This window comes from Chiloscyllium plagiosum, chromosome 28 (assembly GCF_004010195.1).
Source record: "Chiloscyllium plagiosum isolate BGI_BamShark_2017 chromosome 28, ASM401019v2, whole genome shotgun sequence".
Lineage (NCBI taxonomy): Eukaryota > Metazoa > Chordata > Chondrichthyes > Orectolobiformes > Hemiscylliidae > Chiloscyllium > Chiloscyllium plagiosum.
In genome coordinates, this window is record NC_057737.1 from 16,337,405 (window position 1) to 16,409,493 (window position 72,089).

At 41.5% G+C, this 72,089-nt stretch overlaps 1 protein-coding gene across 1 annotated transcript; it reads right to left on the reverse strand.

Annotated features, from left to right (window-relative positions):
• Nucleotides 1-20,562: 20,562 nt before the first annotated feature.
• On the reverse strand, nucleotides 20,563-44,682 carry trarg1a (trafficking regulator of GLUT4 (SLC2A4) 1a). Its single transcript, XM_043718402.1, has 3 exons — nucleotides 43,842-44,682; nucleotides 36,692-36,824; nucleotides 20,563-23,829 (listed from the first exon to the last, which is right to left on the reverse strand). Exons 1-3 carry the CDS (start codon nucleotides 44,244-44,246, stop codon nucleotides 23,819-23,821), a joined length of 549 nt encoding a protein of 182 aa, XP_043574337.1. The 5' UTR covers nucleotides 44,247-44,682; the 3' UTR covers nucleotides 20,563-23,818.
• Between the last annotated feature and the right edge of the window lie 27,407 nt (nucleotides 44,683-72,089).

Here is a 72,089-nt window from a genome sequence, read left to right on the forward strand (position 1 = left end):
TGGGTTCTGACAACCTATTTAAAATTTTCCATCCTTTCCATACAGGCAAAGACTTGTATTAGGATGTAGCTCATGAATGAAAGTTGCCCCCATAATAGCCAGATTCCCATTGGGGGAATGGCTACTTAAAGATTTGAGGGTGTTCAGACCTGTTAGGGAAAAACAACTGAATCCAGTCAAATTGCCCACACACACACACACATACTCTTCCAAAAAGAATCTGAAAAGTGACTATCAGTGGGAGATCTTCTGCACTTTCCTTTCTTCTAACTTTCGAGTCGCTGGGGCTAATTGTAGTATTTCTGGTTGAGAAAAAGTCAATGCATGTTGCAAATGCAGCTTCTGTACTTTAATCTGTGGGAATTAGTAACGTCAGATAATGTGTCGACACAAAGATTTGCTTTAGAGTGCCTTTTAGGACCATAGAGAATCCCACTGCACTTAAAGACAATTACGTACTTCTGAGTGGTTGTATTGTTGGAAATGTGGCAGCCATGCTTTTAGTCTTCCATGGAATGTGAGCAGCATTTGTTGCTGGTCCCACAGCTGCTACTATAATGACTTGATCATCTGTTTCACTCTGGTATTGGTTTAAAGGATTAGTATTGACCAGGAGAACTTCCCTGAGTCATTTTCACAATAGTGCTCTGGGACTTTCTCCGTCCGAAGATGGCACCCCCCAGTGCCAATCCAGACCTTCAGCTGACTGCTCTGGAATGTGCCTCGAAAGCTAGTGCTTCCAAATTAACCTGTTGGACTATAACCTGGTGTTGTGTGATTTTTACCTTTATCCACCCCAGTCCAACACCAGCATCTCGAAATCATGGCTGTGGAATGGGGGCTTGGAGGTGAGTGCTACACAGCTGTCACGAATGCATATCAATGGACGGGCAGAGAATGGTTCCAAAAACAACATGGCACTAGACTAAGCAAACAAGAATCATTTTCTTAACATTGAAATTGGCATGGATAATCTCTGAGGATTGTCAAAGGAAATACTTCCCAAGCTCCTCAGTTCATAAACAGCAGGTTTTCAGCAGAATTACATATCATTTGTTAAAGTCAAGGAACTAGATTAAGTAGCATGCGTACATAGCTGCCTTAATGTGTTTGTGCATTGTACTCCAAAGTAATGCCAATGGCAGAAAGTCAAATGGTGAGAGGCACCCGAATAGCTATAACAGTGATTGATGCTGTCCAGCTCACGAGTCAGAGAAGATCCCTGTTCATTTCAGTAATGATCATACAGGTTATCCTGAAACAATAAATACTCTATGAATCGGCACATGATTCTTTCCCTAATTGTAACTCCCATATAATGTTTTTTTTCCACTGTATTGTGGTAAAACTGGTGATGCTGCACTATAAAGCAACAGTAACACAGGTTTTTGTTTTAATTCATTCATGACGTGGACGTTGCTAGTTGGGCCAACATTTATTCCTAGTTACCATTCTAGCTACTCTTGTCAGGGTGGTGGTGAGATGCCTTCTTGAACCACTGCAGTCCAAGTAGGTATGGCCACAATGTTGTGTGCATATAGAGGAAGCAGATTCAATCCCACATTTTAACCTGGAACCTGATGCCAGCTGTGGGCCAAGACAAGGAGTTAAAACTTTCAAAGTTATCACCAGGTCAGTGTCAAAAGTGAAGTGAAAACCGAGTTCTCCCAAAAAGTGCAGAGCTTCTCATCAATCGTACCGAGAGAGAAAAACGGGGAGTGGTAAATGTGGGTACAAAATCAAAGTTTAAAAGGCATTTGGATGAATACGTGAACGGGAAAGGTTTGGAGAGATATGGGCCATGAGCAGGTAGGTGGGACTGGTTTAGTTTACAAGTCCTCATGCATGAAATGGTTGGCTCGAAGGGTCTGTCTCATGCTGTATGATGCTATAGGGTCCTGTATCGGCAAAATGTCCTGAGTAGGACTCAGTTCTTCGCAAGTATGTAAAATATATTTAATAGAAGAAAATTTTTAAAAATCTTTCAGTTCCATCCTTCCTCATTGAAATTCTTAGAGGGTATGACAGACCTGAAATATTTATAATTTACAATGGTGTTTATAACTCGGCTTGTAGTTTCAGGGGGAGAGCGAGTGGGGTCAGTCATTGAGGTGAGGAGAAATTTTTCACTCAGGGTTAGAGTCTGGGGTTTCACCCCTGTGAATGATATATTCACAGCTGACAGCAATAGATTCTTCAGCTCTAAAGGAGCTTAATAGAACAGAGTAAGGAATATAATGTTATGGCTGCAGAGAGGTTGCGCAAAGAGCAAAATCAACAATTTCCATTCAGAAGTTGAATAACAACAGGGAAGAAGCTGTTTTTGAATCTGTTGGTATGTGTGTTTAAGCTTTCGTACAAAGTTAAAAATCACACAACACCAGGTTATAGTCCAACAGGTTTAATTGGAAGCATACTAGCTTTTGGAGCGACGCTCCTTCATCAGGTGAAGGAACGTCGCTCCGAAAGCTAATGTGCTTCCAATTAAACCTGTTGGACTATAACCTGGTGTTGTGTGATTTTTAACTTTGTACACCCCAGTCCAACACCGGCATCTCCGAATTAAGCTTTTGTAGCTTCTATCCAACAGAAGATGTTGGAAGAGATTATAACCGGGGTGAGAGGGGTCTTTGCTGATGTTGGCTGTCTGCCCAAAGCAGTGTGAAGTGAACGTGGAGTCAATGGATGGAAGCTTGGCTTGCATGATGGACTGGGCTGTGTTCACAAATCTGTTATCTCTCTGTACTACACTGTAAACCAAAACTTTGCATTGTACATGTGACAATAAATCAAATCAAATTTTAAAAATGGGGCTCTATAGAGGTTCATCGGTGAACTTATTGAATAGGAAGCAAGAAAAAGGAATTTTCAGATATTTTCCTGCTCCAACTGAAATGCAATGCCGTCTCTTTTAGATTGCTGCTTTAACGTCTTCTAAACAGGTGTACATGAGCATCAATTCAATATTTCTTCTGGCACTTATTAAAGTAATTCAATTCATAGCAGTCATTTATGACCTGCCTCCTGAGGACTCATCTGCAGTACATATAACTTACCAGGAAGAGGGTGCTGTTCTCTTAGAATTGCAGTGGTGACCAAGCATTAAATAATTAATAAGGGAACACAGTTATTTTCCATTTCATTTTTCCTGAGATTCTGCTGAGCTCCCCCCAAGCTGTCACATGGTGTTTGGGTTCTACGTTGTTTCATGAAGGAGGATATCTCTGCAGATGTGTCTAACCAAAGACTGGCAGCCAGAGAGCTGCACATGACATCCCACTCGCAGCATTATTTTACTGGATACATACATCAGCAAAATGATGTAAAACACAGGCGGGGGTGGTTCTACATAGGGTTGTGTTTATACTGGAAACTCCAGGTCTCTGGTGAAGCAATAAGTATATCCCCCACCATTCACCTAACATGCACGTTCCAGCTAAGGCTTGGTGGAAGCACTCAGTGCTGACATTTCCTCTCCCTTACTGCTGGGTTAAACTGACAAAGCCTATTGTCATAATAAACCCTGACTGAGATTAGCTAACTCTGAATAGTCTGTGATGTACTAAGCAGTGTTTGCAGACTGACTGGAGCAGACCCTGAACTTCCTGATGCTTATCATTGTAACTCTCTGTCTTGCTCCCACTGACTTTCTGTTGAAGCTATGCCGTTCCACGAAATCTCTACCTCCCTCAAAGATGCAGCCTTTCACCTTTCGATTCTGCACTGTACAACCTTTCAAAGTCAAGGTTGAGTTCAACAATTGTAGATCATAAACTCTGTCCAATTTTGTTTTATTTTTTTCTTTTGTTGGTTTGGCTTTTTTTGTCTTGTTTCTCTCTTATTTCCTTTACTTTGCATTCAGGTGGCAGCTCTCCTTCCTCTTCTGGGACTTGCATCATGAGCCCTTTAATCATTTAATTTCTCGTGCTCCCCACCCTACCACAGAAATTCCCCTTTCTCATTCTTCCCTTTCTTCACTTTTCACTTCCTATTGCATTTCTAACTTTCCCCAGTTCTGGTGAAGGAACGTAACTTGAAAAGTTAACTCTGGGCCTTTCCCCATTTCTGTACCTTCCTGACCTTCCACCTTGTTCTATTTTGATTTCAGATTTCCAGTTCCTGCAATATTTTGACTTTAAGGATTGAAAGATTAATGCCAGTGCCTCCATAATCCTCAACTCTACTTTCTGCAGCATCTTTGAATGTAACCCATTTGGTGTTAATGATTTTTCAATTTTAATTCCAGCCAGTCATTCTGGGGTGGAGAGGAGATTTACTGGGCTGGAGAGTTTCAGTAATGAAGAGAGATTGGATTGGCTGGCATTCTTTTATTCCATTCGCTTGTGGGTGGCTGGACATTTATTGCCCATCCCTAGTTGCCCCTTGCAAAGGTAGTGGTGAGCTGCCTTCTTGAACCATGCTGGAGGGTGACCCACAATGCCCTTAGTGAGGGGAATTCTTGGATTGACTGAGAGACACTGAAGGAACAGTGATATATTTCTAAGTCAGAATGGTGAATGGCTTAGAAGGGAACTTGAAGGTCATGGTGTTCCCATGTGTCTGCTGCCTTTGTGGGTTTGGAAGGTGCTGTCTGTGGATCTTTGGTGAGTTTCTGCAGTGCATCTTGTACATAGTACTGAGCATCAGTGTTGGAGGGGGTTGATACTTGTGGATGTGGAGTCAACCAAGCAGCTGCTTTTCCTGGACGGTGTCAATCTTCTTGAGTGTTGCTGGAGCAAGTGGGGAGTAATCCATCACACTCCTGACTTGTACCTTTTAGATGCTAGACAGGCTTTAGGGAGTCAGGAGGTGAGTTATTCGCCACAGTATTCCCAGCCTCTGTCCTGCTCTTCTGGCTACTGTGTTTATTTGGCAAGCCCTTGATGGAAGGATCAGTGACTGGAGTGAGGGGTATAGATTCAAGGTAGGGTGCAGAAGGTTCAGAGGAGATGTGAAGAAAAGCAGTTTCACTGACAGGATGGTGGGAATCTGGAACTCACTGTCTGTAAGAGTGGTAGAGGCAGAACCCGACACCCCCCTCCCCTAGCCCATAACATTTCAGAAGGATTTAAATGTTAACTTTTGATTATTCCGGATGAAGGGCTTTTGCCCAAAATGTTGATTTTACTGCTCCTCGGATGCTGCCTGAACTGCTGTGCTTTTCCAGCACCACTCTAATCTAGACTCTGGTTTCCAGCAGTCATTGTTTTTACCTTATTAACTTTTGATGCCAAGGCATACCGGGCTATGGGCCAAGTGCTGGCAAATGGAATTAGAATAGTTAGGAGGTTGTTTTCAATCAGTGGGTATGCAATGGGCCAGAGGACCTTTTTCTGTACAGTAGATCTCCAAAACCTCACATCCACCCTGATTTGCTCATAACATTCCTTTAATGGGTCTCCTCGATCACCTTGTGCTCTGCTACCCTACATATCAGACACTCTACCAACCTGCCATAGAATCCATCTACCAGGCCCGCTATCAAGGAAAGGCCGCCACCGTTCTCAAAGATCCATCCCACCCTGGCAATGCTTTTCTACAGCCTCTAACATCGGGGAGAACTTACAAAAGCCTGATCACACGCACCAGCCGGTTTCGAAACAACAGTTTCTACCTTACTATTGTTAGAATACTGAATGGACTCTCAAACCTAGCATTCGCCTGTAACTGTGTTTGCTTTTTGCCACTGTTTACCTATTATTTACTTATCTATGCTATTTAACTCTGATCTGCCTGTATTGTTCACAAGACAAAGTTTTTCATTGTGCCTCAGTACACGTGACAATAAATTGAATTCAATTCATTCTCCCCACCTGACATCCTAACCCTTAACCCCTGGTACGCTAACCTCAAACTTATCTTATGAACGTACCCCCTCACTCCCCCCCCCCCCCCACCCCCAAACCCCCAAACTGCTCTGCATTGTGTGGGATCCATCAGACTGTCGGTACGGCTCTGCATTTCTGAAGGATGCCTGATGAGAATCTTCTGTCAGAAGTGTGGAGCTTATTCTTTGCATTTAAAAAAAGTGTGGTAATCTGTTTGAGATTGCTACTCTAGGAAAATCTGGCCCATTGCTCCAAACGGATAGCAATCTGAGGGAACATACGGCATATGTATGAAATGATGTCTTCTATTAGATCTTGGTTATACAGTCTACATTTCGAGTAATACTGAGGAAGGACAACATTATTGGAGGTGCTACCTCTCAGAATGAATATCAAACATAGACATGTTGTACAAGGTCCAATGGGGCTACTATACTGCGTACAGGGATTTCTCTCATGATCAGGATCAGCATCCTTCTCTTGGTCAATAATTGTCATCTACTTTCTTTTTCTGCATGTAGAACCTTGTTTTGTGCAAATTGATCACAGTGAATGCCTACATAATAGGAGTAACTACCTTTCAAAAGTAATCTGTCCGCTCTGCAGCACTCTGGGTCACACCGAAACTGAGAAATGTATTATATTAATGTATAATTGATTTCCTGGAGACAATGATTGAAAGCGAGTTACTTTCCAGTAATACCAGTGTTATGAAGCTTCCTTCATTGCCTTCTTTTCTTTTCAATTCATTATTGCTTCTTTACCTGCAGTTCTCTGTCTCCAATTTCATCCTTTTTCAAAAGTTAAATTCTTTGATGAAAGGTAAGAGGTAGATGGATCATCTTAATCTTAAGAATTGGAAGGTAATGATTGATGTAGAAGATTATTTAAGCAGCTCAATTCACCTCTGCAGGGAGATCCTGACCTCTAGCCTCTCCCCATTCAGTTGACCCAAGGGATTTCGCTCCCACTGCCTCTCCTCAGAGTTGATTCCATGCTATGAGGAATATACAAGCCTCGCAGAAAGAGGTCATTCAGCCCATTGTATCTGCACCGACCCTCCAAACAGCATCCCATTCAGACCCACCCCATTCCTGTTACCGTACATTTCCCACAGCTAATCCACCTAGCCGGCACATCCCTAGACACCATGGTCAATTTAGCATGGCTAATCCACCGAACCTGCACATCTTTGGACTGTGGGAGGAAACCACAGCACCAGGAGGAAACCCACGCAGACACATGGAGGAACATGCAAATTTCACACAGACAGTCACCTGAGAGTGGAATTGAACCCAAGTCTCTGGTGCTGTGAGGTAACAGTGCTAACCACTGAGCCACAGTAGTATTCCTGTGTCCTATACAGCTGTCTCAAACTGTGTGACAAGCCATTGAAAGATCACAGCTTTTGCATCATTTTTCTTGCACCACTAACAGCAATGGGGTCCAGGTAGTGATTGATAAAAGCCCTGCAGTCACGCACTAAAGATCAGACCATATGACACAGGAGCACAAGTCAGCCATTCAGCCCATTGAGTCTACTCCTTCATTTAAATTAGATTAGATTCCCTCCAGTATGGAAACAGGCCCTTCCACACTGACCCTCCGAAGAGTAACCCACCCAGACCCCTATATTTACCCCTGACTAATGCACCTAACACTATGGGATGGTGGCTATTCTGATAATCCTCAACTCCACCTTCCTGCCTTTTCCCAATAACCCTTGAAGAGGGGCTCAGGACACAAGCTGAACATTTGGGATTGTGAGCTCTGCAGATCTGACTGGGATGTTACAGCAGCTATGCTCCCTCTGTAACAGGCCTCTCCTTACCCCCATCTACAACCACACTTCCTACTCTCATATTCATCATACAGGGCTTCTAAACAAAAAAGCTTCAAAAGTTGTTGTAGTGGGAAAGGTTTTAGAAAGAACTACCTTATATGATAACATTAACAAAATCCTCGACAATATTTCAGTACAGTGTCTTATCACAGATGTAGTTCCAAAATTAGCCAGGGTGGTGAAGTCAAATCCATCCAACCGAACATTACCAATATATTAACTTTACTAAAAGAGGCCACTTCTCAAAGATTTGATACAGTCTAACAAATATGCCATGCGCCAAAGCAAATCATTTCTAGACAACATGTATGTTCCTACCTAGGATTAGAACTTTGAGGTATAGGTCAATACTGCAATGGCACTGGTTTCTTTATATGAAGAACAATATGTTTTGGAAGAGCACCATCACTCCTTTCCAAAGAAGCATCACCCATTCCAGAAGCTAATGATAGAGCAGAGGAAACCACCTAAATACTCTACACATTCCTGCAGTTACGTCAGCACAAGACCCATTTAGCAAGTCCTGCTGATCTAATGGAATCCAATACAGAAACCAAGCTCCCCTACCTCAAGAATAGACATTATAGAGATCTTCTTCATCCACCTACCAATCAACTGAAAGACTTTGGAGGGGTGGGAAGTATAAGGGAAAAGATGTACAGTAAATGTTGTAAAGCAATAAGTAACATCGATTACTTATTTGAGAGTATATATAAATTTTAATCATTATTTACATTGGGGAAACTTGGGACACAGATGTGTAAGGGCTGTAGGACTCTGGAGCAACTTGTGATGATGTCACAGAGCTGCTCCTCACTGGGTATAACTAGTACAGTGTGGGTAAGGAGACAATCGTATACAGAGTAAATCAACTAGCATCAAGCAATAACTTACATTATTACAAGATTGTTCTGTATGTCACGCAAGCAATGTCGAACTGTACCACCCACCCCATTCTCCCATTCCCCCTTCCATTCCCTACTCCATTCCCGCTAACATCAGTGTCATAGACATAATATGTTCACTAAGGTTTGGTACTGCAGGGACTATTTTCTCAGAGCCATTCTTTGTTGAAATGCTGCTGAGATCAGTTACTGAGTTTCTGTGATCCTGTGTACAGTGCTGAGGTACTGTACTCAAGTCTTCATTTCTCTACTAAACCACTAGGTACATCATGAAAATTGGATTGTAAATCTCAATCAAGTTCAATAATTAAAGTTTACATCAGACTTCCACTTCAGTTATGGAGAAGTTCAAAGCCCTTGGTACTCCCAATCTTTCACAATCTGTCTGGAGAAATATCATCACAATGATTTCCACTCAACGGAAATTGGTGAATTACTGTGCAGTGTAACTGGGAATGTCTCAAGCTTGTAAACGTTACAAATATCAGTCTTTAAGCCTCGCACTAACCCTGAAGCATTAAAGGGAAAAGTATTCCTACCAGGACAGCAGTTTGCAAGTGATGGATAAATGGCTCAGGTCCTTCAGGGTGCTGTGTATGGATTTTTTTAAAGATTAAGAAAGCAAATAGTAGATTTTCATCACCAGTGAAATGACATGTGAACCCTCCACATCCATCATGATTGGATAACCCTCTCACCTCTGAGTAACAAAGTTAAAGTCATACCTCAAGGCCATATTTGAGGTAATAATCTTGGCCAAGAGCTAATGCATGATGTTCTGTGGGAGAGGTTAAGACCGGATGAGAGAAATGGTCCAGCATAACTATAAAAATGCATCGGTTCATTTTGGAAACATCATTTGTAAATTGCACCTGGATAATTAAACCCTGCACTTTCAAAGGACACATCAAAATCCACCTTAAGGTATATTAAACAGTTAGTCAATATTAATTAAAGTATAAAGTCTTGGGAGCAGAAAGGCAATCCAATCTCTTTAGAAGCGAATGCATTTGTCAAATAGTACATCAGGAAATTAAATTTGATGCTGTTGTTTGATAAGTTGTCTTTTAAGTCATCAATTTGTCTTTTGAACTATGAAAAGTCATACAACTGATCCATTCCACGTCCTCAAAGTTCACTTTTTATGTTTCTCTTTATCCTTGTGGTATTGGGCACTGATGCCATGTTGTAGTAAGCCTAATGTGTGGGTACTAGTCACTGGTGGCTTGTGGTGGGGTAAGAACCTGCCAATAATCCACCTTCCTTTGCTAGTCCAAGGGGCTTCTTTAGTAGTCTATGGGTCAAGATGGACCACATGTCTCAATAGAAGAGACACTTACCTTGGAGAAGATATAGTTTATTAACTCTCAACAAGTAGTCACAGATTACATGAACTCTTGAGCATATTAATTAAGAGGTCAGCAAGGCATTTGTGTCTCTATCAAGACATTGTACCAAACTCCAACTAATTCTTCACCCAGTGGCAGTGTGACATTATCAATCTGGGCAGGGCTCAAGCATTAACTCTTCCAGCATCATTACCTTAGAAAGCAATCCACTTCATAGCTCCATGAGGGTTTATGTAGCTCATTTATAGCTGGTAAGAGAAGTCTATTTACTTTTTCAATTCTTGCCCAGTAAATATTCCTCCATTTCAATTATTATTTTCTCACAAAGACAGCCAGCAGAACTGATCCCACAGGCAGAATGTTCCTCAACAATGTGGGGGCTATGGAGAGAAATTTAGGGAAATCCGATGATGTGCTAAGGAGGTCCCCTCTTGGTGTTGTGATCAAGAGTGGTCAGGATCATATCCTCGTAGGAGGGTGATGGGCCAAATGTTGGAAAGCCCCATTGCCTGCCTTGAGAGTATGTTTGTGTTTTGACTCTTTCCACCCAATTGTATACCATTTTCTCCATGAACAAAATAAAGGAAGGGATTGTGTGAGATAAGTGGCGGATAGTACAGTGCAGCTGATGCAAACGTAGCGAGGGTGAGGAAAGGAGGCTATGTGGGGTTGGGGATTTGGGTGGGTGAGAGCAAGTGAGGGGAAGGGTTTCATGCAACAGTGAGGATGAGAGCTGGGTGCAGTAGCAGTGGATAGAGTGAGGCAGAGATTGCAGAGAGAAGATGATGGAATTATCCTGATGGAGTGGAGAAGACCATTCACCTTCCAGTGGTACAGAAGGGCATTCCTTTGGACTGTTCAGACTACCGTGGCCTGAATAGTAACCTCAGATCAGGTAGGCAGGAAGGGTGTCCTTGCCTCCCCTGACATTACTGCGGGAACAGGATGGCCCTCCTGGAACACCAGAGCCTCCAGCTCCTTGTCCGGAAGGTTGGGCACCAATTTCCCATTATTTGCCATGTCTGGGCAAGAGTCACAAACCGTGCAGTATAGCCACAGACCGACCAAGTCTTTTAAATATGGCACCTCCACCAGGATCCCTTGGGAGGAATGGGTACGGCCTCCTCCAGCGAGAATTGGGCTAGTTTCCGATGAGAGGGATCCCATAAGGGTGTGCTACTGCTTCCGTGCTATATGACTCTATGACTCTGGTTAATAAGGGGAGTTTAAGATGACAGCACAGAAAAAAAAATAAGCCTCACAGAGACAGAAACCATGAAATTGACACTTATCCAATTTTAGGTAAGAATCAGTCCAATGTTTCTGTTATAGCAGTTTAACCTTCACTTAGGCTGAACTGTATGTGTTCTTGACCTTGACTGCTTTGCTTGGCTCTCCTGATATGTTTTTCATCCATTTGCAAAACCAACAGACCTCATTAATTACCACTCAAAGAGATGAATGCCTGGTGGAGTTTTGCAATCCCAGTCCAAAGGACATTAGTTCCTCACTGTCCTGTCTAAGATGGTCCAACAGAACACAATAAACTGGAAGGCTGAGCTACATGATTCCTTGGCAGTTGAATGATCAGGAAGCTCATCAATCTGTAAGCTAAGAACATCAGACACTGCATCTCAGTACAATATTAACATCTCAAGTTAAACATCCCACAATTTTTGGTTTGCTTTGATTATCGCTGCCCATAGGATTTTGACTGGCACATTAATGCTCCGAAAGATCATTTTCAGTGCATGACTCTCTCAAAGTGGTGTGTGTGTGTGTGTGTGAGAGAGAGAGAGAGAATGTGTGTATGGGTGTGAGTGTATGGATGTGTGAGTCTGAGGGCGCGTGTGTGCGTAATGCAAGCAACAGTGTATTCCTTCTATCAATCGGATTGATGAGTACTCCCCAGGAAAAGTCATGCCTACACCATGAAGTATTAAATAGAATATAGAACTGTAAAATTGTACAGAAATGAAAATAAAGGGACTGAAAGAAAGGTAGAATTCAAACTGAGAAATAAAATAGTCAAAAAGGTAAAATATAAGAAGAAAAAAACAAAATTCCAGGAATAACTAATTTCTGAAATAATGAGACATCATGTTTAATTACTTTTTAGTGTTGGACAAAATGTTTTGGAATACTTAAAACTCACCATGCTGTGAACATTTTTTTTGTAAATATATTTATTTGCAATTTTTTTTCAACTTTACAAACTGTGAGAAACGAAGCTCATTGTTCAATAATTTCAGTCCGAGTCAAATTCTGAAGCAGTCCTTATTCATACGGTCTTGCAAGCCCAGGTGACCATAAAGTAGGCACACCGGATGAGGAGGTTACATTACAGTTTATACAGTTTAGTTGAGTTCTTGGTACTCCCCCCCCTTACTTCTGCTAATCTAATCGGTTTACCACATCTGTCTGTGGCGTGCAACCCCCCTCCCCACCCCCACCCCGTGATAGCTGGGTCTTATTACTTTTGCTGACGCAACACAGGTTATCTTGTTCATACTAACTCCCTATGTGTGTGACAATTGCAACGGTCATGTCAATACATCTGTTTCTACCAGTCGACCACCTCCCTTTTCAGCTAGTTATTTCTTGGAATATACCCTCATGATTCCGCCTTGCGATTTTTGCAGAAGCATTGGAGCTACTTGTAACTGCTTGCAAGCATATCTAGCTTAACATATATCCCCCCGCCACCCCCATGACTCAGCCTTATGATTTTTGCAGAAACAACAACCTTCGCAAGGGACTCATACAAACATATAAAATTATTGAAAAATACAATCAATAACAAATATCAGTATAATAAAAACAAACAAAAAAACACAAATTACAATACAACTACTGTCTACCAACTACTAACCTAGGAGAAAGTGAGGACTGCAGATGCTGGAGATCAGAGCTTAAAAATGTGTTGCTGGAAAAGCGCAGCAGGTCAGGCAGCATCAAAGGAACAGGAGAATCAACGTTTCAGGCATAAGCCCTTCTTCACTAACCTACCCTATAATACAAAACAAACTGTGCAAAGCAAAATAAAAAAACAATACCACAAAATACAGAACAGCTTTGCTCAGCGCAAAGCTCCCAAACAAAGGAACGGGAGCATTGTATACATACCGTTATTAACTCAGGAGATTCCGCCCAGGGCCCAGGGCCCAGGGCTTGACAAATCTAACCAAATAACTCAAGTAGGGCTGCCATGTATTATAGGAGAAAGTGAGGTCTGCAGATGCTGGAGATCGGAGCTGAAAATGTGTTGCTGGAAAAGCGCAGCAGGTCAGGCATTTCGGGCATAAGCCTGAATTCCTGAAGAAGGGCTTATGCCCGAAATGTCGATTCTCCTGTTCCCTGGATGCTGCCTGACCTGCTGCGCTTTTCCAGCAACACATTTTCTGCCATGTATTATAAAAATGCCTGTGGCATGTCCAGAAGCAATGGGTAAGAGTACCCACACTTACTTTACATTTTAGGGCACACTGAAGATGCCCCTTTTTTAAACTTTGCCAGACGGTCTGGTGCCAGATGAACCCTGTGCAGAACTTTTAACTGCTTAGCGCATGTCCTGTTACAGATTGAGATCTTTCAAGTATTCTCCCATATGTTCTCCCATGTTCCACTCCTAGCTCTTGCTCCCAGACCTCACATAACCGGTTAATATCCTGCCAGGCCCTGCCACCCAGCAGGCGATAGAGAGCAACAACCTCTCTGTATCGGGCTTATAGGGCTTAGTGAGAAGTGTGGTCTTCTTTTGGATGAAACCCCTAACCTGAAAAAAACGGAAAAGGTCTCTGCTGGGAAACCGATATTTGCAGCTCAGTTGCTCAAAAGACAACCACAACCTCCCCCTCAAACAAGTCTCCCAAACTAGAAACTCTTCTCGCTGCCCATAGTTTGAACCCTGAGTCCACCATCCCTGGTTGGAACGCTGGCATGCAAACCAAAGGTGTAAACAACACTCACTCTGATGCATTGCCCTCCATGCCTTGACTGTACTAATGACAATGGGGAACTGGCGATGGTCCATAACTGTCCTCATCTTATCCATGAACAACAGGTTAATAAGAGGGCACTTTGCTTGGGAGGCCTCGATATCCAGCCATATTGAGTTTGGATCATTACCTACCCAATCACAGACAAAGGACAGCAGGGAACTCAATTGATACCTCCTGATGTCTGGGAAATCGACTCCTCCCCCTCCTTGAGGCAACTGCAATTTAGTAAGTTTGATGAGGGGCCGCCCACGATGCCAGACAAAGGAACCAAACCACCCCATAAGCTTCCGCAACGTTGACCTGGGAAACATTATAGGGAGCATACGCATCGGATAAAGCAAATGAGGAAGCACATTCATCTTAATGAGAGATATTCGGCCCAGCCATGAAATTGGAAGAGCCTCCCATTTCTGGAGATCTCGTTTAATATTGTCGAGCAAGTGAGCAAAGTTAGTCTGAAATTACAAATCAAACTTGGGGGTAATAAAAATGCCTAGGTACTGGAACCCTGCCCGTGACCACTTAAAAGGGAACTTAGAGCCACCTTCGGGAACATCCTTAAGGTTCCCTAAAGGCATAGCCTCCGATTTTGCAAAGTTTAACTTATATCCTGAAAGAGCCCCAAATGAATTGATACATTGTATCAAATGGGGTACGGTCATCGGGTTCGATAAAAACAGAAGGACATCATCCGCGTACAGTGTAATCTTGTGTGCCCTCGATCCCACTTCCGGAGCGATTATGTGGACGTTCTGATGAATGGCCTCTGCCAGCGGCTCTATCACCAACGTAAACAACAATGGTGAGAGGGGGCAGCGTTGTCGACTACCCCTACCAATTGTAAAATTCCCAGACTTCACCCCGTTGGTGATGAATGCGGCCAGAGGGTGGTGATATGAAACCTCCACCCACTGAGCAAAGACTCTACCCAACCCAAACTGTTCTAAGATATAAAAAAGATACGGCCATTCCACCTGGTCAAATGCTTTCTCTGCATCTAAGGAAATCACCAATCCCTGAATTGATCGTTGCTGACAAACTTGGACCACATTCAGCAACTTTCTAATATTATTAGAGGACCTATGGACCCTTATAAAGCCTGTCTGGTCCTCTTTAATAATATGGGGCAACATCCTTTCCAATCTCAGCGCCAGGGTCTTAGACAGAATCTTGAAATCTGAATTTAATAGAGAAATGGGCCTATATTAGGCACAATCCTCAGGAACCTTCCCCTTCTTAAGAATTAGGGAGAATATTAGCTTCTCTTAAAGATGGTGGTAGACATTCATGCATATAGGAGTGATTGTACATCTCCAACATCGGCCCTGACAGAATCCCTATAAACTCCTTATAAAACTCACCCAGAAGACCATCAGGGCCAGGTGCTATCCCACTCTGAAGTTGCCCAGCTGCCTCCTGTATTTCCTGAACTGTCAAGGGGGCATTAAGGAGAGCGGCCTGTTCCAAGGTTACCGCTGGGAGGTCCAGGTCCTTAGAAAAGGTCTCCATTTTAGCCCTCCTGTCCTCGCAACCTTCAGACCAATACAATTCAGAGTAAAAGCTCCAAAAAGCCTCATTAATCTTTTTAGCATTGTATGTAAGGACCCCGACGCTGTCTCTGACTGCAGTAATGGATTGGGGAGCACGCTTTTTCCTAGTCAGATATGCTAAATACTTCCCTGACTTATCCCCATATTCGAACAGCCTTTATCTAGCAAAAGCAAGTTCTTTCTTTGCGCTTTGTGTCAGTATTGAATTCAAGGCAGCCCGGAGGGCTGTGATCCGCTGTAGCTTAGTCGCCGAAGGCTGCGCAAAATGTGCTGCCTCAGCAACTTTCAACCACGTCTCAAGTAGACACTGCTGTTCCTCCTTCTGTCATTTCCGGCTAGACAAATAGGGAATAGCTAATCCCCTAGCAAAGGCCTTAGCAGTCTCCCACAGCATAGACAGACTATTGGCTGGGCCTGAGTTGATAGTCAAGAATTCCTGAAACTCCTTCAAAAGGTATTCCACAAATTTGGAATCCTTAAGGAGAAAAGGGTCCAAACGAGGGTGCTGCAAACCTAGCCCTTCACTCCTGGCCTTAACCTCCAAATTTACTGCCGCATGATCAGAGATAGCTATATTCCCAATTTTACAACGCATAATCGAATCCAGAAAGGCCGAGGGAGCCAGAAAAAGGTAAATCCTCATGTGACATTTATCCGGGTTTGGAAAAAAGGTGAAGTCCCTGCCGGTAGGGTGAAAACATCTCCAAATATCCACCAGCCCCAACTCCTCACATAAGTCAACCACCTGCTTAGCCTGCGAAAAATAGTTGGGGGCCCACTGTTGGATCCAAAAGACAATTAAAATCCCCCCCCCTATAATAATGTGCCGTGTTCCAACAGCACGCAACTTAGAGAAAGCACTCATCAAAAATTTGAGGGGATGCGCCGGAAGACATTTTTCAAGGTCGTTGTTATGGTTTCGCAAGGCCCGCACCTCTCGCTCCAGCACCTGGATCCGACTGGATGAGGACTCCATCGCAGCTTCCAAGGCCTTAGTTCGACCATCCACCTCCTCCAGCCTCTCCCCGAGGCCTTCGGTCTCCTGCTCTTCAGCAGCATGGATGCAATAGGTTGGACCTGGGCACGAATCTCCTCACGGATCTCCTCAACCGCAGCTGTAACTTTCAAGGTACGTCTCTCCAACGCTGCAGCCAATTCCTGAGAGTCTGTCAGGTCCCCAGGGGGGTTCAGGAGAGGCTGCTGCTGCTGCTGCAGCCTCGGGTGTGGTAGGTGCTGCAGGGGAGTGTCCTCCCTGCTGCTGTTTGCTGGCTCCTTTTCCCTTTGGCATCCTTCCCACTCCCAAATATTAACAAATATGTGATCTGTAAGGTTTTAAACTAATAATTCCACCACATAAGTTGGCAGAGATGGCAAAAAACACCAGTAAGCCTTGGCTGTTAGGCAGAGCTGTCCACAGCAGTTCTACAGAATTGCCGCCATCTTGCCGAGTCTGCTGTGAACATTTTACTTATGCTTAAATACACCGAACCTAGCTTTTCTGCCTTGTTAAGATGGGTCATCAGTTGTAGGTACCACCCACATCTTATTTTTTGTATATTTTAATGTCAAATTTATCAGTGAGGGATTGGTGCAATGAACTGTCTTAAGGAGCAGGTCAATCCAAATGGTAGGGTTTGAATTTCTGTATTTAGCTACACACATGGACACTATGGGCTCCATAAGTTTGTGTCCAATTTGCTCCAATGACACTAAATGCTGATAACCTTGCCAAATTTCCTAACAAAAATTCCACCAGTTTAATAGCTAGCTATAGTTATACAATCTCATTCTACAGTGATCACATGCACTGCTTGATGAATTTACTGGAATTGAAGTTCCACCATACGCTATACAGATCAGCTCTAATTTAATTGAGTGATAGGAGAAACATGAGTGTTTGAATGGATTATTCCTATCTGTCTATTAATTCCAAATCACATATTACTTCAAATTTTTAAGTTTTCAATTTCTTGTGTTATTCATGTTGCTTACTTTAGATGATCAGATAATCCAAATGATAGCACGAGAAACAAACCGACTTTTCACCAGGTGACTGTCGAGATTGTTTACTGTAACATGCAAATTGTGTTCAATTAAGTAATGGGCTCATGGATCCAAGTCAAACCAATCCACTATTTAAACCTAAGTTCCAATACCTTAATTTTATAGAAGCATTTTTATGTATATTAGAGTTATATAAGTGCAGAGTGAAAAAAGGCATGAATTTACTCTTTATCATGTTACTCAAACACCTCAAAATATCTTACATACAAGAAGAATATTGAAATGATTGCTGCTGTGTCAATATTGGGGGGGGGGGGCAAAAGTTTAATTTTGGGTTCTGCATATAGTTTCACATCGTGCTATTTGTCCACAATAGGCCTGGATTCTGTAGTCACTAATGGTGATGATAATTCACCTTAACTAACAGCAACTCACAAGGTAGGTTTTAGAATCAAGTTGCTCTACATTAATATCTGATCTAGCATTGCACCTTATACAGAAGATTTGTGACATACCTTAACAGGACAAGTTCCCAAAAGGAAGTATGGGTTGCACTGCTCAATGAAAGAGATTTAGCCAGAGAATGGGGACTTTTCCAAATAACTTTATTTGCATCAACCTATGTACAATCTGGCTAAGCATGAGGTCTAGACAATGGCTTCTCTCTGCAAAGTCTCTCTATTATCATTTGCTCTATTACATCATTATTGAGATGTTTGCCTTTATATATACTCAAGACTTAACCCTTTACAGCAAGGAACTGAATTGTTCTTCAATCAAGCAGATTGAGGAATCACAGGCCCCAATATTTCAAGGTGTGAGTTGTGTAAGTGTGGGGTAGGAGAGTTGCCAGGGAAAGGCAGACGTTCATGTTCCCCGAATACTGTAAGGTTTTAACTCCAAGTTTCACTCCCAGATGTCAGCGTTATCAGAAGGCTTGGCTCCATTCGGGATGAGAACACTCTAAAGGAAGCGCCAACCAGAGAAGAGATAAAGGGTCAGCTGGTGTGATTGGGAGCATGACGTATTTGGGTGGCAGAGTCTGATCTTAGATCTGGAGACCTAGTCCAATGGTGGATCCTGGAGTAGGAATGGTCTGGTAACAGGGAAAAAGGCAGTGTGGTGTTTAGACATACTGCTGCTCTTCCTGGTCCAGATACCTTTCCCCAAAGGTAGTTCTTGCTTTGTTGGGTTGTTGGCTTTCCCAAGGACCAGGAAACCTAGCCAGCCTGGTTTAAACCGATAAAGTGTAAGTATGCTGCTTCCAGTTGCACAATAAAACTTAAATGAACAACCTGCTTGCTCTGTCTCTGCCCTATCCTGATCGTGGGCATAAGCTCAAAAAGCACACGACACTAAGTTATCGACCAATGGTTTATTTGAAAACACTAGCTTTCGGAGCGCTGCTCCTTCATCAGGTGCTAATGAGAGAGGAAGATCTTACACACTGAATATATAAAGAAAAGATCAAAGAGTCATGAGTTGTACGACCCTTTGATCTTTTCCTTATACATTCTGTGCCAAGGTCTTCCTCTCTCACGAGCAATGCTCCAAAAGCAAGTGTTTTCAAATAAACTCATTGGACTATAACCTGGTGTCATGTGCTTTTTGACCTTATCCAACCCAGTCCAACACCGGCACCTCCATATCATCAACAGTAAGCATATTGGAGCTAGGTTAGGATCAAGCTCAAGATATTTAAACATTTTTAAATCTCAATCGACCCCCAATTCAGCTGTTTCTCAGGGTTAAAATTGTCCCTCCACCATCTCCAACAAGAAATATTGAACAGGAAACATGAACTAGGTTTAATCCATATCCAGAATGCAAAATAAAAATTGAGAAAAATAGCAGTGATTAAGAGAGATTAAAAAACACAAGAAGCTAAAGCAACTAAATCAGCCTCAGGCGACTGACTGTGTGGAGTTTGCACATTCTCCCTGTGTCTGTGTGGGTTTCCTCCGGGTGCTCTGGTTTCCTCCCACAATCCAAAGATGCGCATGTTAGGTGAATTGGCCATGCTAAATTGCCCATAGTGTACAGGGATGTGTAGGTTAAATGCATTAGTCAGGGGTAAATATAGAGTAGGGGAATGGTTTTGGGTGGGTTACTCTTCGGAGGATCGGTGTGGCCTTGTTGGGTCAAAGGGCCTGTTTACACACTGTAAGCATTCTAATTCTAATTCACTTCTGAAGCAATCACACTGCACTCTCGCAAAATTACATTTTCAGCAACTAGTGAAGTTGTTCGACCATAATTTCACATAGCACATCATTAAATGTTCACTTACAAATGGTTATAATAATCTCAACATTTCTGACACCTTCAATGGGGGTAAATGTCTTGACTTCATCGCTTGATTTCAGCATACAGTCACTTCACAAGCACAAAAACGACATATGTAGCTTGATGACTCTTTAAAGTATCTTCAGGAATTTAATATTTAATCACACATATGCAGAAACTAAAAGATGCAATCAGATTTACTCTACGTAGCAATGATCCTCCTGTTGTAAAATATAGAGCAGTTTACATTAATCTTGTTAGTCAACATATACCTGTAATAATGGTTTGATAAAGGGTTCGATCTAACAAAGTCAAGTTCCTCAGGTTTGGTTTAGATTTCCTGTATTAGATTAGTTTCCCTACAGTGTGGAAACAGGCCCTTTGGCCCAACAAGTCCCTCCAAAGAGCAACCCACCCAGACCCTTTCCCCTACAATTACCCATGACTAATGCACCTAATACTATGGGCAATTTAGCATGGCCAATCCATCTAACCTGCACATCTTTGGATTGTGGGAGGAAACTGGAGGAGACCCATGCAGACACAGGGAGAATGTGCAAACTCCACACAGACAGTCACCCAATGCAGGAATTGAACCAAGGTCCCTAGCGCTGTGAGGCAGCAGTGCTAACCACTGAGCCACTGAGCTACCATGCCATCCTTCTTGCAAGTTTTTTTGGTTTTCTGTAATAGGTTTTAGACCATTGATACTGTGTTTGAAATATTACAAGTGTACTGGTGAGACACGGTTTTACACTTGTTTGTGGTAATGTAAATCAGTTACAATTCACACAGCGACCGTGCATGTTACATTTTATTCCATCTCATGCAAAGTTATACAAAATAAGCATATGTACAGAGATTTCCTTTTCAACTTGCAAGAAAATGGTCAACAAACCAAAGTATCAAGTCAAAGATACTAGCAGATTCATGCATTTGCAGTGCTGTTGCGTACATTCAGTCACCTATTGGAAATTTGGTCATACAACCATATACAATCAAAAATGTTCATGCTTATACTTCATTGCGGTAAAGCATTCATCATGATATAATGTAATTAAATCAACACTGAAGTTAAACTGTTCCTACAATATATGCAAAGAAAACATTTCAATGCAATGTGGGCTAGCACTCGTGCCTGAATTATGGATGGTGTTTTAGAGTGACAATTAACAAGCAAGCTTTAATGTTGGGTTATGGATAAATAACCTATCAGACATTAATATATGAAACAATGGCCTTTAACATAGAAGATTCTATGCATTTGATTATTTTTGCTCCTATTGGACTATTGTCATTTACAGTAAATATGCCACTATATAATTGATTGTTGGAGGAATTGAGAAACCATTACTGGAGTAGGAGGGTAAAGACCACCAAACAGACAAGCCTTTTCTCTCACTCAGTAATGTGACAGAAGTGTTACAGTCTCCCTAGATATGGTTGAAGTCAATCTGAAATTCAATCCAATATGGCATGGCTACTTATTTGCTTGTTAAAACACATTTAGTGAATCTTTGAGAAACAGGATATTAAAAATAAAGTAACTGGCTTGCCAGGAAATAATGTTTTGTGAGTCATGTTTATTTAATGCTTTTGTCCTGCTGCCTACAATACATCCTGCATGCAGCTGAATATATGCTGAGAATCGACTCAGGGGAAGCAATCATTAAGGCTGAAAGTATATTTTATATCTGGATTCTCCAGGATGTATGTTAATGGATCTCTGAGTAACATCAAAAATAATAGATGGAATAAGTAGACATTAAGATTTGAAATGTTTATGAAATACAATAAGTGACCAGTTTGACTTTCTATTAAAATATGTAATGAATTCAAAACATAGATTTGAGAAACCTCCTTTATCCTTATTTTTTCATGGGATGTGTCATAGGTCATCCCTAACTGCCATTGAACTCATTGGCTCGCTAGACCTTTTTGGACATCAGTCATGTGACACTCACATTGCTGTGGGTCTGGAGTCACATGTCAGCGAAAGCAGATTTCCTTCTCTATAAGAACATTTAGTGAAGCAGATGGGATTTTACAATTGACGATATTTTACATGCCAACTATTACAGAGACTAGCTTTATAATTCCAAATTTATTAATTCAGTTTAAATTCCACCAGCTGCCAAGTTGGGATTTGAACCTGTGTCCAAATGGAATGAGGATTATTAGTCCAATGGCATTATGTCACAAACTTCCCATATTCCACCATATACAAACCTACTGAGGCACCAATTAACTTAAAAGTATTCGGTTTAATCTGTTTTAAAGGGTTGACGCTAGCCTTTGTATTGCCTCCGCTAAGAAACAAGCCATGGGGAACACAATGCCACCTAAAAGTAAAAAAGAATACCCTTTTTACACCATCTTATGCAATGGCTGATACCGGTCTACACTGATAAGGTCAATGAGTCCCTTAGACTCTCAAAGTCATTCAAAACCTGTGTACCATCCATGTCTCCTACAAGGACAATTTTTAAAAAATGTTCTTAAGCCTGGAGTAAGTGAAGCCATCAGCCATCCATAATTCTGTACTAAATGCCCTACAGTAAAAATGAAGATGTATATTTATTTACAGACCACATGTGGTACCAATAAGTGCATTACCAGTCCTAAAGAAGGGTCATTCCCCACCCTCCTTGTTGCATGCTGAAATTTTGAGATGCACAAGGTTACAATGATACGGTCTATACTCATTTACAATGTTTGGGTAACATTTAATGAATGAAGAGTTGAGGGAATTTATTCTCTCAGTTTTGAGAGCAGCTTTAACAAATTGTTGTGATTAAATCCCCTCCAAATGTCGCTTACCAAATAGTAAATAAATAAACTCTGACTTTGCTCCACGTGAAGTTCTCTATATACACAATTTATTTAACTTGATTTGTGTGACTAATGGTGTTTTATGAATTTAATTGAAAGTCTTCAGCCACTCAGAAAGAATTTAAGCCTAATCACGCCAAAAATTAATTCCTCATTCATGTCCCAAATATTATATCTTCAGAACTTTTGTTTTTATCATTCCCTAACTCAAAGGAAGTCAGATGGAAAGACTGTAGCCACATTGCAGCTTCCAAAAAGAAATCACTTAAACATGATGAATAGTCACTTTTAATTGATATGTTCCTTGAATGCTGTGTGAGTTTAACCACCACCACAATAAATTGCCAAGAAAAGGGATCAGTGGCTTGGAGATTACTTCTCAAGTACCTGAACAATCAATCATTCTGTGAAAATGACAAAACAAATCAGAAAGAGCTTTCATGTTTGAGTAAACGCTCATTCTATTAGTAAATACAGCCACAAAAACGAGCATATTACAACTATATGACCATTATATCTGCACCCACAAATACCTCAACCACATAATTCAATCACGACACATTCATATTCCGCGTGCAAGTGGTGTTTTTCATAAAAAGTACAAAATCCTGCTGTTTACCAAAACTAGCATCATGATACCCATAGTAACCAATGATATAATTGTTGGTTCCGTTCTCTGCTCCAATCTTTTCAACACTTAGCTTCTTTTCTGTATTTCTTTCACTGCACATTTTCTCCTTCGCCATTGGCAGGTTTTAGCTCTGTAGACAACACTGTCCTTTTCTTTTTGTACAAAAGAGAGCAAAAATCACAGTGTGCACTTGAGAGTTTTTGTGCAATTAACACAGAAAGTGGGTTTGTAACCATATTATCTCGAATGGTAACAGGTTTCTCTGCTTTCAGGCGCATGCACTTGTGCCATTCCTAACAAGAAGGATTCTGCAGAGCTGTCCTGTTTTCAGGTATCTCACTGGAGTTGGCTTTGAATAGCTTTCAGATCTGTTGCCAGATGTCAATTGAAAGGAATGTTGTTTCCAGCATTCATTATGCTGAGTTGTAAGTGATGCACATTAAGTGAAGTTGGAATGGCTGGATAGCCTTTGATGACAAACCTCTTGTTCTGGATTTCATACATTGCATTTTCCATTAAGAGCCAGACTTCTTCGAGGTGTGTCCCAAAAGGAACTAATCCAAAACCTTCTTGAGCTGTGGCAGGTTTTCTATGCACTAACTGAAATATAAAGAAGATATTAGAATTTAATCAATAAAGCTTGTTCTAATTTATTGATTCATGATTGTTTCTAAGAACATTCTGTCAGTTTCATTGTGACGGATGGACTCTTGATAAGATGAGCTTTGAGAATCGAATGAGATTAAAATTTCTTAAAATATATCTTCTTGTGTGGAAGTGGGGGAATAGAGTGATTAAGTCTTACTCACGTCGTTAAAATCATGTGCAAGACCCTCACTGGTACCAATTGGCTCCTCAGACATAGATCTAGTGGTAGGCAGCAGAATGTGCAACTATTGGTAGCAGTTTGGTTTTTTTCAATGAGTGTTCAAACATTAGTTTTGACATGCCCTGGAAGGCTTTAATTCAGATTACTGGGAGCTGTGTACACAAGTCTCAAGACCAGGGAGGTGCTTTCAAGGATTTAGTGAGAGCCACTTAGAAAATGGTCCTCTGGCCCACTGGGTCCAAAGAAAACCCAATTTCATTTGCATGTCTTCTAGTTCATAAAGCTATCATGAAAACAGATATTTCTTGTAGCCACCGAAACCCAGTGAATTAATGGATCCTTGTAATGGCATGCTGCTTAACTTGATTTTGGAAAATCTGTTATACAATATAAAAGCACGAAAAGCGTTATCTTTGTTTTGCTACTTGCAATTAAATCACCAACAAGAATATTAAAAACATGTTTCTGGCAAATAGTGAACAGTGAGAATCCATTACATAAACCGTTAAATTAGGTAGGAGGTGTTATTCAGTTTTGGGTCTATTCTTATGCCAGTATCAGCTCCATGATTCTGATGTACACACTGTGGCAGGAGCTACTGAGATGCCATTACTTCAAAATTAATTAAGAAATTTTCATAAGTGCAAAATGTACTGTCATATTATAGTTAATGGAAGAAAATATTTTAAAATGCACTGTTGTTCCCTCTCATATGCTGTGATAAAAATCACAACGGCTCTTCCAGCGTCCTCCATCTGGTGTACTCAGGAATCTCATGAAGACTAAGTTGCCTTTCCAAGATAAGACAAGCTCAGAATATTTTTTCACGAGTGTGTTTCTGGCTGGATCTCACGGACCAGTGCCAAACGTCAGCATCCATCCCACTTCTGCCTACTGATCTTCGTGTTCAAATGTCAATGTAATATTTAGCATCAATTTGATGTGCCAGCAATGCAGTTTCAACTTTCTCTGACAATAGATGCCAACTTTTTAGTAATTCTTTTTCAGACAACCTTGTTCAACTATTGTGAATAGCATGAGCTCTTCTTAGTTTCCTGCTTGCTTCCACAACTCTTTGATTAATGAAATTGCCCAAAGGTAACCCCATGTAATACCTTCCTGAAACTTTCCTAACCTGTGCACATCCAACATTTTTCTTGTTACACGACTTTGACCCCAGAGCTGTTCATAGTTCAAAGGCAAAGTAATCTTGGTGCACAAAGAATCTTGCAACCCCATGGTAATGGCAGCAACACATAAATAAAACAAATCCCTCCTACACTACAATGATAAGCAGATGGGAAGGAAATCTTTGGAAAGGCATTCTAATGCAGTGGCATCTAGCTCTATTTCTTTCTCTGTTGCTGGAGGTGGAAGTATTTCAAGTGTCGAGGATGATTGCCAATCTGATGATGAACTAGAATTAACTATAACTGGTGAGCCAACATTGCCTGCCAGTCATTAGACTTACCCTTGCCCCCTTTACTTTCAAGGGTCTTGGGCTACTTGCTGGAGTATGTCTGAGATGGAAAAGGATTGGAGCTTTCAACAGGGCATCGACAACTATACTAAAAGAGCAAATCGCTACATCTCTGAACCAATCAGTTCAAATTGAAGAATAACCAATGAAGAGTCTGAACCAGAGTCTAAATTCAAATAGATTCAAATATCAAATTGGAAACAGAAAATAAATCAAAATGAGGGAACGTTTGTATTAAGAGATAATAAACTGTGTGAGGTCAAATGCTTCATAGAGGGCAGCATGTACTAACCAGATGTTATCTTAAGCCTATCTAAGACACTCGTTCTGCAGCATTCTGTCCAAATCTAGATATTACACCTTAGAGATGACTCGAAGGGGTTGACGAGGGTAGAAAACGTGTTTATTACAATAATTTCAAGGACAAGCGTTTGTGGATCATTGTCTGCAGAGTGGAGAAAACTAAGAGCAGGACTGAATAGAGGACTACAGACTAAATGAAGGGAAACTAATCCAGGTGGTATCAGGGATGGTAAACAATGGGAATTCTGTTAAAGTAACTGGCAAACATTTCGATGAAGGGTGCAGAAGAACTTGCATGGAGCAGCACCAGCATACCTAACATTCGGCAGTAACCTGTTTACATTGCAAAGTAGACGTTTCGGGCATAAGCCTGCTCCTGCTCCTCGGATGCTGCCTGGCCTGCTGTGTTTTTCCAGCACCACATTTTTCAACTCTGGTACTCCAGCATCTGCAGTCCTCACTTTCTCCAACATTGCAAAGTAGGACTACTTGTGTGCCAAAACAGCATAAGCAGCAAGTGATATACAGAGCGAAGTGACTTCTCAACCAACAGATCAGATCTAAGGTCTACAGTCCTTCCACATCCAGTCATGAATGGTGCTGGGCAATTAAATGACTCACTGGAGGAGGAGGAGGCTCCACAAATAATCCCATCCTCAGTAATGAGAGCCCAGCACGTCAGTGCAAACACTAAAGCTGAAGGATGTGCAAGAAGCTTCCACCAGAAACGCCAAGTGGATGGTCCACCCTTGCCTCCTCCAGAAGTCCCCAGCCTTCAGTTAGTTCGATTCATTCCATGTAATATCAAGAAACAGCTAAAGGTGCTGGAGGCTGCAGAGGTTATGGGCTGTGACAACATTCTTTATTCTTTAATGGGATGAGGGCATCACTGGCTAGGCCACCATTTCTTGCCCATCCCTAATTGGTCAGAGGGTTTGGAGTCAGATGTCGGCCACACCAGGTAAGGACATGAATGAACCAGATGGGCTTTTCTGACATTCGACAATGGGTTCATGGTCATCATTAGACGCTTAATTCCAGATATTTAAAAAATGTAATTCTAATTCCACCATCTATCATAGTGGGTTTTGATCCCAGGTCCCCAGGACATTATCTGGGTCTCTGGATTAGCAGCCATTGCCTCCCCTAAATTTCAGCAATAATTCTAAACACTTGGGCTCTAAACTTTTCCCTTTTAACCAAACTGTTCCGATATTGTGGAAAATTGCCCAGTACGCCCTGTACAAAAAACCAGGACACATCCAACCCAGCCAATTACACACCTATCAGTCTACTCTCAATCATCGTTAAGGTGATGGAAAGTGTCTTTGACAGTGCTATCAAGCAGCACCTTCTCAGTAATAACCTGCTCAGTCTGGGTTCTGCCTGGGCCACTCGACTCCTGAACTCATTACAGACTTGGTTCAGACATGAACAAAAGAGCTGAATTCCAGAGTAAGGCGAGAGCGACGCCCTGAACATCATTTTACTGAGTGTGATACCAAGGAGCCCGAGCACAATTGGAATCAATGGAATCAGGGAAAACTCTCAGCTGGTTGGAGCCATACCTGGCACATAGGGAGATGGCTTGTGGTTGTTTGAGGTCAGTCACCTCAGCTCCAGGACATCTCTGCAGGAATTCCTCAGGGTAGTGTGCTAGGCCCAATCATCTTTAGCTGCTTCATCAATGATCATCCCTCCATCATAAGGTCTAAAATGGTGATGTTCAGTCCCATTTGCAACTCCTCAGTTACTGAAGCAGTCCATGTTCAAATACAACAAAACCTGGACAATATCCAGGTTTGGGCTGACAAGTGGCAAATAATATTTGCCCAGTACAAATACCAAGCAATAACTACCTCCAACATGAGAGAATCTAACCACTGCTCTTGCTATTAAATAATTTTTTTATCATCAAATCCCCCACAGTTAACATCCTGGGCATTACCATTGACTAGAAATAGACCAGCTATAGAAATGTAGCCAGAATAGCAGGTCAGAGATTGGGAATACTGCAGCAAGTAACTCACCTTCTGACTCCCAAAGCCCGTCCACCAAAAAAATGGCACAACTCAGGAGTGTGATGGAATACTCCCCACTTCCCTGGATGCGGGCAACTCCAACATCACTCAAGAAGCTTGACACCATCGAGGATAAAGCAGCTGCTTGATTGGAAAAGCACAGCTGGTCAGGCAGCATCCGAGGAGCAGGAAAGAAAACATTTCGGCAAAAGCCCTTCTTTCCTGCTCCTCAGATGCTGCCTGACTGGCTGTGCTTTTCCAGCACCACATTCTTGGCTCTAATCTCCAGCATCTGCAGTACTCATTTTCGCTTAGCTGCTTGATTGGCACCATATCCACAAACGTTCCTTCCCTGCACCACTAACATCTACAAGGTATGCTGCAGAAATTCAAAGTTCCTTAAACAGCACCTGCAAACCAATGACTATTACCATTCGGAAGGACACGGGCAGCAGATACTTGGAAGCATGACAGCCTGGAAATTTCTCTTCAGGCCACTCACTATCCGGGCTTGGAAGTATGTCACTGTGCCTTCAGTGTGGCTGGGTCAAAAGTCTGGAACTCACTGATTAATGGAAATGTGGGTCAACCTACAGCAAATGGAGGGCAACAGGTGAATAAAGCAGCTCACCCCCACCTCCTCAAGGGCAACTAGGGACAGGTGATAATGCAGCCAGTAATGTCCACATCCCATGAATGAAATAAAAAGTCATCCAGAGGCAAAGCTTTATTATACAGCAGGAAATTAGGCTTTGGAATGTATTGCCCATGAGAGGGGTATACTAATGCAATATTAGACTTCAAAGGGAAACTGGATAAACACTTAAAGAAGAAAAATACATTTCAGGTATACAGCAAAGGATCAGGGGACTGCTCTGAAGATCGCTACTTAACAGAACTAGCACTGATGGACTGAATGACCTCCTTCTCTACAGTAATACTGTACTGAGCATTCCAAGAGACAAAAGACACATTATATTCTGTACACTTAAAAAAAACTCCAACATCGATTACAGTGGAAGTAAACTAAAATAACACATAAAAATTGATGTTCAGTGCCAGAGATATTGTTTGGCAGTAAGGAAGACTTATCACACCATCAGGAAGGGGCTCCTAAAATGGACAAGATCCATCTTTCTGTCGTGAGTTTCACTGTATTTATACTGTAAACGCAGTGACTCCACAGTGCTGAATACACGTGAATAGGGAGCCAAACAGCAAGTTGGAGTCTTATAAAATCTTACAGTGCAGCAATGCATTCCTGTCAGCAACTTCTAAATCTTTGTATTAAACCTCACATCTCCTGTCACTCAAGGGTACTGTGTGATTTGTGTGCAATAATGGTGAGCACTATTATTTTGACAATAGAATCTAGTCGAGTGTCTTTTGATATACCTTTGGGGAGACTGACAACTGGAAATCATACCACGCTGAGTCTGTTTTGTAATGATACACATGACAATGCTCGTGTTACTCTCACTACATTATCACCACAGATCAAACAGTGCTCATAAAAAGCCTTTTTTCACAATATCCAAACTAGTGAGCACCAATTTCCAGAAACCAGTAACCAGCCTATTACATATGAATGCATGAACTAGGAGCAGAATTAGGCCATTCGGCCCCTCAGACCTGTTTGCCATTAAATGAAATCGTGGGCTGCGGAAAATCAGGAAAAGTGCCGTTTCAAGGGACAAGAGGCAGATTTTAAAGACTATGGCGTTAGTCAGCTAAGATGTCAGTGAAATGTTTCTTTCTCATTATTATGAGAATATAGATGCTCATAGTGTTGCTTCTTTTTCTTCTTAATAATCAATAAATACTTGTTTAAAAAATAATTTGTGCTGTGAAGTCCCACATAATGGCATCAATAATGTTGTAAACTACTTCCAGTTACCTGGTTACTATGCTATTTGGAAAAATTGCCAGCCAGTATCCATGAAATCCTTAGATTAGATTCCCTACAGTATGGAAACAAGCCCATCGGCCCAACAGGTCCACCTCTGAAGAGTAACCCACCCAGACCCATTCCTCTACCCTACCCTGTATTTACCCCTGACTAATGCACCTAACACTATGAGCAATTTAGCATGGCCAATTCACTTAACCTGCACATCTTTGGATTGTGGGAGGATACCAGAGCAAACCCATACAGACATGGGTGAATGTGCAAACTCCACACAGTCACCTGAGGCTGGAATCCAACCCGGGTCCCTGGCGCTGTGAGGCAGCAATGCTGACCGTTGAACCACTGTGCCACCCAAAGTCGCTTAGTTATTTATAGTCTTCAATATATCTGCACTGGGAAAAAGGGACTCCCCTCTATTGTGGTTCTTTCTGATATAACTAACCTGCTTGAAATACTGGTGGTGAATCTTCTATTTATTTTAAATATTCTGCGGGTGAACTGTATTACAATAACCCTGTAAATCTCTTTTCCTTGCAGTGAGCATCAAAGATATCAAGGAATTATCCAGATGCTATAGGAGGTAGCAAACAGAAGTAGATTGTGAGCAGCAAAAAGGAGGAGGCCACAGCAAGGTGAACAGAGAGAGAGAGTTGAGAAAACCATTGCTATTGCAGAGAAAGAGAAAGGCAGAGATGAGGATTGTCAAGAGAATGTGTTGAAGACAAGTGGGAGGTCAACAGAAAGTGAGTCAGCAAACTGACTCATGCTATGGCACCATCACTGGTGGTGGGGAGGAACTAAAAATTAATGAGACAAATATAATAGTACTTTTTTCTTTATTCTTTGATGTGCTGTGGTTGTTATTGGTGAGGTCAGTATTTGTTGTCCATTTCCAAGTGCTCTTGAAATAATTGGCATGTCAGGCTATTTCAGAAAGCAGCGAAGAGTCATTGACTTAGACATTAACTAATATTAACTAAGGAACAAAGCCTTGATACTGGGAGTCGCACCGGAGAGGAGGAACAGTTGAACTGCAATAGTGACTGGGGATTTGATAGTGAAGGGGACAATCAAGTGTTTCTGCAGCTGGAGATATTACTCAAAGATAACATGTTAATTTGTTGCCCTATCTGGGGTCAAGGATGTCAATGAGCAGTTAATTCAGCAAATTCATACTTAACACTCCTGAGATTGGAGGGCAGACAAATAATTCTGCAGCAGCCACAGAATTCAAGGCATCAGAGGAGAACATTTAGAGACAGGGGAGACTCCCTGCGCAGCCTGGGAAGGTGCCCACAAATAAATGAGCAAACAGAAGAAAAACGAGTTTGTGAAAGCTGAAGGTGCAAAATTATGTCAGTGGAAATCATCACAAAGGACTCTGGTTTCTCAAGGACCTAGTCCAAACCTCTTCCCTAAAACGAGCAAGAAATTAGGCATTTCAGATTTCAAAGCTAGTCCTGGATGATATAAAGGGGGTAAAGTCACTATTGGAGTACCCTCTCTTCGAGTGAAGGAGAGAGAGAAAACAAGTGGTGGTTTAACCTGAGGGTCACCACATCTGAGGCAAGTGGTAAGGTTGAGTAAGCAGGACCTCAATGGGAATTAATCCATACTGTTGGATTCACTCTGACTGACAGCTGTGGATGGAGCACTGGGTTAAGAAAGCGAAGCTATTTTGTACGGTAACCAAAGACCAAGCATTTACAGCACCTTCCAGCTTATCGCCTTTCAGGGTTCTATGATTGAATGCATTGGCCTGAATTGGAAACATGAGACTCCCAAGAATTTTGACATACCAGTCAGTCAAATGGTGAGCAAAGTTAGAGTGAAATAGTGTCAAGTCAACAAATGCTTCATTTTCGAGAGAAAAACCATCACAAAAACAGCATTTCCCATAAGGAGCAGTTATCCATGTTCATGCTAAAGGATGAATGGATAAAAGTGGCTTGAAAATAGGGCTGAGGAAAGTTTATATTTTCTGAGCGGGATGATTATATAAAAGAAACTTCTCATCCGTGACAAATTCAGATCACACCTTGTCGAGATTACAAAGCAATGATAATCTTGTGAATCCTGGTGGTCTCAACTGCCCAGTTCAACCACTGGAGGTTTCTTTAAATAGGTCCCTCAAGGTCAGCATGAGAAGTAATGTGGAATGACTGGATGATCAGAGGAGGGGTGACATTTCCCAAGGGAAGCTGCACTCGTGCTCAAACATTAGCAACCCTATGTGTGTGTGGATGGTGAAGGTCTCGGCCAAATTCAGAAAGGACACTGGTCAAATCATTTAGAAATGTGGGAAATGGATTTTAACGTATTTAGTCCATACTCTGTTGCTAAGTGGTCATTCTTTCCTGCACTGTGGAGAAGCTGGATGAAATTGTACACATTTGCATATGTGCCTTTTGTTTTCAATGAATTTGATAGTCTTGACCACTTAAGTGTACACAAATATAATGTTTGTCTCCACGGAAGTGATTACAGGGCAACTGCTGTATCTGGGGAATGGTTTCTGCAGTTTCAATTATCCGCGGCCCGATCATATTACATGGAAAATTCCAGAACCAGGAACCAAAGGGCTGCTGGAGAGTTATATTTCCCACTTAAATGAAGGGGTTCACCACTATTCACGGTTTCGGGCATCGACAGTAGGTCTTGGAAACGTATCACCCGTGGGTATGGGGGGCGGGGGTAGGGGGTCTACTGTATTTACTTACAAATGAAAATTCAGTCATAAAAATGCTTTTTGTCTTACTTCAGAGTTGGATTTGGTGTGAAAAGCCCCAACCCAAAGTGGGATTTGGAGTGTCTTATTCTCTGGGGCTCTCGCACCAGCTGAGGTTACCATGAAGGAGCCTTCTTCTCAACCTCTCTCTTCGCCTGAGATGCAGTGACCCTCAGGTTAAACCATCACCAATCATCTCTGTCTCTAACGAGAGCGGCCCAACAATCCTCTGGGACTGTGTGACTTTACAATTCATATGGGTCTGAAATATGGGCCTTTAGAAAAATAGACACCCAAAAACTAGATAGTGGAATGCAGCTCGGGAAAAAGGATGAAACAGGTGAATGAAGAGTTTCATAGAGAGGTGGAGAAGACAAGATCATTACTATCTGATGGAATATCATCAAGAAATGAAACATGGTTGGTTAAATTCTGAGGCTTGAGGGTTTACTGAAAGAGGTGAATAAAAAGATTTAGAAGTATGTAAATCAAGGGGCAGAAAGAGAATCAAGATGTTAGAAGACTTGAAATTGAAAATGGGGAATTCCCACTTGCAGTTGAAGAGGAAAGTACAAGGCATGAAGAAATAAGCGGACGATGTATCATTAGGCAGATCACTACTACTTCAGAAAGTAAGAATTATAGAATCCATACAGTGTGGAAACAGGTCATTTAGCCCACTGAGTCCACACTAATCCTCCGACCCAGGCCCACCCAATCCCCGTAACCCTACATTCCCCATTGCTAATAGAGGCACTCTGCCTCTATTCCTGATGAAGAGCTTTTGCCCAAAACGTTGATTTTCCTGCTTCTCGGATGCTGCCTGAACTGCTGTGCTTTTCCAGCACTACTCTAATCTAGAATCTGGTTTCCAGCATCTGCAGTCCTTGTTTTTACCCATGGCTAATCCACCTAGCCTGCAAATCCCTGGACACTACGAGCAATTTAGCATGGTCAATCTACCTAACCTGCACATCTTTGGACTGTGGGAGGAAACTGGAGCACCCAGAGGAAACCCATGCAGACACAGGGAGAATGTGCGAATTCCACACAGACAGTCGCCCAAACCTGGAATCCAATCCAGGTCTCGGGAGCCACCTGGAATTGATAAAACACCAATTGGGCCAAAGCTGGAGTTCCGATCACTTCATTGTATATACAATTAATAAAGGATCGAGGATGCAAAAGTCCATCACCGGGAAGTGTAGATTTCAGATAAGCAGTAGGTGTCGAGGGGATTCAAGGGGAAATGTTTTTACCCATAGAGTGATGGAAGTCTGAGACTCACTGCCTGGATGGATGGTACAATAGTAATCCTCAGGACATTCACAAATTACTAGGATATACATGTGAAGAGCCATGATCTACAAGGCTACAAATCAAGAGTTGGAAAATGGGATTTGGCCAGATGGCTCCTTGTTGGCTGGTGCAGACCTAATGGGCCGAAAGGTCTCCTTGTGTGCTGTAAAATTCTATAGTTGGGATTCCAGTACTGTGAGAAAGTGCGATAATGTGTCTAGCAGTTACTAGAATTTTAATACATTACTGGTAATGATGTAAGGAAAACATACCATTTTTTTATTGAAACACGAATCGCGTTCAAATATCAAATACTTTCTATTGAATTCCCATATTATTGTAAAAGTTACAAGAAGAGAAATCTACTGTCTTAGATAAATTCTAACAGTATTACACACTTTAAGCAGGCAAAGCTCCCCTTATGTGTTGTCAGAAGAAAAAGCACTCACAGGGCAGCATTTTCCTGACTTAGATCAGAACAGAACAACAATGACATTAAATCCAGGAATGTTCGATACAGCACATTGATTAAAATCAGTCAGGAAGAAGTTCAGCAGTTCCATACAGCAAGGTGATGTAAATAAGTACACAACTATTTAACTCCCTAACAGCATCAAAGCTATGGAAAACATTTGTAAGAGTTGGGATTGCTCAGTGTCTGGCATTAAGACCGCAGGCAACCACAGGGAAGGTTGTTCCCAAAGCGCAAGCACTCACTCCTGTTACACACAGTTTCTCCTTTCACTGGCTTGAATTTTGTCAGGCAGGAGGCCTGGCAATGATAAGTCATGCTTAAACAGAGTACCAGGTTCTGCCAATACCATCTATTTAAGACATAATGAAAATTAGCAGAAGCGTTAATTCTGTTACCTCTAAGAGTCTGTCATACGCCTATTTAATCTACATAGATAAAAGCCTGGACCTGTTTATTGTTGAATATAATTCTATTTAAATAACATTCTATTCACAACTTGGTTGGTTCAATTATAGGGTCAATTTAAATCTGTTAATTTATTTACAGGATGTGGATGGAATTGCCAAGGCCAATCTTTATTGTCTGTTCCTAATTGCCCTTTACCGTGTACTATTTTATTACAAAGTTAAGTGTCAGCCACAATGCTGTGAGTCTGGAGCCACAGACCAGACAAGGACAGCAAATTTCCTTCCCTGAAAGGCATGAGTGAATCAAATTAGCTTTTGCAGCAATCTGGTAATTGTATGGTCATCATTATCATGGAATCCCTAATGTGCAGAAAGAGGCCATTTAGCCCATCGAGTCTGCACTGACTCTCTGAAGAGCATTCCACTCAGACCCACCCCCTTCGCCCTATCCTTGTAGCCCTGTATTTTTACCATGGCTATTCCACCCAGCCTGCACATCCCTGAATACTGATTACTGAAACTAATTTCTTATTCCAGAATTAATTTTGTAAATGTCCCAACTTCTGTGGGGTTTGAACTCACTTCTTGGGATCATTAGTCTAGTAACTTAATCACTATACTAACTTCCATTTCCCTTCATGAACGTATTCTCACATTGTAAGTAACACCAGTACAGCAATGTTTATTGTTCTCACTGTTTCCTTGATGCCCAACCAGGCTTTCTCTTAGAACCACTGAATACTTGGGTAGATGGTGCTTCCACGTTACTGATAGATAGGATATTGCAGCACTTAGACCAGTAGTGTGTACCAAACAGAGAATCTTGCAGATGATGGCGATGTTGCCTTCATCCAGTCTCATAGTGGAGCTCAAAGTGCTCCAAGACATCTTGCAGACTGTATATATTATAACCCCACAACGGTGGTGATAGGGCTGTACGTTAAGTTCAGTATCAGCGTGGTGATCAAGCAGATGTCTTCTTTCTAGATGGTAGCAGAGTTTTTTGAGAGTTATTGCAATTACACCCATCCAATGACTATTCCATCGCATCCATGATTTCAGCCTTGTAGATGGGTAAAGTAGCAACAGCAGATCCAGAAAGTGAGTTAATTATCTTGGAATATCCAGTCCCTGCCCCATCTTTTCTAGCCACACATGGCTTTATGGGTTGATATTGTTAGTCTAGTCAATTATCACAACCCTATGCAGTTTTAATTGAATCTCAGGGCATTATTTGCCACATACGGTAATTGTCACCCCCACATACGGTAATTGTCACCCCAAGTCTAGATTTGTCCATGTCCACCCAAGGGTTCCATTATCATAGACACTATGAATGGAGTTGAATCTTAGACTGCTATATCTCACTTTTATTCAAAATCTAATATTTTTTCTTAGTTTGTAAAATTTTATCCTTTGACACTGAGTTTTAGCTAGACATGGCATTCTAACACATGGTGACTGACAACTCTGGGATTGATTTCCAAAACATATGATCTTTCTATGGTTTAATGGTTTTCAATATCACTTTTCTACTTCTCTGATATGCACAAAATACGAAAATAATGTTTTAATGCAAGCAAAGTACAGCAATAGGGGACAACAAAATACCTCAAGGCTCCTTGTGAAGCACATTTCCATTGCATTTTCAAGTCAACCTTACAAACAAATCAAATTCTATTCTATTCATGCTAAGTGTCCTCCATATACATGTAGAGTTGCAAATGCCAAACAACGACTTGATTAAATATAGTACAATTCTAAACATTCTGGAAATGTAAAGAAATTTTTGATGTGAAATGACTATTGATACTGACATTGCTATGCACTTACCAAACACCACCTCTGATTTAACTTTTTTTTTCCCTGGTGGTCTCTACTTCGCAACAATCCGTACAGATTAATCAAAATCATTCAAGATTAGCCTGACAGCTATTGTGATCTTTTATTAAATATAAGCCATCCATATAAACAGTGCATTAGATTTGCCCTATTTCCTATCCACTGTTACCTGCAAAGTTGACAACACAGTAGGTGATTATGATGAGGGCACCCATGACTATTGCTACAATACTCAGTAATCTGGCAAGACGTCCCAATCGCCTGGCTCCATCCACGTCACCTTGTTGTAAACTGTTTCTGGACTATTGGATGAAAAAATAAAAACAAATATTAGATTTTTCAAAAGTACATTCCAAATTGTGAGCAACTCTTTCATTTGGTAGCTAATTGTGGATTAAAGTTATTATCTCAAGACTTCTGAAAACTTGCAAGTAGTACAATTCAGATACAGATCTATGTGACAAATTCAACATTTAAATATGTCATTATTAGAGCACAAATCCACTATCTATAAAGGAAACAGCAAAATGAGCAAGGAAAGAGATAGAAGTCTAAAGTCGTTTGGTCTCAAATTATTTCCGCATGCACATTTCTATAAAAGGGTAACTTGTTTATTTTAAACTTGAGCCTGTGAACGTTAATACTATAAGTGGCTGCTTATATGCTTTGAAATGTATTTTAAAGTATTTCAAATGAACCAATTATCACGCTGTACTGGTCTTGATTTTATTAAATGGACCAGTGTAATGTAATTGAAAAAAAGAAACCTTCAAAGCAATTTGGGATCATACAATTACAGAATCTCAAACAGGCATTCTTTATTGTATTTTATCTCTATGTCATTACTGTACAGATCAGATAATGAAATAACAGGATAAAATATTACAACTTCTACTGCATGACAAGTTTCCAAACAAATTCAAGTACTTTACAAGATTGCAAAGTAATTGATTTCTGAAAACCTTTATAATTTCATATAAGGAATGGAATTGCCTCTTGGAATCTACAGAGCCTTATTAGTGATGCAAAAAGCCTTTTTCGTGCAGTTATGTTGACATAGTCATTTATTCATTTATAAAGATTCTAATTTAAGCATTTTTAAAAATCCCCTACAACAACTTTGGCCGTGTGGTATGAGCTGTCATTCTCCTGGAGATTGACTGTTCCTAGGGATAGCAGAGGCACCAAGCTGTAACAACCTAATGCCTGCTGCTTAGCTTGCCATCTGTACTGTTCATGCGGCATTTCAAAGATAGAAGCAAGACGTACATTCAGATCCAAGTCACTATTATTTATTTAGACTTGAAGATTTTTAATAGGATTGGTGGATGGGTTAAATGATAACAGAAGGATATGAAGTGTTTTTAAATACTGCTAAATTGCTACAGAAAATGTTCTAATCTACACAGTGTTTTGCCTCGATAGATTGGATTCTCAAAATCTTGAAATTACTATCAGCAAGATTTTCAAATACACGAAAGTGGTCCCTGAGCTGGTGGGTCTCCCAGTTCCCTCTCGAGCTTAGAAATGCTACAAAGATTGCCAATGCAGATTGGGCAGCATGGATGTATTCTGGCATATACTGATGTTATACTGCAACTCACATCAAACAAAGGGACAGGGTGGCTCCACCCATCAGGACAGTCACCAACTATGGAAATTTTCATACATTCACTTTAAATTCATTGATCAGAATATAAACATAAGCATATCTGAGTGTTATTCAAATATCTCTCAGATAAAGAGATTAAAATGTCTTCTTAAGGAGTATTTCTTTGAAAGAACATCCTTATCGTCTTGAGGTAAATGTTCTTACGTTTAGTGCGTTATAACATGTATTGTTTGTTCACCTCTGTGTCCTGACTTTCAATCCAGTTCAGATCAATTAAACAAAAGTCTGGAATATCAATAGGGCCTTAATTAAAGTGAGTTTATCCACTCTGAAATCATTCCTAATGTCTTACAAATTTATCGCATATGCTCAGTGCTAATAAATGCTCTAACATATATGAATTGTACTTAGTAATGATGCTAATAATTAGAAATATAAATTTTCATTCTCAACACTAACATCATTAATTTTGATTGATCAAAGTTTCATCACTTCCCAGGTTAGTGTTGTCTTCGAAAGCAGAATGCCCAAACCATACGGTTTCATTCAAAGCTATTACCAATGCAGTATAATGGGCACATTAATGTAGATGCCAAACAGTAACATTATAAAACCACAGTCATCAGGTACCAGTCAAAAAGGACAGTGCTTTTAAGAGAGTGTTTCCATATGAAAAACTGAGAATAAGAGATTTACGATGTATTTTGGCTGAATTACATGAAGTAAAATATTGATTTGTTAATACCAAGTATGATTGAGGATGGTGATGATAAAGGGTGTGGTATGATTTGGCAAAGACACAAAACACTGCATTAGAGATTTAAGTCATGACTGCTTGATGCAGCTGGTCATTACAGTAAATCAATATGCTCATTACTGTAACATCACTTCAACTAAGTAGTCTGGAGTCACAGTTTTGTACTTTCTTAAGTTGTGATAGATATGACAAGTGATGCAGCTCTGCGTGGATAGTTCTGTTACTAAGAATACGATAACAGGGTGGTAACAGCATGAACAATTATCACTGTATTTAATTACAGCTAGTCTTAAATGGGATTATCCTGTTGGAATAAAAATTCCAAAGAAACTCCTGTGAGTAGAATTGCATCCAATCTCAGCTCAACTAATTTGTTCTTTGCAAGAATTTGCAATATAGGATATTGCAGTATATGGCACTCAGATTAAAAAAAAACAATTAATACAAATGGTGAATTACAGTATAAAGGTAACATTGGGCTTGCCGCTGTGTTGTTTATTTCAATTTGGCACATCGGAGCTAATTATACTCTTAACTTCACAACAGGATCCCTGGTGTGCTAAAATCCCTTAAGAACCCAGAAATGTCATCTTTCCTATTAATATTGCACAGATCAGAATAAAATTGAATATTAATCAAGAAGTAATTAAACAGAAGTGCAAGTTTGTCTTATTAATTATATATTGGAATATGTTTCATTCTATACAGAGGTTTTATAGTGTAGAACTTGAAGGAACTTCTTCCACCCAACTTTTCCTCCACTTCTTTAGACACAACTTCTTCATAAGCAGGGTACCAATAACATTGGCCAGCATCTAGTAGGCTACATTTTACTAACAGTCTTGACAGCCATTTAACCATGAGGACATCAAGGAAGGCTTAATTGCACATTTCTGCAGCAGCTATGGAACATCAATTAAGAGTAGGAATCCTGGCCAAGTTTCCCTTCCCAAGTGAGGGTCACAGGATAACTAGTGCTCATTAATTTTCCAAGTCTGAAACTGGACAGTCCTATTTGTTAGAAATTGTTCTGTATTATTAATTTTGGAAGACTGGTATTGCACTAACATTACCGCACAGTAAACTTCCCTCCACTTTCATTTATGAGCCAATAATAATTACAGCTTCACGAACATGTTTATAAACTTGTTTAAATCAAAATATTGTAAAATGCACCTCTGCAATTTTATAATAGCCAAGGTATATTCAGCATATGTGCTTTTCACTGGACTGACATATATTTAATTAACTTTCAATTTAACTTGTATGTTCAAATTAATCATCCACAGTTAGCTAATAAAAATGTAAACATCTGAACAATTGCTTCATCCATAGATCAATCCATAAAAAGGTTCATAAATGGTACAAACTGATGTCAGTGTATAAACATGAGTTCATATTACACATCAAATGGTACATCTTTACTTCAATGGGGAGTTGTCACCCTTTGTTGTGCACCTGCCTGTAGGCAACATAAAAAGAAGCTGTAACATACTTCACTTTTCATGTAACTGGCAATTGCAAACCAGTTTTGCTGTGCCATCTCATATCCTATTGTCTGTCAGATGCCATGCTGACCTGCATTGTTTTAGAACCAGAAAATTACATACCGTCTTTGCATTCAGCTATCGTCAAATCAAGGGCCAATCAGCAAGTGGATATCAATGAATAATTGTTCCAAGTCAGATGTAAAATTTTCTGAATTGATCTTTACTCAATCTTGCGAAACTGAACCATTAACATAACAATCATTTCAGCAAAGAAACTGTTTAAACAGCTGTGCATTTGAAATGTCCACTTATATTTGTGTCAGATTTATGTTTCCATGTTAATTGAAGGAAGATTAAATAAACAATTTCTATTCTGATACCTAGTCTTTGTAAAAGATTGGCCATTTATCAGACTTTTATTCTCCAATCAAAGTTTGCAAAAGGGGGTGGGGTGAAGTGGGACGATTCCTGTTCTGACAATATCCTAGGAATTTGATACATGCATTGTGTGAGATTGGGTAGCTTTTGAACAGCATCTGTCTTGAACACTGACTCCTTCTGAGATAACTGACAGTTCTGGGGCATAGAAGAATCGATATAATCCACAGAATTACAGGAACCTTGACAGGATATGGTGGAAACCTAAACAATGAGTCCCTACAGAGCCAATTACAACAAACAAGCCAGTGATGTGTAACACTTGAGGAAAAAAAAGTGAACATTTTGCAAAAAAATGACCAATTGTTTGAACCTGACTACTTTGTTATTGTTTGCTAGTCTCAGTTGTTGAATGGATAATTAAGCTTGGGGTGGGGGAGGATACAGGCAAAGTGCATTTTAAAAAATACACCTTAGCCTCGTAAATGTCCTTCACTTTGACAAAGGGTCAGTTAAACTTGAAACGTCAGCTCTTTTCTCTCCTTACAGATGCTGCCAGACCTGCTGAGATTTTTCAGCATTTTCTCTTTTGGTTTCAAATGTCCTTCACTTAGTTTTCTTAACACACTCAGACTTGTTAGCACAGGATCCCACCTTCCTGCACCGCATCCAACTCCCCATTTAATATATGTGAGCCTAGACTTCCTATAGACAATACCACTGAGCACACCCCCCTCCCCAAACCTTACGCAATATTCAATCAGGTTAAACTTCTGAGGAAGTAGTGGGGCAATAGATTGGAATGCCGAGCAGGAATCTTTGCGGTCTTTTAACATTCCCAGCCCCGGGTTCCTGAAGACAACTTCTGCACTTGCTGAGGATGCTCATGGGTGATCAGACACCGAGCACGGTCAGTTCGGATTCTCTTGAAGAGTCCCAACACAGAGTGTCTTCAGGTGGCAGGATCGGTGAGCTCGTTTCGACAAAGGGAGTTAGCGTGAGGGACTCTGGGCTGAACCAATTTGGGCAGAGATGCGGGTAACTGGATACGCCTAGCAAACAGCCACACCCTCAAAGCACTCAGATTGGGGAAAAAAAAGACAATACTGTATTTAAACGATCGCGTTAACCTGGAGTACAAGTTATGTTTGCTAGATAGAAACAACGCGCTCAGCGCTGCCTGGTTGAATTTGTCAGTAGCAGCCGGCAATGCTCAGTGAATGGGCATTGCCTCTCGCAGAGGAACCCAACCCAATCTCTGGTTTAACCCGAGTTCACGAGCAGCCCTTCACTCTGCATCCCACACCCCCTGCAGCCTCCACTGATAGTAGCCGGCAACGTGTTCAGATTAGATTCCCTACAGTGTGGAAACAGGCCCTTCGGCCCAACCAGTCCACACCGACCCTCCGAAGAGTAACCCACCCAGACTCTGACTATTTCCCCTCAACACTATGGGCAATTTAGCCTGGACAATCTATCTGACCTGCAAATCTTTGGACTGTGGGAGGAAACCGGAGCACCCAGACAGTGATCGAACCTGGGACTCTGGTGCTGTAAAGCAGCAGCGCTAACCACCGTGCCGCCCTAAGTTCTTTTTAGCCTTCTCTCGCTGTCTTTTAACAAAATACTCTTGTAACCTGTCTGTCCAAAGCACTGAAAACAGCAAATGCTGGGGATCACAGCGGGTCAGGCAACATCCATAGACACAGAGAGAGAGAGAGAGCTAACGTTTCGAGTCCAGATAACTTCCTCACAGCTGGTGAAATGTGGAGGGACAGCATTTATGCTACAGTTCGGAGGGGTACTGTTGGAGGGTAGTAGGTTTAGTGGGGAGAAGGTCTTGATAGTTCAGATTAAGTAATCGGAGTGTGAGAGTGGCAGAACAATGGCGTGTCTCCTACCCGACTAAAAAGAAAAGACAGTCCCACTGAGATGGGGGAGGGGAGGACATGGTAACAAGCTAAAAAAAGGAAGGGAATGATTCACAATTTGAAGGTGTTGAACTCAATATTAAGTCCGGAAAGCTGTAAAGTATGAAGATGAGATGTTGGTCCTCCAGTTTGGGCTGGGTTGGACATTGTGAACCGTTCCTCCCCTTTTAGCTTGTTATCATGTCCTCCCCTCCCCATCCCACTTACTGTCCTTTCCATTGTTCTGTCTTCTCACATTCCAATCTGAAACTACCTCTCTCCACCTGCACCCTACACCCACTGCCCTCACCACCACCACCACCACAATCCCCCGAACTGGGGCATAAATGCTGTCCCCTCCACACTTCTCTTCAGCTCTGACGCAGAGTCATCGCTTGCTCTCTCCATGGGTGCTGTCTGTGATCTCCAGCATTTTGCTTTTGTTTTCAGTACAGATTCCAGCGTCTGCAGTCATTTGTTCCTACATTTGGTCTCCAGCTCACACCGGGGCAGCCGACAGCAAAACAAAGGCTTGGACTTTTACTCACAGCGACCTGTGTTCATTAAGAATGTATACAACCAGCAGAGATTCACATTTTCGGAAGAGGCTTTTTAATAATTATTTAGGGAAAGTGACAGCCAACTTTGGAGAGGTTTGTTTTTCTGAGCCTGAATGATAAAGATTCTAGAAGCATTCGAAAGGATGCTGGATGATGAGTTGGATTAATAACAGTTTGGGTGAAAAGCAGGGGTTTCGAAGCTCATTTGAAGAGCGGGCTGTACAAGGGACGGACCGAATAGTTACAGCGAGGCGGAGGGAGAGAGTTAAAACAAGTTACTGGGGGCTGAAGGCAATCAGAGGCTGACACAAGCTGCGAGGGCTTGGGGAGGGGCAGTTATGAAGCTCTCTGTGAGGCACATTCGACCCTTGGAAAAACGTGGCTGAAGATCCGGGTGCTCCGGTTTCCTCCCACAGTCCAAAGATGTGCAGGTCAAGTGAATTGGCCATGCTAAATTGCCCAGAGTGCTAGTGGCATTAGTTAGAGGGAAATGGGTCTGGGTTCGTTACTCTTCGGAGGGTCAGTGTGGACTGGTTGGGCCGAAGGGCCCGTTTGCACACTGTAGGGAATCTAATCCAACCTAAGTGGCAGGTGAGAGAAAGTTGCACTCACCATGATAGAGTAGACCAGCGCCACGATGTTGATGGGCCAGATGGGGCAGAAGCAGGAGACGATAGCCAACAGCAGGTAGTCTCTGGGTGGCGACTGGTCCTGGCCGCTGGTAGTGACGGTGGACGATGCTCTGCCCAGGCTGATCCGGGATGGGGATGCCGGGGGCACTCCGATTTTGGACATGGACTCGGAGGAGAAGCTCGCCACGCCGTGGCCATTCGGCTCGCTCTCCGCCTTCTTGCCGCTCGGGGGGCTGGCGGGGAACGCCTTGGTGTCTTGGGTGCCATTCCCCAGGTTGGTTCCGGAGATGTTGAGGAGTTTCTCGGTCTCCTGGTGCTCCTTGGTCGAGGCCGTGTGTCCTGATCCGCCCAAATTGTCGAAGGCGGCACCCTCGTTTAGCGCCATGTCCCACTCTCTGGTGTCTCCCGCTCTCTCTCTCTCTCTCAAGAAACGCAAGTTTCTGACAAGAAATGTTACAATTTCATCTTCGGACGGGGCGGAGAGAGAGTTTGGGGGTGAGTGGGGGGGTGGTGCCGGGGTGGGAACAACTGCTCCCTTAAGAAAAAAACACAACTTCCGTGAAAAGTCAGAACACAGGCGGTCAAAAGAAAACAGTCAGGAGGATCTGGGGATTCTCGCTGCTGGAGAAATCTCTCATTTCCTGAGTGATGCTGAACAGACAGACACTGGGGTCTCTCACAGTAGACCAACCCAAGGAGATGTTAGAGTGGATTGGTCCATTCCCATCCATCAGCACGAACAACATCCAGCCTCAGCTCCCGAGTGGTGCAGACTGGAACTCCCGAACCCTTCCCCACCCACCGGCTGCCGACTCTCGCATCAGGATTTCGATGGAAAGCGATATCACGATCTTGAGGCGGCCGTCGCCCTGCCTACTACCTGCCAGTGCCTCACCCCCACCCCCCACCGCCCGTCCCAAGAAAAAGCTTTTTACGCAGCTCAAGACAGCGAGTGCAGTTTGCTTACCCTCTCTGGGGAATACATGCATCTATAACACGCATCTCTCCGACTGCAGGCTCCCCCACATTGACACACACACTCAACCCTTTTATTGGTCTGTGCATAATTCATACAATTATGTTTGCTGGGAGGAGGAACGTCCATTAAACACAAAATCGATACTACAAATAACTCCTCCTAATGCGTTCGGATGGCTGGGCTCCTTTAAAAGACCTGTCGTTTGAACCATGCTGTCTGATACAGCAATGTATTTTTTTTTAAAAGTCCTCATCTTTCTCAAATTCAGTCTTGATGCGAGATAAGTAACGGTTTGACAGAGGAGAGGTATTTTGTCAAATTCGTTCGGAATAAAGTCACTGGATTGTAGCTTGGCGGGCAATGTGCACACTGCCTGGCTCAGGGGCGCCTGGCTCAGGGGTATTAACATTGCCCACTCCACTACAAGCAAAGGATGAGATGGTCACGTCGGTCCCAGTGACTTTAATTGAAAATGAAGCGTTTGCCTGGGCCGGAGCTACAATAAATTAGTCTCAGTTGGTTAAGCTGTTTGCAATGAAAATACATTATAAATGGATCCAATTGATTATTTAATCCGGAACTGCTCCAGTTCCTTCTTTCCCTGCACATGATCAATTGCTCCTTTGCCTTTCAGTGTTCTCCCTTGGCTCTTTCTCCTCCATTGCTGGTGGTTCTTATTTCTATCCTGGCCAGGGTAAGCACCAATGGAATCCTTTGGAACCACTACTTCCTGTCTGCACTAATACTCCCTCCAGATAGTCAATGACTAAATGCCTGTCGTCCCCTGTAAGCATGGCACCAGGTTTTAAGTGTTACTCAGTCACTAATCATTCCAAAACCATTGCTGAACTATCCGACTGCCTCTCTGCTTTGAAGTGACCAGTGAATGAGACCTTCCTTCAGTTAAGCAATGAGAGAGGGAAGCCTTCAGCTCAGTCCTTGCCTTAGCCCCTTGTCTCTTCTCTTGTAACTTGATGCCCACTTAAGCTAAACCCAGTGGGGTTCAGTTTCAATTTCTCTTTCAATCTTGGGCAGACTTTGAAATGCCAACCAAATCCTTCACTACGACTGCTTATCTTCACTTCTGTTTCAATGTCTGTGTCTGCATCCAATTCCACTGTTGCTAAAACTCTCGTTCATACATTTGTCCAGGGAAGATGCCTCTTTGCTAATAAAGTTTCTCTCATTTAATTGCTGGCCACTGCTGTCTTATGTAGCAATTCTGAGCAGCTCATATATTGCTCGATTTGAAATCAAATGGGATGTTGCTTGTTAAACTTGGGTTCTGCTAAGGAAATGAGTCATATATTCTGCAACTGGAACTGAGCTGATTAGTTTGGATATTATAGTTTCAGGAGGAGGATGATCCTGCTCCAACAGCCCCCACTGACTGTCGCCCCACCCACTTCTGTATTTCATTTTTGCTGATGTCTTGAGTTGAAACACTAAAGAAGTAAACTATGATATAGAGCTGTTGTACGTCTTTCAGAACTACATGCCATTGTATGAATAACAGCATGGTTACTGGTCACTTCTCATCTCTGGCAAGCAACTTAATTCCATTGTCCAGAGATTGAGAAGCTTTACAAAGACACAATTCTGCCAGATCTTTGCTGAGGGGCTGGATGTTGGGAGAGAGAGAGATATCTTGGCGGGCAGTAGGTATTGGAAGTGTTATGGTCAGAAAAGTTTAGATGGAAATTCCCAGTCTGGGAGAGCCTTCAGGATAAGATTGACCACAACACGACACAATGCTGTCAGGGCAACCACTGCAAGATGTGTCAGAGTGTCGACATGGATACTAAGATTACATGTGGGGACACCACCCACTGTGTGCGTGGCAGGTACTCATGTGACTCGGCCAATGTGGTCTATCTCATATGCTGCAGGCAAGGTTGCCCTGAGGCTTGGGACATTGGCGAGATTGAGCAGACGCTATGACAATGGACGTGCAACAATCGCCAGACAGGGGTGTTCCCTCCCAGTCGGGGAGCACTTCAGCAGTCAGGGACACTCGGCCTCAGATCTTCGGGGGACCATCCTCCAAGGCAGACTTTGGGATACTCAACAACACAGAGTGGCTGAGCTGAGGCTGATAGCCAAGGTTGGTACCCATGAAGATGGCCTCAACCAGAACCTTGGGTTCATGTCACACAACAAGTGACTCCACTACACTATGCACTGTCTCTCTCTCTCTCACTCACACACACACACGCACACACACACACACACACATCTATGGGGTGAATTTGCATTTGCAGAATTGTGATTGCAGATACATTCAATTTTGTTCAAAAAGCATACTATCTGCAGCCAGTCAATGCAGACAGTCAATCCATGTAACATTTTATAAATTCCTACTTTGGAAATAGAACCAGCCTGACTCAAGATTGGAATACAGACAGAGTCTAACCTCACACCTTTAATGCATTGTCTGAGCTGAGATAAAATAAAACCTTAAGCTATCTTGAGAATGTGATTTGAAAGAAGTTCTGGGATTTTCACATTAATGAGCCAAAACCTGCAAACAATTCTAAATGATAAAATACTTAACAGCAACTTAGGTTTGTTCAATGTATCCTATCAGTTGCATTCATGACACTGTGATCTTTTGCTATAATTTCTGTGTCTTATGATCCTGCTCCACAGCTACCTGATGAAGGAGCAGCGCTCCGAAAGCTAGTGCTTCCAAATAAACCTGTTGGACTATAACCTGGTGTTGTGTGATTTTTAACTTTGTAGAGAGAAGAGAGAACTAATACTTTTGTATTAGTTTAATACTATTATCCAGTGAATTTAATCAAAATAATTGAGCAAATCTTAGGTTACTGGTCAGCATTGAAGGATTCTGAATGTAAGAGTTACCCACAGATCCTGCTGAAGTTTGGATGTACAGACACAGGGAAAGGACAAAATTGCTTCTGACTGTGATGGGCTCCATGGTTTCCCCAATCTGCTGATATTCAACTTCACTCCCTGCTGTTCAGCAAGAACAGTGGAGTACTGTACATATGGCACACAGTTGCTTTAGCAAGCCATTACCAATTTGACTATGCAACATCAAGTATTAGCAATTTTCTTTCTACTCTGCAAAACTGTCCATTACCTCAGGATCACCCTGACCAACCAAGGTTGCCCCTTGAATTTCCCTTCTCTAATTGAGAACCTCTTCTACAACCCCTCCACCCTCACCTCCAACAAGTTGGCACAGCTCAAGGATTACTTCCTCCCTTTATCTTGCCCACAAAGGTCAAGCCAAGATAGACCTTGATGTCCTACACCAGCCTTAAATTCACATATTTCTTTAAATTCTCTGCTGTCTTTGCTCCTGTTATCTACATTTTGAAATCCATCTCTCACTTGATTCCATTTCTGTAAAATTATCAACAGTCTAACTTCTCTTCCTGATTCTGAAATGATCTAATCATGTCAGTGGCTCTCTCTCCTCAGGTGCTCCCACCCATGTTTTCAAAACCAGTAGCTTCATCACCATACCCCCTTCATAAAGATCATCCTCAGCTCCTCTTTCCTTGCAAATAACTACCCCTTTTACAATCTTCCCATCCTCTCCAAATCACCTCCAGAATCTGTGTGCAATATTTATAACTCAATGTTTAAATCTCTCCAATCAACCAACCATCTAGTTACAGTATTGAAACAGCCACAAGCTGTCATAAGCAATATCTTCCATGACTGTCACTGTGATTCATTATCTCTCTTGCCTTCCCTTACTTCCCTGCAAACCTTATCTTCCCTCCAAACTTGGACATAGCAACCACATCACCCTCCTCCAAAACCTCTCCTCCTTCACCGAGCTGCTCAGTGGGTGTTCCCTAGATCAGTTCCACTTTTCAGTGTTTGATTTTAGTTATGGTGCTAGCTTTTCTTCCTGACTTTGTACTGTTACCCCTGGGAACACTGGGAATCTATCCTTGGTCCCTTTCTTTTCCATATGTTGGTGCCCTATTCTACATTGTGAGGACTTTCAAACCTCATATTCTCTGACTACCACTTCATAAAATCACTTGCTTCAGACCCAACCTAAGCCCATCCATAATTGAAATTCTGATCCATCCTTTTGTCATCTCCAGGCCAGACTATTCAAATACTCTTCTGGCTTAATGATTTCTACTTTGCACAAACTTCAGTGTGTCCAAACCTCTGCTATATATACCTAGACTGCACTAAGCCTCACACATTAATCACCTCTATCCTTGTGGCTGAGACTTGTATTGCATTTTAAAAATCTAATTATCCTGTTTAAAATCCCTTCTTGGTCATGCTCATTGTTTACCTTTGTAAAGCTCCTCCAACCCACCAACACCCTCGTATTATCTAATCCTCTGACCCTGACAACATGTACATCCCCTTCCTTTTGCCTCATTTGTGGCAGTCATGCCCCTGACTTTGGAATGTTTTCCTTAAAATCTTTGACCTTAGTACTTTTCACTTTTTCAAGATCTTCTACCTCTTTGGCCAATCCTTTGGTCACTCTTCCTAATAGCTTCTTTTCTGGCTCAACATCCATTGATTTATGATTGTGCTACTGGGAAATAAGTTGCAATATTTTTCTATATTAAATGAACTATATAACTACAAACTGATGTTATAGTTATGTACATATAGATAAAGACTGAACACCACTAAAGAATATGTGACATGGATTCATTACTGTTCTGAAGATCTGTGCCCTCTGCAGCAGCTTCTTCAAACCCTGAGCTTGTGGAAGTGCAAGCAAAAGATTTTGGCAGCTTTCCATGTTTTCCAAAAATTAATTATTCCTGTAAGAAAATTGAAAGAATCCTGTTCAAGTATGCTGAACACATTTTACTCTCCTTTATCTTGGCAAATTTCAATTGATTCCTAAAAGGCTTCCCCATTAAAATATTTTGAAAATAATTTCATAGAATCATAGTGATCTACAGTACAGAAGAAGGTTGTTTGACCCATTGCGTACACAGCAATTAACAACAACAACCTTGCTATTCTCATCCCATTCTCCAATACTTAGTCAATAGTCTTGTAAGCCTTGGCATCAGAAGTGCACATCTAAATACAAACGTTATGGGGCTATCTGCCTCCACCACTCTTACAGGCAGTTGAGTTCCAGATTCCCACCATCCTGTCAATGAAGGCTGGTACAATTACAACATTTAAAAGACATCTGGATGGGTATATGAAGAGGAAGGGTTTAGAGGATATGGCCCAAGTGCTGGCAAATGGGACTAGATTAGGTTAGGATAGCTGGTCAGCATGGATGAGTTGGATCGATGCTGTACACCTCTATGACTCTATGATATCCTCTAAACTTATTGCCCATACCTGAAATCAATGCCCTTGGTCATTGATTGTTCCATTTAGGGAAAATGGTTCTTCTTGACTACCTCATCCATGCACCTCATAGTTTTACACATATAAACCATGGCTGGAACTGATGGATGCAGGTACAGTTCTATCATTTAAAAGACTTTTGGATAAGTACATGAATAGCAAAGATTTGGTTGCATATGGGCCAAGTGCAGGCAAGTGGGACTAGTTTAGTTTGGGAACATGGTCAGCATGGACTAGTTGGATTGAAGGGTCTATTTCCATGCTGTTTGACTCTACGAATCTATGACTCTATGTTCCTCTCAATCTCCATTGCTCTAAAGAAGACAACCTCAATCTGCCAAATCTCTCTCCATAACTGAAATCTCCAGGCAACATCTTGGTAGATCTCCTCTGCACTCTCTCCATGCTATCACATCCCTCAAATAATGTTGTATTCGAGAACAGTGCACAATACTGTAACTATGGCCTAACCCAAACCTTATACAGTTCCAGCATAACCTATGTGCTCTTAAACTCTGTGCCTTGTTTTATAAAGGCAAGTATCTCACATGTGCTCTGAACCAGAAAAATCTTCTTATAAAAATTGACAATTGTGATGTATTTATAAATTATCATTTCATCATCCCAGGATAGGGGAGCCCAAAACTAGAGGGCATAGGATTAGGGTGAGAGAGGAAAACATTTAAAAGGGACTTAAGGGACAACTTTTTCATGCAGAGGTATGGATATGAAATGAGCTACCCGAGGAGATAGTGGAGTCTGGTATAATTACAACATTTAAAAGGTATCTGGATAGATATATGAATAGGAAAAAGGGAAGACCTTTTAGAACAGAAATAAGGAGAAATTTCTTTAGTTAGAGAGTGGTGAATTTATGGAATTTGTTGCCGCAGAAGGCTGTGGAGGTGAGGTTATTGAATATATTTAAGACTGAGATAGATACTTTCTTGTCTATCAAGGGGATGAAGGGTTACAGGAAGAATGGGATAAAGAAACTTATCAGCCGTGATTGAATGGCAGAGCAGACTTGATTGGCTGAAAGGCCTAATTTCTGCTCCTACGCCTTACAAGATGATTAGGGGGTTAGATAGGGTTGACAGTGTGAACCTTTTCCCGCGTATGGAGTCGGGTATTACAAGGGGGCATAGCTTTAAATTAAGGGGGGGTAGATATAGGACTGAAGTTAGGGGTAGGTTCTTCACTCAGCGAGTCGTAAGTTCATGGAATGCCCTGCCAGTAGCAGTGGTGGACTCTCCCTCTTTATGGGCATTTAAGCGGGCATTGGATAGGTATATGGAGGATAGTGGGTTAGTATAGGTTAGGTGGGCTTGGATCGGCGCAACATCGAGGGCCAAAAGGCCTGTACTGCGCTGTATTCTTCTATGTTCTATGTTCTATGTTCTATGTTCTTATGGTCTTTTGGACTGGGCCCTGTGTGGTCTGGTGACTGGGTCCGGTGTGGTCTGGTGACTGGGCCCTGTGTGGTCTGGAGACTGGGCCCGGTGCGGTCTGGAGACTGTGCCCGGTCCGGTCTGGAGACTGGGCCCGGTGCAGTCTGGAGACTGGGACCAGTGTGATCTGGAGACTGGGCCTGGTGCGGTCTGGAGTCTGGGGCCGGTACGTTTGGAAGACTGGGCCTGGTGCGGTGTGGAGACTGGGCCTGGTGCGATCTGGAGACTGGGCCTGCTGTGATCTGGTGACTGGCCCGCTGTGGTCTAGAGACTGGGCCCGGTGCCGTCTGGAGTCTGGGCTCAGTGCGGTTTGGAGACTGAGCCCGGTGCGGTTTGGAGACTGGGCCCAGTGTGGTCTAGAGACTGGGCCCGGTACGGTTTGGACTGAATCCGGTGCAGTTTGGAGACTGGGCCTGGAGCAGTTTGGAGACTGGGCCCAGTGTGGTCTGGAGACTGGGCACTGTGTAGTCTGGAGACTGGGCCTGGAGCAGTTTGGAGACTGGGCCCAGTGCAGTCTGGAGACTGGGCCCGGTGCGATCTGGAGACTGGGCCCTTTGTGGTCTGGAGGCTCGGTGCTGGCACGGAGTTGGTGAGAAGGACTGTAATTTGAGTATTTTTTAAAAACATTTTATACCTATGCTGGACTTCTATTTATTATTCTTTCAATTCTGTAACAAATTATTTAGTATCTGAACCTCAGTATCCTGTATCTAAGATGGGGCCATAAGCGGCAAACATTACAAATCTTTCACTGCACTCATTCAATGTGACAATGAAGCCCATTCTAATTTTAATAAAACTAATTAGAAAAGTTACTTATCTCAGGTAATAAATAACAATGAAGAACCCACAATTTTGAATTTTATGAAGAACTTGCACCATCCAGTCACCTCCATTCCGAAGAAAAAGGACAATTGCTTCCATTTTGACCATCTAAGTTTTGCTGTTGCCCTGTTAACAATAATAGATGGGGCTGAGCATTATAGAAACAAGCTGAGATCTTTATTACTATTGCAGAGCTTTTCATTCCCCATCTAACCCACATGCCTTTCACCAACCAAACAATTTCTGTTCAGTACAACTAGAAATCATGACATTTCACAGTTAAATGATCCATCAAACAAAAGAAACAATTGTGCATAATTTTTGAACTTCTGTATCACTATTCCTCAAGGGAAGTCCTTTAGTTCTTTGGTGATTCCCTCCTGTCAGTCCACATTTCCTGAAACATTTCAGTCATTATGTAATAATTCTCTGTGGATGGACAGATTGCATTTCCAAATCAGTTGTTTTTGTGGAGGATATCCTACTCTGGAATCCAGACAAACATCCACAGACCTTCTATCACTTTAAACCAGGAACTGAAAACAGATGGATTAGCTAATCAAATTTCAGTATTCTCACAATAGGTCAATTCAAAGTTGAAATTTGGATAGATCCAACAATAAAGCAGACTTTTGCGAAATAATTATAACAAACAGCATTAAGAGTCATCTGTACTCAAAACGTTGGTTTGCTCTCTCTCCGTGGATGCTGTCTGACCTGCCGTGATCTCCAATGTTTGTTGTTTTCAGTTACCATATCATGTTATGCTCTTAAACATGGATGTGCTTTAATAGATAAAGGTATTTTAAATTCACAAGTGTTGATGGGGTTATGGCGAGGAGGTTTGGTTTTACGCAAACTTGGTAAGTAACAGGCAAAATGTTTTATGGTGAACTCAGATGGCTTGAAAGGTACAGTTGTGACAAAATAGCAAAGGATGTTGACACTTACCATGACACATTTCCACAGGTGCTGATGGCTCTCCTATGCTTTCAAATTTAATATTCTGGTTAATTTCAAGAAGCAGTAGAAACATTCAGCAGGTGAAGTCACAGAAAGGGAGGTGGCTTTGGGCTTTCAGGTTTGTGTCCTGTAGTCAGGGAGTTTCAGAACAGGTTCTAGAAAACCTGAAACACTAATCCGCCTTTCCTTTCTCCCTAGATACAGATGACACAATGAGTGCTTGTAGCGGTTTCTATTTTTATTTCATGGTTCCTGTATCTGTTTTATATCCCTAGGGTATGACTGCAGTACACAAGTTATGTCACCAGATGCCAGCATAATGCTATGAAAGTGCTCTTGTCATCAAACAACATAAATCAAGTAGTACTGTGCTGCCATATTGTCTGCTCAACAAGGTATTTTAATACTAAGGCAAGCTACAATAATTAACTTACAACAATATTATGTTTAATACCATGAGAAAACAGATTTTTCTGAGCATTTCTTTGCAGCCACTGAGAGAATGGGCATTGATCTTTCTGCATTATTGATTGATATGAGATAATGAGCAACCCTTTGACATTAAGCCACAGTATTACTGTGCCTGCTAGTAAATGAGGTTGTAAACTGTATCCAAGTTCTTTTATTTTAAGTTAACTTTTGCCTAATTGCGGTTGTCTGACAGGCAATGACAACAAAGCTGATCCCCCATGCTCTCCAGTTTTATGAATTTCCACACCGCTATTTATTTTCACTCCTGAAGATGGCCATTAGTATATATTTGCCCCGTATGTTCAATTATTTGTCTTTAATACAAGTTTAAATGAACCTTGGTATGCAGCTAGGGCAAATCCCAAGAAAGTATTGATTGGCTTTTAGGGACGATTCAAATCTGAGTCTGCATAGAGTCATACAGCTTTGATGTGAAGGGCAGTGTTTGTCATTGGCCACCCGGGTGTTTTCCTATCTTCCTGGTGGTGGAAATTGAATAAAAATTTGTGCACTTTGTGTCTTTCACTGTGTCTCACACCTGCACACACACACCATGGGTTCTGGGGATAAAATAAGCACTACTGCACTTAGGTGGTAGTGTGGGGGTTTTAAAAAAAAAGAAAAAAAAAGAGTCATACAGCACGGAGATAGGCCCTTTGGCCCAACTCGTCTATGCTGACCAGGTTTTGTAAACTGAACTAGTCCCATTTGCCTGCCTTTGCCCTATATCCCTCTAAACGTTTCCTCTCCATGCATCTGTCCAAATGTCTTTTAAAAGTTGTAATTGTACCCACCTCTATACCTCCTCTGGCAGCTTGTTCTATATATGCACCACATTCTGTGTGAAAATGTTCCCCTTCAGGTCCCTTTTAAATCTCCTCCCTCTCAGTTTAAACCTATGCCCTCTAGTTTTGGACTCCCCTACCTTGGTGAAAATACCTTAGCTTTTCACCTTGTCTGTCCTCCTCATGATTTTATAAACCTCTATAACGTCACCCCTCAGCCTCCCACGTTCCAGGGAAAGAAGTCCCAGCCTATCCAGCCTCTCTTTATAGCTCAAACCTTTCAATCTGAGTAACATCCTTGCAAATCTTTTCTGCATCTTCTCTAATTTAATAATATCCTTCTTATAGCAGGGTGACCAGAACTGTACACAGTGGCCTCATCAGCGTCCTGTACAACCTTAACATGACGTCCCAACTCCTATACTCACAGGTCTGAGTAATGAAGGCTAGCATGCTTAACATCTTCATAATCACCATTGTCTAACTGTGATGCAACTTGCAATAAACAATGTACCTGAACCCCTAGCCTCTCTATTTGACAGCAATACCCAGGGCCCTACCATTAACTGTAAAAATTGTTCCCCTGTTTATTTTACCAAAATGCATTACCTCACATCTGCCATTCCTAAGCCCATTGACCCAATAGATCAAGATCTCGTAATCCTAGATAACCTTCTTCCTTGACTATACCACCAATTTTGGTGTCATCCGCAGACTTACTAACCATGCAAGGTTTCATGCTCTGCACTTGTGAACTGTCTAATATCTCTCATTCTCTATCTTTCTATTTTTGTTTTCTCTCTCTCTCTGTCTGGGTATCTCTCCTTGACTCTAGGTGTCTTTTTGTGTTATATTTCTTCCCACGTCTCCTTCAAATACCCTGTCATTAATACAATAAACGTCCCCTTGCAGATAACTCTTTTAAATACAAACCACAGCACAAGGTGATTGTATCAATTTCAACCCAATTTTCAGTCAATGATCTCGCTTGGTAAAACACTTCCTACTTGATTATCTCCTGCAAACAATAAATGTCTTTTCTGAAGCCTCAAGTACAATAATATCCTACAATTTGATGAGAAATGCAACTTAAACAATATTTTCAATTTTAAAGTTAGTCAGAAACAAGATGCTTTCAGAAATTAAGAGTGTTTTCAATGATTCACTGCAGTCCAATTGGATGGAGCGAGTGAATTTTCAGCCTTAGTGTCATTTATTTAAAACAGTTGTGTTAAAAATAGGATCACAAATGTGGTTCATTTTTGTTTAAAGAACTGGAAATCTCACTTTAAAATCTGAGTAAGATTTCGGAGGGTACTTCTGAGATTATGTTGAATTGGCTAACTGTCGGGATGGATTCAATGGAGTGGTTGACAGAGTCAGATATCAGGGTAAAGTCTGGAGTGATAGAGATCTTGCGGAGCTACATAGCTATTAGATGTTAAAAATGATGCTTGTGTTGTTCACGACATCGTGAAGTTTCACCATGTGAAGTAAGCAACCCCAGACACTGATTTATTTTTCCAGTGCTGTGCTCATATATTCAATGTGCCACTCACATGTATAAAACTGGAACTCCTGCTTTTGAATCCATGCAAAATTATAGAAACATTTATGAGTTTTAGCACAAGATAAGGATAAATGTTTTACATTTAAATAGCAGACAATAGGTTTTAATTTGTATCAATTTGAAAGTCCCACAGTCTAACGTAACCAGGATAAATAACCAAATTAGCAGCATTGCTGTTTAATTGATATTGCTGCCTATGAAAGTGGATATTGGTTCTTTGGTGACCCCAGCCCTCCAGGTAGAACTCCTTTCCTTGGAAAGTTTATTTCCTGACTCTGGTTCAGTTCCAGCCTCCTGCAAGCTGTTGACATCTAACTGGAAACCTGCTGTCTCTCTGCATTAATACAATGCTCCCAACATGTTCAAGTGCTGTGTGTTCATGAGAAGCTATACTTAAACAGGCAACTCCATCAAATCCAGCCACAACATCCCTGCAATTGGAGCAGCAGCAGGAACTCTATTAAGTCTTTAAACAGCACTTTACAAACCCATAACCATTAACTACCGTCTCGAAGGATCAGGGCAGCAGTTACAGAGGAACAACATCACCTGCAAGTTCCCCTCTAAGTCACTCACCAGCTTAACTTGGAAATATATCAGCATCCTTTCGCCATTACAGGCTCAAAACCCTGGAATTTCATTCCTAACAGCTCTGTCATGTACAGGCAGATTCTACGGATGATGAAGGCTTCTGTGGCCTCTTGGGAGGATAGGAATGGGGATAGATGCTACATAAGGATGTCTGCGCTGTGGCCCAGGAAGAGTGATGGCTCCAAGAGGCTGTCTGGACCCGGGTGGGTGAGAACTCCCTGGTGAAGGCCCTGGGCAGTGGTGTGGCACTGCCACAAAGTCACACCAAAATGGCACCAATGCAGTAAACAGCATTAAAATGCATCTCACAATATTCAGTGAGATTTCTGGTCCTGATAGCAACATTAAAGCAAAACAATACAAAAGGGGAAATGTTAAACCTGGATCCATATTCAATTCAGAATAATAGCTGAAATTTCAAAATGCTAAATCTCCCAACTTCCTGACAAGTTGGACAGTAATTTTATAAGATTTGCTGGGCCATATATAGCACAATGTATTATTTTGCTGAACATTCCTTGCTTGATCACAGTTTGCATCTCCTTTCCAATAGAAAACAGAGAGCAGTATGAGATGGTTGTACCACATCACAATTGGTCAAGATTTCCAAAGGGACAGGGATGTTGTGTGACCTTCTCCCTTACACAATGCTGTTACGTTATTAAAAAGGATTGCCTCTCTAAGTATCCACATGTTTGCTTTATTGAAAATTATTGATCATGAAACTAGAAACAGCAAGAAAAAGATTAAATTATCCTTAACTGGAAGTAATTCTCCATCATGCATAAGTGTCCTAGACGACATTTATCTCCCAACCAACATCACTAAAACAAATTATATGCTCATTATCACATTGGAGTTTGTGGAAAAGTGTTGTGCGAGAACTGGCTGCTGTGTTTCCTACAACAGCAAGTGCACTTTATAAAGTGCTTAATTGGGTGTAAAGCCAGCTGGGTCATCCAGAGGTCATGAATGGTGCTATATAAATGTAAGTCAGTCTGTCTTCCTCTCTTCGCACAAACCAATTTCCTCTCTGACCAGAAGGCTTTGCTTCGTTATATTGGGGGGGGGAGAGAATGGGTGGTGGTGAATGATTATGTTGGTGGAATGTTTGTTTTATTTTGTTGCAGACTGGTTGCTCCCACAAAGAGTAAAGCAAATTTAATTTATATAAGGTCTGAATTTGGGATTAAGCGCCAAATGACTAGTCAGCATTTAGTGCACTACTTTAGTTGGTCTTGGGGAGCCGAGGGCTGCAATCATGGGGGTGGGGTGGGGAGGGGTTGCAGGAGTCATGGGAGGGGGGTCAGGAGTGTGGATGTCTTCCCAATATGTTAAGTAGGGTTCTAAGCTATTGACTTGGCAACAAATCGTCATGATGACACACTGATAAACTGGGGTCAGTGCTTCCTCAATGAGGATAATGATCCACATGCCTCAGGTAACCAAAGTACATGGCGAGATTAGTTTGGATCAAAAGCACGTCAGATTCTGAGTAAAAGAGCACTTTTGGTTGAAGGCTCCAGGAACAAGACCTTGTTACATGATCAGCATGCATTATATCGACTGAAAGTAACTGTAGCACGCAGACCGCACACAGTGCAATCCACAATCTTGGCTGACCTGAAAGGCTATCGTATTTCTTCTTTCGCTCTGCTTTCGTGCAGGGTCCTCCTGCCACCTCCTCCCTTAGCTCTCGTAGTGACTCTTGACCTAAAGCCGCTTTTCCTTACCCCTACCGGTTAGCAACCCCAGCCTCCGGCAGTTCTAAGAAAAGCAGATATTATTATGACATTGTGCAGCATAACCTATTAATCTTTTTACACCAACTCTGGCCAACTCAAAACGTAAATTCGGTGATTTTAATGTTTTCATTGTGGTGAAAAATAAGGTTTGAACTGCCTCACTTCCCCAATAACAAAATAAAAACTGAAACTTTGGATGCTGTAAATCGGAAACACTTCCCCAATACTCTGATGCAGCTTTTTAGATGATTGTTTAATTCATGAAGCAATGAGTGCATTTTCATTGCTGTTTGCAAAATCTCAACCTTCTTGCTTTTTGGATGGTCTACAAGGCTTTGCTTGCTAATTATCATGCCAGATCTAATTCAAATGGAGATCAGACCACATTCATTGTAGAGAGAGTTGTTGTTAAATTTCTATTTCTAATCCCTTAAAGTCTTAATTAATCAGGATGTATGGTACAGGCTCCATACTCCAGTATAATGGTAACGAAGTGCTACAGCGGAGAATTCCTTTTTCACTAGCTCTACCTAGTGGTTTCTCATATGCTAACAGCTGCCTTACATTTCCAATGTAAGGTGCTTATAATTTTCATATCAGTGCATTCTTTTTCTGTTATCTTAATTCAAAGTGTTGACAAGCAGGCAATTTTTGCCAAAATAAACCTGAACAGAAAAGGAGCTCCTTGAAAACTCAGTTACTAAAGTGCTCTGTGTACAATTGTTTCAGATTAGAAAGATCCAAGTTCTGCCTTTGGTTTTTGCTGGATTCGTTGATCACAGCTAACAGTAAAGCTGGGGTGTTATAATTGGCCTTGGCTTCACTGGATTAAAAATGAATCTAGTCAACAAAGTAACAATCCCTATCCAGTGATCAATGTTTGAAAGTGTGTCGTGTGGATATTGGAAGAGTTGTTTGAATTGCCATTTAGTACAAACTCTCCATGTTCACACCAGGGAGATATAGCAGAGAGTAACTGGCATGATGACATAACAAATGCCACACAAAATGTAACACAGCATTGGAAACAAAACTTTCCAGAAAGCTTGCAGCTGAAAGAAAGCTAGAGAATTGTGTTAACTTCTCCATTAACTGACGAAACAAATTATGTCCATACAAATTTTATTTGACTAGTTTGTTTGTTTAGGAATTTTCTGACTATTGTAGATTTTGCCTCAATAGTAACAATAAACTTGTTGATTTGGTAATGGAACTTGAGAATGAATTTTCTAATGGTTCCTGATGTTGATTTACCACAGAAGCACCTAAGGTTTGATGGATTCCTGCCAATAGTGCAAGCAGAAACTCCCAATGTGACGAAGAGTAAAACTGGACCCGAAATGTTAACTCTGTTTCTGTCTCCACAGATGCTGTCAAGCCTGCTGGGTTTCTCCAGCACTTTTTGTTTTTATTGCAGATTTACATCATCTGCAGTATTTCGCTTTTATTTGGCAGGACCTAGGGCAGGAGAAACTGCCTAAAACAGGGAGGGGCCTCGTTTGGTAGTCCCACTTCAGAAACTCAAGCATGTATATGTAGGATGATATTTCAGGAGATTACTATAAGAGTAAGGGAAGGACCATCTTTCAGATGGAATCAAGGCTCTGTCCACTTCACAGGTGAGTGGAAAAGAAGAGCAAGTGAATCTACTGCTTAGACAGCACCTTCCGAAACCATGACCACTCCCATCTAAAGGGACAATGGGAAGTAGATACATGGTGACATACCACCTACAAGTTCCTCTCGAAGCCATTTGCCATCTAACTTGGAAATATATCACCATCCCTTCAGAATAACTAGGTCAAAATCCTGGAACTCCAAGGGCCATGTGCTGGAAAATGAGATGAGAATAAGAACATAAGAAGAAGAAGCAGGAGTAGACAATCCAGCCCCTCGAGCCTGCTCCACCATTCAATATGATCATGGGTGATCTCATCTTGGTCTCACTGCCATTTTCTTGCTCATTCCCCACAACCCTTCAACCGTTTACTAATTTGAAATCTGATTATCTCCTTAAATTTACTCAATGTAATCCACCACTCCCTGGGGTAATGAATTCCACGGATGCATGGCACTTAAAACATCTCTGTTTTAAATCTGCCACCCCTTATCTTAAACTATGACCTGTCATTCCAGATTGCCCCATATGATGAAATGTGCCTTCTATGTGTATTTAGTCAATTCCATTTAGCATCTTACATACCTCGATTAGATCTCCTTTCATTCTCTTCTAACTGCTCAATCTCTCTTGTTAAGATAAGCCCCTCATCTTTGAAATCATTCTGGTGAACCTCCTGTGAACTTCGGTCATTGTAACTATATCCCTCCACCAAAGTTGTATGCAACACTCCAGGCACAATCTCACTAACACCTATACAGTTGCAGGAATAGTTTTCTATTTTACACAGTACGCCTTTAGCAATAATTGCCAAAATTCCATTTACTTTCCTTATTACCTGCTGTATTGTGTACTTCTGTTCTGTGATTTATGCATGAGGACACTCAGATTCCTCTTCCCCAAAGCACTCTGAAGTTTCTCTCCAACCAGATAATAAGTTGCCTTTCTATTCCACTGACTAAAATGTTGGTGCTTGTTTTGACTAGCACAGACTCAAACGGCCAAAGGGTCTTTTTCTATGCTGTAGACCTCTATGACTCCCTTCCAAATGGCATTGTGGGTCTTCCTACAGCAAATAGACTGTAGCAGTTCTAAGAAGGCAGCTCACTACTGCCTTCTCAAGAGCAACTGGGGACAGGCAATAAATATTGGCCCAGTGAGTGAAGCTCTATCCCACAAATGAATAAAACAAAGTAAATCTCGTCTAACTTCATCCCTCAACTAACGCCAGGAGCAGATTATCTGTACTTTTATTTCATTGTGTGTATGAACTTGCTGTGTGCACATTGATTGTCATGTCTCCTATATTATTCCCATGTCTACTTCAAAAGTAATTAAATGGCTTTAAAGAGGCTTTGATTCCCTGAAGTCAAAACTGGTGCTATTCAAATGTAAATATCTTTTCACTGCTTCCTTACCTACTTCCTTCCAATCTCTCCTAACCCCTGTCGGTTTCTTGTAACTTAAGTTTACATGTTTTAATGAAGATGCACATTATTTCCCATGTCCCACTCCAAGAAAGAATGGCTCTCCATTCTACACATAAAGATAGAACATAGAACAATACAGCACAGAACAGGTCCTTCGGCCCTTGATGTTGCACCGACCTGTGAACTAGTTTAAGCCCATCCCCCTGCACTATCCCATCATTATCCATGTGCTTATCCAAGGATTGTTTAAATCTCCCTAACGTGGCTGAGTTAACTACTTTTCCATGCCCTTACCACTCTCTGAGTAAAGAACCTGCCTCTGACATCTGTCTTAAATCTATCACCCCTCAATTTGTAGCTGTGCCCCCTCGTATAAGCTGACGTCATCATCCTGACCCCAGCTTATTGGTTTGTCATCATGATAACTTGTTGTTGTGTCAATATCTTGGAATGGATGACCATTGCTAGATTCTCTCCTGAAAGAAGTAAAGACTTAAGGCTGCACGGACTTTTCTTTTTGATCTATGAGGGTTAACTTTATGAAACCTTTGCAAACTGGTGAGTAACCTCATTTGACTGAAGAACGAAGCAGTGAATTGGGACTTGAACATATTTTACTATATGCTCAATTCAGAGTTCATTTTCTGCCAAGCATTTTAGCAGTTCCATTTTCTCCCTGTGTCATTAAGAAGGTGGAAATTGTTTGTGCCTTCACTGTAATGTATTTAAGTCTAATTATAGTGAATATAGACTGTCAGCGATTTTGCAAAATGAAAGTCAAAACTAAGTGTAGTCTTCAGATGAAGTGAGTGAGAGACTAGGAGATAACTGCAAATGTAATTCAGCCCAGTGGTTAATGACATACATGGAGCCCTTGTACTTATATTTCCATTAAAAATGTCCAAAACCAAATCATATTGGAAACTATCTATATAAACTTGTCACTCTGTAATTATCCCCATTGTCCAAGTGATACAACTTTATAAGAGCTACAATAGTTGGCATTTTATGACTTTACCTTACTGCACTTTCAATGACTAGTGTATTTGAGCTTCCAGTTATTTTTATTGATCCACTCCATTCAGTATTTTTTCATTGGTGTACACTTTAATTCTGATTTTGTTTGTGTCAAAAGTAATTAATTGGCTTGGGGAACCGATCTTGACAATTCACCTTAACTATGCCCCTCGTGATTTTATAAACCTTTATAATGTCACCTTTCAGCCTCATGTGCTCTGGGAAAAAAATTCCCAGCCTATCCAGTCTTTCCTTATAACTCACACCTTCCAGTCTCAGTAACATCCTTGTTAGCCTCTTTTGCACCCATTCCGGTGCCTCCTATATTCTCATTCAAATTGTTTATATAAATGATGAACAACAATGAGACCAGCACCCTGTGGAACACCATTGGTCACCAGCATCCAGTCAGAAAATAACCCTCTACCACCACTCTTTGTCTCTTAGCATCAAGCCAAATTTTGTATCCACTTGGCAAGCTCTCCCTGAATTACATGTGATATAACTTTACTAACCAGTTTACCATTTAGAACCTTGTCAAAGGCCTTCCTAAGGTCCATGTAGACAATGTCGACTGCTTTCCTTCATCTATCTTCTTTTTTTCATTGGTGTACACTTTAATTCTGATTTTGTTTGTGTCAAAACACGTTACCTCACACTCCTTCATATTAAATCCCACTGTTCCACTGTCTGGCTATTTATAATCCTTTTGCATCTTTCTAATCTCCTGCTTTTAGAGTCATAGAGTCTTACATCACAGAAACAGGTCCTTCAGCCCAACTTGTCCAGGTTTCTTGAACTGAACTAGTGGTATTTGCTTGCGTTTTGCCGATATCTCTCTAAACCTTTCTTATTTATGTACCTGTCCAAATGTCTTTTAAATATTGTAACTGGTAGATTACTTCCTCTGGTAGCTTGTTCCCTATACGCACCACCCTCTGTGTGAAAAGTCACCCCTCAAGTCCCTTTTAAATCTTTCCCTTCTCACCTTAAACTATGCCCACTAATTTTGGAGTCCCCTACCCTGGGGAGCCGATCTTGACAATTCACCTTATCTATGCCCCTCGTGATTTTATAAATCTTTATAATGTCACCTTTCAGCCTCATGTGCTCTGGGAAAAAAAGTCCCAGCCTATCCAATCTTTCCTTATAACTCTAACCTTCCAGTCTCAGTAACATCCTTGTAAACCTCTTTTACACCCTTTCCGGTTAATTAATAACCTTCCTATAGCAGGCGACCAGGATTGTACACAGTGCCCCGAATGTGGCCTTACCAATACTTTGGACAGCTATAACATAACGTCCCAATTTCTGTGCTCAGTTCTTTGACTGATGAAGACAAGTGTGCCAAATACTTTCTTCACCATCCTGTCTACCTATGACCCCACTTTGAAGGAACTGTGTACCTGCACCCCTAGGTCTCTTTGTTCGATAACACTCTTCATGGCCCTAAGATTAACTGTTTTAGTTCTGCCCTGGGTTTGTCTTACCAAAATGTAATACCTCACATTTATCGGAATTAAACTCCATCTGTCATTCGTCGGTTCACCAGCCCAGTAAATCCCGCTGTACTCTTAGATAACCTACTTCACTGTCCACTATATTACCAATTTTGATATAATCTCCAAACTTATTAACCATGCCTCCTATATTCTCATTCAAATTGTTTATATAAATGATGAACAACAATGAAACCAGCACCCTGTGGAACACCATTGGTCACCAGCATCCAGTCAGAAAATAACCCGCTACCACCACTCTTTGTCCCTTAGCATCAAGCCAAATTTTGTATCCACTTGGCAAGCTCTCCCTGAATTACATGTGATATAACCTTACTAACCAGTTTACCATTTAGAACCTTGTCGAAGGCCTTCCTAAGGTCCATGTAGACAATGTCGACTGTTTTCCTTCATCTATCTTCTTTGTCACCTCTTCTAAAATTTCAATCAAATTTGTGCGACATGATTTCCCTTGCACAAAGCCATGCTGATTATCCCTAATCAGAACTTGCCTTTCCAAATACATGAAGATCCTATCTCTCAGAATCCCCTCCAACAACCTACCCACAATTGACATGAGGCTCACCGGTCTGCAGTTCCCTGGCTTTTCCTTGTAGCTTTTCTTAAATAATGGCATGGCATTAGCCCCTTTCAGTCTTCCAGCACCTCACCTGAGGCTGTTGATGATACAAATATCTCTGTTAGGGGCTCCAGAATTCTTCCCTAGCTTCCCACAATGTCCTTGGACACACATAGTCAGGTTTGGGGATTTATCTACCTGTATGCACTTTAAGATCTCCAGCACTTCTTCTTTTTCTTCTGTAATATGGAGTCTTTTCAAGGGATCACTATTTATCTCCCTGAGTTCCATAACTCCTTTGTCTTTCTCCATGGTAAATACTACCGAAAAATACTCGGTTAAGATCACACCCATCTCCTGTGGCTTCACACATAGATGACCTCATTGATCTCCAAGAGGCACTAATCTCTTCTTAGTTACTCTTTTGCCCTTAATACACTTGTGCAATGTCTTTAGATTCTCCTTTACCTTATCTGCCAAAGCTATCTCATGTCCCTTTTTTGTCCTCCTGACTTCTCAGTTAAATGTACTCCTACAACCCCTCTACTCCTCAAGGGACTCATTTGATCCCAGATATCCATACCTGATATATGCCTCCTTCTTTTTCTTGACCAAAGCCTCAATAACTCTGGTTATGCAGTGTTCCCTACTCCTGCCAGCCATGCCCTTCATACTACAGGAACATGCTGAACTCTTCTTATCTGACTTTTGAAATCCTCCAACTGTCAGATGTTTCTTTACCTGCGAACAGCCTCCACCAATCAACTTTTGAAAGTTCCTGTCAAAATTGACCTTTAGAACTTTAATTTGTGGACCACGCCTATCCTTCCCCATAACTATTTTTAAACTAATAGAATTATAGTCACTGGTCCCAAAGTTCTCCCAACACCAACATCTCAGTCACTTGCCCTGCCTTGTTACCCATGTTACCCTTCTTCTAGTCAGGCCCATTTACATATTGATTGAGAAAGTTTTCTTGGACACACTTAACAAATTCCTCTCCATCCAAGCTTTTAACACTATGGCAGTCCCAGTCTATGTTTGGAAAGTGTTACAATGTGGAGGTTGATCCCTCTCTGAGAACTAAACCAAAACACTCTAAGAGGAGCACCTCACTGCATAATCCATAAAAGATGTGTGAAAGGTAGTCTAGCCTGCTTTTCAGCAACTTCTAGTGGTTTAACAAAATAAATCCCAGACACTCGCTTTAAAATCAACAAGTAGCAATTTATTTATGTAATTTTAACAGTGAACAAATTAACTAAACTATTAACAAACCAAATAAAATCCTTCTAACTAATAAATATTCCTGAATAAAACAAGATTCTAATGGCATGCTGTTCCAATAAATATAGGTCCCAGTCATATATTAAAAAAAAAATTAATCTCTTGCAAGTACAGTCAAGTTACATGTCTTCTGGAATGTTCTGTGCCTTCTCCGTCAATTGTTCTGTCAAGATTATTAACCTGTTGTGCCATTGGTACCATTGTTATTTAGATGGTTCTCTCTCTAAGACATAGAGGAGGCTTTGAGAGCCAACGATTCTCTCTTGAGAGCTGAGGGCTGTTAGCTCTGGCAGATAGCTCTGGGGGCTTTGTCCAACTCTGCCCTTCTTTTTATACCCATGAGGACATACCAATATTTCTTACAGTATGATTGGTTCTATTTTGTCAAAACCATCAGACTTAAATTTAATAGGTTTTTTTGTATCTGAGTACCTGGTTCAAATTGATTGGTTAAATTCAAAAGCTTGTCGTCCAGGTCGAAACTTGGTTTGCTAACTGTACAGCCTTTCGATACAAATACTTCAATTTAAGAGCTCTCTGTGTGCTTGTAAACTTTCAAACTGCTGCTCACAGACATCCATTTTAAATTTATAAGCTTAGAAAAAGCACATGATCTTTTAAAATGGACCACGCAATGCTTTCCGCTTCCCCCCTCCCGCCCCAGCACTTTCCAAACACCAAACTTACTGCCTCCCAATCTACAAGTACTCTATCTACCTTCACGACAAAAATTAAAATCCCCTTCTATTACAATCCGATTGTTCAACAGTCCGCCTGCTAAATGATTAAAGGTTTCAACAAGGGCAGCTAGTTTTAAAGTTGTTAACTTTTTGCTTATAAATACTGTGTCTTATACCTCCCTATCATACCATGCCTGAGGAAGGAGTGGAGCTCTAATAGCTCACAATTTCAAATAAACCTGTTGGACTATAGCTTTGGTGTAATTTGAGCTTTGACCTTGTCAACCCCAGTCCAACTCCAGCATCTCCACATCAATCCAATTATTCTTACAGCTATCTGTGATCTCCCTGTATATTTGCTCCTCAATTGCATCTTTAAACTTAATAATGGTGTTTCTTCCACCTAAGTCCAAATTCTATGTATTAATATACATTAAGAACCAAAATACATTCAGCACTAACCCTAACTGTAGCCTTTTCACATTTTATGAAATAACCTTTGACCCTACCACAAACAATGTTTTAGACATATTCACATTTCTGATTATGTTAGACTCTTAGTTTTCTTGTCTGAATGAGTCTTCTGTCAGATCACTTATTGAACTTCTTTTGGAGAAGCCATGATAGCCATGTAAAAATCATTCTCTTTAACTATCCAGTCAGTCAATTCTTCAAAAATAATAATGAAGCTTATCAAACATAATTTGCCTTTTAACAAATTTGTGATAGATTTCTTGACTATCTAATGAATTTGCATATTTCAACAAAGTTGTTTAGAAACAAGAATGAATGAAGCCTCATTGTCATTCAAGCTAGTCTTATTGTTTTTCATTATTTTGTGGCCTGTGATAATTTAAATCATGATTATGACAGCTTTTAAAATATCTTTAAACTTCTAGAAGAATATCCAGCATGAGAAGGGAAAAACTAAGAGTGAAATGTTTCAAGTTTTGTCTAGAAGGTAATTCTAGGATTAAAATTTGTTCAAAACATATAAAGTAAAATTGTGACTGATTCTGATGAGAAGCGTAAATTACATTAAATTGTATAAGACAATAATTCGAGCAGATTGATGACTAAAATTTAAAACATTTGTAAATTTGTAGAAAAACTTCTTATGTTGAGGGTTTATTTTCTGGGTTTATAGAACCTAGATTTCTTTATTAAAAAACACCAATTTTGTATAAATCTGAAGATTTTGTATAAATCTCCACTTTGGTAAGAGTAATAAAAAGATGGGGTACTGGGCTAATGGACGGATACTTGGTAGTGTGGATGAGCAGAGGGATCTTGGTGTCCATGTACACAGATCTGTGAAAGTTGCCACCCAGGTAAATAGTGCGGTGAAGAAGGCATATGGCGTACTGGCTTTTATTGGTAGAGGAATTGAGTTCCGGAGTACTGAGGTCATGTTGCAGTTGTATAAGACTCTGGTGCGGCCGCATCTGGAGTATTGTGTGCAGATTTGGTCGCCATACTATAGGAAGGATGTGGAGGCACTGGAACGGGTGCAGAGGAGGTTTACCAGGATGTTGCCTGGTATGGTAGGAAGATCGTATGAGGAAAGGCTGAGGCACTTGGGGCTGTTTTCATCTCCCTCATTATGGGCATTTAAGCGGGCATTGGATAGGCATATGGAGGATAGTGGTCTAGTGTAGGTTAGGTGGGCTTGGATCGGCGCAACATCGAGGGCCGAAGGGCCTGTACTGCGCTGTATTCTTCTATGTTCTATGTTCTATGTTCTAAACGTCATTGTCTTAGTGCTTTATTTCTTTGATGTTTATGAAGTGCTGTTAACCACTGCCATTATCTTTCAACATACTGGTACTATTTTTTCAGATTGTAACCTAATGTTTGCAAGCTTAATAAAATATGGGAAAGTAGAATTGGAAAATCAAATCAAAGAAAGTGGGTTGAGTTAATTTAAAATAGTATTGACACAATAAATTATAAATCAGCTGAAAGTACATTCAAATAGAGAGTAAACATAATGGAATATTAATTCCTCTCTTTGTTTATAGACTCCTGCTTGATTTCTCTGCATTATTTATCAGAACCCCGCTCAACTGCTAACTTCAGGCATCTGCTGCTTCATGAAGAATACCAACAAACCACTAGATATTTTTACTTCTGCATAAAGATTCTAACATCTCTCCATTGTTGCAATTAATTCTTTCTTAAATGCTTGCAGGATATCTGTTTGCACTATTCTTTCTGGAAGACAGTTCCAAGTGTTATCACGCTGTGTTATGAAGCCACACCACATTTAATATTTTTTGGAGAGCTGACGTTTTGAAGGATTGTGGAAAAATGGATAAATTTCAATTTTTGTGGAAATATCTGTAACACTTTCTATAAAGAAGGATTTTGAAAGTCACTGTGGAAATTAAATACTTTTGTGAAGCATTTGCTTTGCTGTTGAACCCTACTGAGTCTCTTCGAACAGTGAGTGGTTGGAGAGTGCTTTGCTATCTGGCCTTCAATTGGAGGACAAGAGATCCACAAGGAAGGGCTACTCAGTTCATCTCCTACCTCTAGATGGTGCCACAACTGTGTACATGCAGAAACATGGCTGCTGCCCGTATAATTACACTGCAGGATGGAGGACTAGGAAAGGTGGGATTGAAATACAGGTACATACTGAGAGGAATTGGAGTCATCAGGGACTGTTTTAAATTGTATATTGCATAAATCGAGGTGCCCAGTTTCTGTTTAATGCCTCCATGTTTGGGTTGCAATGTGGTTAAGTGGTTAACACTGCTACCTCAGAGCTTGAGGGACCTGGGTTCAATTCCAGCTTCAGGCGACTGTCTGTGTGGAGTTTGCACGTTCTCCCTGATCCTGCGGGGTTTTCCTCTGGATGCTGCGGTCTCCTCCCATAACCCAAAGATGTGCAGGTTAGGTAAATTGGCTACGCTAAATTGCCCATATTATTCAGGGATGTGTAGGTTAGGTGCACTAGTTAGGGGTAAATATAGGATAATAGGGTAGGGGTATGGGTCTGGGTGGGTTACTCTTCAGAGTGTCGGTATGGACTTGTTGGGCCGAAGGGCCTGTTTCCACACTGTAGGGATTATATTCTATGTTGTGGGAGCCCATGGGAGCCCAATGTCAAACAGCATGTGGAATGGGCCCTCCAACCCTTGCAAAAGGAAAAAGGTCCCCAGTTGGAATCCTTGTTTGAAGTTTGACTGTACTTTTAATTTTCTTTCTGGGAGTTTTTACCATCAGCTGAAGTAGCAGTAGAGCCTCTTCCTTCTCTAACTCACGGGTGGGATGTGATGCATTTGGATGCAATGGATTATTGTAAAATGTGCTCTAGAATCCTCAGTGAAATAACTCCATGAAGGCTGATATCCCATCATCACATCACTCTTTATTTACCCATACACAGTCCATGACACTAACCTAACTAGTTCAGAGCCTGCTCCTAGAGTGAGCAAAACTCTGCCACTCTTGTTTATGTCTGTCAGCCAGGGCTCTCTGATTGAACCAGATTAACAGCTCCAATCAGAAACTCATATTCTATGAGATTCACTTGGTTGACCTTGTTCCAATCTTTGACCCCTCCCCATCTAAGTCCTGGGACATGGACCCCCTTCTTTTTCCTGTGGCTTCTCATGGCCCGTTTCCGTACCAGGTCTGGTTTCTCTAACTCTGCCTCGTATACTGGTGGCATGTACTGGAGCGTAGCCTGCCACTTGCACCCGGAGCATCTTGGAATAAATTCCTCTTCTTCAGGCAGTAACAACATTGGGGCTGTGATACTTATCACCTCAGAGATTTCTTCAACACTAGGGAAGAGCCCATTCTTCTGACAGCCTTGCTGGATGTTCTGAGGGGCTGGGTATGTGTTGATCCTGCCTCATTTGTGAGGTTACAGCTTTCATGTGGTCCATGTGCAAATTCAGGACAGCCTCTCCGACCCGAACTTTGTACGTCACGGGACCTAACCACGTGTCAACCATGTCTTTTACCCAAGCAGGGCTATTCCCATGGATTGGACACAAAGGTTTGTGTCCTACATTGGCATTCCTGATGCTGTTTCACCTTTCCCGCCCTTTCCCACCTTTCCTGCAGTTGTGTGAGGGGTGTTCCTATAAGCAATCAGGAACCAGGATGGTTTGATATTGAGTAAAGCTGTAGGCTGTTTCTTTAAGCCTGCCTTCAAAGTTTAAACAACTGATAGCATGGGTCTGTCCTTACATGCTGAATGCCATTCAACTTTCGGAAATACTCAAATTCCCTACTGGTAAATGATGGCCTTTTGTCTGTGACCAATACTTCTGGGAGGGCATGTATTGCAAAAGGTGCTCGCAGCTTTTCAATTGTCACTCCCGTATTTGATTAATGAATTCTATGCACATCCAACCACATTGAATAGGTGTCCACAATGACTAAGAACATACAGCTAATGAAAGGACCAGCATAGTCAATGTGTAACCAAGAACAGGGTTTATTCGTCTATTCCCAGGAAGGCTGGTATCCATTCACTAAATCCACAAGTCCCTTTGACCACAGGAAGTGGTCAGCATGTAGCATCCTCGAGACTGCGGGAAAAGGAGAGGGTGGATCTTGTCGCATGGTTCCCTGAGCAGACTGTCAAAGGCATCAACAGAACTTTCTAACAAGCACCAAGACATTGCTTGGCTGGAGGTGAGAAGAGCACTACCCGTGAGAGCCTCCATATACACCCGGTCGGTTTTGCCCTTGAAATGGCTGCAGAAGGGTTGAGATTGTCACTCTTCTCCTGCCAGAATGGGTTTTTGGAAAGAAGGTCTGGAGCATGATGTAATGGTTTTTGTCCAGCTTCGTCGCAGGCAGTTCTGTGATGCGAGACTCTGTGCTTTCTGGCCTGTTCCCTGGGATGCACACCGAGACAAGCATTGACTGAGCCTGGACGACCATCAACTTGGTGAAAAACGATCTTTGGTCTACCCAAAATTCGTCAGTCTTCCAGAACAAGGAATTGACCCTGGCCAAGTGTTGCAGACTAAGGACCAGGACTACGTGCTGAGGGATGCATTAAAGATCAGGACAGCTGCTGCAAAGGTGCAACAGGGAAAGACCACTGTCTGAGGTCTTCCTGCTGAAGTTAAATAGGGGTCTGTTCAGTTACCGGACTCTCCTACTGCATCAAGTGCATGTATATACAGTCTTATATATGTAAGAGATGTCTTGGGTTTATTTGGATAGAGTCAAACTCCAATGTTTGTTTCAAAAACAGAAACAGAAATCACTGGAAAAGCTCAGCAGGTCTGGAAGCATCTGTGGAGAGAAATCAGAGTTAATGTTTCAGGTCGAGTGACCCTTCCTCTGAAAAATGTTTGTTTGTTTTCTTGATATGTTACAGGTTGTTCTAGTATAACACAGGGTTTGTCTTTTTTTTACACAGTCAAGGAGGAG

Coding starts and splice junctions, on each gene's coding strand:
- trarg1a (XM_043718402.1), bottom strand. CDS start 44,246: ATGGCGCTAAACGAGGGTGCCGCCTTCGACAATTTGGGCGGATCAGGA. Junction 36,825..43,841: donor CGCTGGTCTACTCTATCATG/GTGAGTGCAACT, acceptor TTCATCCAATAG/TCCAGAAACAGTTTACAACA.